General features: G+C 38.6%; 1 pseudogene; it reads right to left on the bottom strand.

The window, feature by feature from the left end:
• Positions 1-53,315: 53,315 nt before the first annotated feature.
• LOC110295131 (small ribosomal subunit protein eS24 pseudogene) lies at positions 53,316-53,784 on the bottom strand (annotated as a pseudogene).
• Positions 53,785-72,089: the final 18,305 nt, after the last annotated feature.

Genomic DNA, 72,089 nt, shown 5'->3' with positions numbered 1-72,089 from the left:
CTCAAATGATATGTACTCACTGATAAGTGGATATTAGCCCAGAAAATTAGGATACCCAAAATATAAGATACAATTTGCAAAACACATGAAACTCAAGAAGAACAAAGACCAAAGTGTGGACGCTTTGCCCCTTCATAGAATTGGAAACAAAACACCCATGGAAGGAGTTACAGAGACAAAGTTTGGAGCTGAGACAAAAGGATGGACCATCTAGAGACTGCCATATCCAGGGATCCATCCCATAATTAGCCTCCAAACACTGACACCTTTGCATACACTAGCAAAATTGTGCTGATAGGACCCTGATATAGCAGTCTCTAGTGCAACTACGCCGGGGCCTAGCAAACACAGAAGTGGAAGTTCACAGTTAGCTATTGGATGGATCACAGGTCCCCCCAATGGAGGAGCTAGAGAAAATACCCAAGGAGCTAAAGGGATCTGCAACCCTATATGTAGAACAACATTATGAACTAACCAGTACCCCGGAACTCTTGACTATAGCTGCATATGTATCAAAAGATGGCCTAGTCGGCCATCACTAGAAAGAGAGGCCCATTGGACTTGCAAACTTTATATGCCCCAGTACAGGGGAATGCCAGGGCCAAAAAGTGGGAATGGGTGGGTAGGGGAGTGGGGGAGAGGGTATGGGGGACTTTTGGGATAGTATTGGAAATGTAATTGAGGAAAATACGTAATTAACAAAAAAATGAAGGGAAACACACATTAGCTGCCATAATCAATTTTGAGGAAAATATGGAGTAGTAAACCTGGATGGTTGTTGCTAAGCTCAATGTATTCCTTCAAGAGAAATTAATATAGAACCTATAGTTATTAAGAGATTATTAAGAACTACCTTTGAAATTCAAAAGAATTGTTACTATTATTATCTCTTGTAGTGGGTTGTCGGAGAAAGACAAGGCCTGCCAAAAACATGACAGTAAGCACAGGCAAGCACTAAAGAAAACTAAATCTCCTGTATATAGCAGAGCACATTGATATAGGAGCTGTTTCCTATGACACAAGATTTAATGCACAAATAAATAATCTAGAGATAGTGCTTCCTGAAATATTGCTCTTAAAAGTGTGAACAAAGCATTGTACCACAAGAAATAAAATAAAAATCTCCAACTACTATGAAAGTTGATGGAATAGAAAGATAAATGACTCAGAAAAAACTCAATGCCCATGTTAAAGTGGATGTCATAGTTTGGATGTTGAATGTCACAAAAGAAGACTATTGAAAAGTGGTAGAAAGTATGAGGGAGAGTGGAACACCTATCCCTTCTTGTCTTTTTTTGCTTCCTGACCTTTAAGGGAGAGGTTTTGTTTTGCTATATGCTCCCAACACCAAATGTAAGTGAACTGATCATGAAATGAACTTCCAACAGTGGGAACCTAAGGAAATGCCCATTTGTAACGTATGGGTTTTTATCATATACATCTTGTTACTTCAGCAGAAAGTTACTGACATAACCAGAAGACCAGAAAACATACCAGAAGACAGTGTTTAGTGAGAAGGCCAAGAGGATACATTATGGACATAAGCAATAACATTGGAGTGTGATGGGGGGGCAGTCTCACATGGAAGATTCAGAGTCAGAGTCAAGAAGGAATCTGTCTCTAAATAAATATTATAATCATGTTTTCTATCTTCCTTTCCACTCCTCAAATGGCATCTAAGTCAGATTTGGGATCTAATGCCCAAAATAAAACGTGCTAAGCCCCGAGGAAAAAGGACACTTCAATAGACATTGTAGTAGTTTTTGCAGTCCTTTCTTTAAAGAGGTCATATGACATTTTCCAGCATTAACTTCATTGTAAAATATGTTTAATAAAGAATACCTTAGTATTTCAAGACTATTGGGCCCAGAATATGGAGTGATATTATTATGCATATTGGCTTCCTGTTGCAACACATGATCATTGAGCTTGGCTTTTTTATTGACCCATCCAGCAGGTCCAGTTATTCATGGGTCTCAAGGGGACTGCTCCTAAAACCAAATTGGGGGTGAGAGAGAAACAGAAGCCAAACACAGGAAAGACATGGAGTCAATCTGAATCTTGTCAAGGCCTCGTTGTATTCAGCAAAACTTGTAGTTTTTACTGAAACTACAAAAAGATCAAAGGGGAAATAACCCTTAAACAGAAGGGCAGGGGGGAGCAGTGGTAATTTTCCTTGGGGAAAATTACTACAAGGGGAGGTATGATATCTAAAAGTACATCTTGTGGTCATGACATCTGCTGTTTGAGTCAGTCAGGTCTGGAGTCATCTTGTGGTAATTGTTGGTGACCTTCATCTGGACTTAGCTTGGGGAGGGCGTCCAACTGGAACAGTCTGTTGGTGACCTTTGTCTGGACTTGGTCAGCTTGGGGAGGAGGTCCAGCTTTTTGTCTTAAGATTTGGTGGTCATCTTTTTCACTTGGATTATTATAAAGAATTTAGTTTTGGCTCCCAAAATTTTATTGCAACAGTACTGAGTTCAAATCTCCCTCCTATCTCTCTCAGTTCCATAACTACTGCTGTTGAGTGCCTTCATGTGTATCTATAACTCAGAGACTAATGCTCAGAGAACCTAACATTAATAAAGTATACTGAGTTATACCAAAATCAAAATCCTTTATCTTTAAAATCCATGAGGTATTTATTCTTCCAAGACCCCATCTCCTCAAGTATCAACTACGGATAATTTCAACTATACAGGTTTACATTGTACATAGGGAAATGTGTCGATAAAATTATACATTGCTACTACAAAGGAGCAAACACAGACTCTGTCCCAGGAGCCAGACACATCCCGTGATGTGTTTGCTAGGGTCAATTATTCCTTCTTCCTCTTTTGCTTTTCCTCTTTTCTTTCTCATTCTATCTTTTTTGATTCACTTCCCTTCTCATTTTTCATTATTATAAATCACCAAGTCTTTCAACCCCAACACATTTTTCTATTTTGAAATGAATTTTTGAAAAAACTCAGTGTAGTATGTATACTTAGATAATAACTTTTTTTATAACCTCGACATTAAAAAATATTGAATTAAGATCAGTTAACAAAGTTAGCATTATTTAATAAAATTAATATTTAAATTGCAAGATAAACAGAAGATAAATAAATGATGGCCTTCTATAATAATGGACTGGATTAATAGACCTAGAAAAGTGTTAAGAAGAAACATAATCTTTTACCTGACAAATGAGGAAAAAAGACAATTGTCTCTGTCTATGCATTTGACATAACTTTTTTACCTGAGAAAATGCCCCCTTGGAAATCCAAAGGGAAATCACATTCTGGCATTCTGCTCTGTGGATGTTCAGAGCAGGAAAACATGCTTTCTGAGAAACGAGTGCATTGAGGCAAAAGTAAATTGTATTTAAAAGTTTTCAGCTCTACAAAGCTAAAAAGCAGGAAGGAAAAATTGCTGAATAGGCACAGCTTAAAACTTGGCAGTCCATGATTGAAGGATAAAAAGAGAGAGGGGAAATGGAAAGATTGAAATTATAATGCCATAAGATATCAATAATTCACTGAAGGCATAACTCTTTTTCTAGGGAAAAATGAACTCTTGGTTCATGTTAGTCCTTCTTGGCAATATGTTAAAACGTGGGATTATAAAGAGATTACTCAGACTTAAAAATCAGCAGCATGTAAAGAAATAGCACAAATAACCTTTCAAACACGTCATTGTCATGCTTGCCTGTCCCCTGATCCCCTTGAAACCGTGTGATGAATTAGGAATATCTAGAATGGGAGAAGTCAGAGGACCATGTGCTCAGATGAGACTATTATCTCCACCTATATACAGGCAGAAAAACAGAGGGATTCCCAGTGTTCTTGGTGTCCAAATGCTGAAATGCAAAGGAAAAACCAAAACAAGTTCACTCCTGGCGTCTATATTTCATATAAAAAATGGGAAGCTGTATAATAACTCAAAATTAACTTTTGACAACTTGTGTCTAATTGTTCTATTTTCACCACAGCTGCCAGCAAATCTCTGAGTTCAATTTGTAAGGAGCAAAGCAAGATGCAGAATCATACCTGCCTTAACACTAAACTATGTCTGTTTTCCAAAAATTCAGCAAATGTCATATTTGGTACTTGAGACTGAAGAAAACACAATTTGTTCAAGAGTCTGTTTACAAAATAAGATAAACAGTAGAATAATTTATAGTCGTGTGCTCAGGAGTCTCCTGAGAAAAAAGTTGGCATAAAAAGTAGATTTCCAAGTAGACAAATTTGAGTGGTTTCCTTCTGTTATTGTTTCTTAGAGATGTTTATTTGTATTAATTAATTAATTTATTTATTTTTTTGTTCTGATGACAGCTACCCCTCCATCCTCTCCTACCAGTCCCTAACTCTCTCCTTACATCTCCACTAACTACCACTCCTCCCTCCCCTTCTCAGAAAAAAGGAGTCCTCCCATGGATATCAATCAGCCTTGGCATATTATTTTGCAATAAGACTGGGTGCATCTACTCCTGTGGAGGCGCGAGGAGGCATTCCAGTTAGGGGAAAAAAGATGCAATGGCAAGCAATATAGTCAGAGACAGGTCCTTCTCCTGAATTAGGAGTCCCACATGAAGACCCACCTGCACAAATTTTACATACGTGCACAGATCCTAAGTTCACCCTATGAATGTTCTGTAGTTTGCAGTTTGGTATCCATGAGCCCATATGGGCCTAGTTTAGTTGACTCTGTATGTAGGTTGTCTGCATCTTTAACTCCTCTAGCTCCTTCACTCCTTTCTTCCCCTCTTCCACAGGATTCCCCAAGCTCCACTTAATGTTTCTCTGTGTGCTGCAGCATCAGTTTCCATCATTAGTGGATGAAGCCTGTCTGATGACATTTATGCTAGTTTCTGGTCTTCAAAGATAGCAGAATATTAGAAATAGCATCAAGGATGGGCTCTCTCTCAGATCTCAAACTGGGCCAATCATTGGTTGTCCCTTCCCTCAAATTCTGCTCCAAATTTGTTTCTGGCAATTTGTGGCCTGGAATGACTTCCAGTGCCTCCATTGGAAGTCTTTCCAGGTTTCAGGAGATGGTCTGTTCAGACTCCATATCCCCCACTGCTAGGAGTCTTAGCTAGGGTCACTGTATGCTTACATTTAAAAAAAATAGTAATAAATAAAAAAACCTATTGTTAATAAGGGTTTTCAAATGCTTCTAGTCCACCATCCAAAGGTAGAGAAAAAATGGTAAATAGGACAAGGGTATATGTACATTTTAGAAGTTCCTTGGGGTGATTCCAATCTCTGTTTGTCAGGATACCAGCATTCTAGTTCAGTAGTGTCAGATAAGAAACAGGAATCAGCAGTGATGGTATGATCCAGAAGAAATAGCCAGGCTGCCAGCAGAAGTACTTTTCTCTGTATCACTCAATGAAGTGAATATCAGTGAAGACAAAGACTCAAAACTAAAGAAGCACTGCAAAGCTAGCTATGCAAGAGCACCATCAGTGTCCCTTGAGTCCTATTTATACCCTCTCTAAGACATCACCTGTCCTGCCACTTGCCTTGCCTTAGCAAAACACATGAGTCTTTATCACTTCCATATCAGGTCACCCTCAAAGATTCCTGGCAGCTTTCATTCATTGCCCTAAGTTTCTAGCTCATCACAGAGATAACCTCCTAAGTCAGTTGTCTCTCCCACTCCTCTCCTACCTTCTTTCCCCTCACCTCATCCTTCCTGTTCTAATCCCTCCCCTACACAATTTCTTCTCCCCATCCACCCTGATCTCTAATCTACTTTCCTTTCTCAGTGATATTCAGGCATCATCCTAATATGGGGAATTATATTAAAGAGTCCCATCATCAGGAAGATTGAGAACCACTGGCTTAGATAAGGACATCAATGAATGTTAGGAATAAAAAGGGTCTTACAGTATCTTGAAACACATCACTTTAAGCAAAGAAGCAACTTAAAGATATAAATGAAAAGGCAGAACACATCTAGCTTCATTCATCACCTGCTACTATACAAATCTGAGTAAGTCATCTAACCCTTCTGGGTCTCAAGGATTGTCTTTCTTTCTTGATGGACTGCTTTGAGTGCTGAGTAATAAGTTCATAGCAAGACCAAGGACAAAATACCCAATAAAATAAACTGCTTTTGTAAATTCATTTTTTATTCCATACATAGATATTATATTTATATCATTTATAACTTAATAAACATAATCTCTTAAAAATTTGACTATTGCAGGCTGTATGGCTCAAAGAGTAAAGGTGCTTGCCATCAAGCCTGATGAACTGACTCCCTGGGACCCAAATAGGGAAAAGGGAGAATTGACTCCTACAACTTGTTCTCTGATCCACACATGCTATGTTGGCATGCACTGTCCCTGCCAAAACAACAACAACAACAAAACACACACACACACACACACACAGTAAATAAATGTAATTTTTAAAAATTGATCATTGTAACTTTGGAAAACAAAATCCCATTCTTAAGATTTCTGTTTAAAATCATCAGCTATGAAGGGGTTTGCAGCCCCATAGGAGGAACAACAATATGAACTCCCTGGGACTAAACCACCAACCAAAGAGAACATGGGATTCATTGCTCTAGCTACATAAGTAGCAGAGGATGGCCTAGTCAATTGTAACCTCCACCCACCCTGAGGCTGGCTGAGCCAGACCTCGACTACTTTGCTGCTACTAAGGAGATTATCTAGGGTGGAGCCTCCCAAGATCACTCTATTGTTCAACCACGGTCTCTGCTACCTGCTGGGAGGCCACCGAGCAATTCAGGAGACTACACCCTATCCTGCACTTGATCACCTGCAGCTGGGCTCTAAGGATGAATTAGTGGGAATGGGGCTCACTCCTCCTTTATAAGCGCCAGTAAACATTTGAGCCTTGAACGGACTAGTTGTCTTGGTTTCCATTATTTCTGGACCCATCTAGTTTCCCTCTTCTCTTTCAGCTCAGGTTGCCTCCCAGGCTCGAACCCAGACATGAGAGCCACAGGCCAGCCCCAACAATCAATGGGAGGAGAGGCTCTTGGTTCTGTGAAGGTTCTATGTCCCAGTGTAGAGAAAAGCCAGAGCCAGGAAGAGGGAGTGGGTGGGCTGGTGAGCAGATGGAGGAAGGGGTTAAGGGGTTTTCGAAGGGGAACCCAGGAAAAGGAATAACATTTGAAATGTAAATAAAAAAAGAAATCTAATAAAAAAAGAAAGAAATCATCCGCTATATTAAACATTATCATTTTCATTATATTATATTATAATTAAATCATCTTTAGACATAATAAACATTAGTAAACTTAGCATGTGCTCTTCTTTGCATTATGAAGGTTCCATACCTTAATCTCCCAAGCTTTTTGCTGAGGATGATGTCATCGTTAACCTCATTTTATATATAATGGAATTTATGATCCCAGATGTTTCAACTGACTCTAAGTCTCTTCTCAGTTTTCCCACATACTGTACATGTGATAATCTGCTGATATGCTGATATGGTTATGATATAATATAAACCAAATCCTCAGATAAGTATGTAAGACAGACTTGGGAAGGAATCAGCAGTAGCATGCACTAAAAAGAAGAGAACAGAAGGGAGCTCACAGATAAGAGAATGGAAGTCTCTGGTTATTAAATGGCTCAGCAGGTACAGGCACCTGAATATAAACCTAATAATCTGAGCTCAATTTCTGTATTCCATAAACTGGCAAAAGGAAACCTACTCTTGACACTTGTAACTCAATTTGCAAGTTATGACAAGCAGGCACTTACAGTCATAATACGCATACACACAACTAATTAAATAATTTTTAATTGTGAGAGAGAAGCAAAAATATCTGCTTCTAGACTATTTCACTCAGAAAGAAAAACCTGTACCTGAAGAAACAAATTGATAAATAAATAATAAAAGAAGAAAGGCATGGATATCTTTTACCTTAAAACAACAACATTAACAAATAAGCAACCTAATATTTCCTTAAAACTCTATAAATGTGCTACTAGATTGTCATCTGTAGGAAGAGGATCATTTTAGGGAAGTGTAACTTTGATATAGATATTCTGCAGCCCATTGTTGTTAAAGCAGACAGGTAGACACCCTCTCATCATCCTAAATGCAGCAGGTCAACAAAGAGATCCACTTTAGGCTCTGAGCAGGCAGCTTCACTTAGAAAACATATCTTCAACATGACTGTCCCTGGGTCTCCCATGCTGGGAAGAAGTAGTAATATTGCCTGTGGCTCTTAAGAAAAAAGGGGGAAAAAAAACTGAATGTATGACACGTGAGACTAGATCCAAAAGTCTGTCTCCAGAAAACAACAACAACACAAAAGCAAAGATGCCGGAATAACATATGAACTGTGGTCTTTGGAAAATTTATAAGACACATTATATTCATCAATGAGTGTCTGAAAGCATTTGCTGTTTACATAGGAGCTTCAAATTTACTTTCCTCTGGAGATTCCAAAACATCAACTTGTATTTATGAAAATATACTAGGAAGAAATCCTTGATAATAAGACCTACCTCATATAGTTTGTGGGTTTTTTTAAAAAGTTGATTTGGTGTAGATAAGAGGTGCTCCCTATTCTACTGCCTTCTTAAAGACAAGGGACCTCACCCAGTTTCAGCCCATGAGTGTGGATGCTTCAATTCTACTTAGAAGAGGGAAAAAACAATCATGGGAGGTAGAGATCTAGGAGGGACAGATGAAGGGGATGGAAAATGAGGCAGGACCAGGTATGGGAAGAGACAGGAAAGAGGTACCATAGCAGCAAGGGATGGAGAACTGGGGAACCATTAAACAGTCCCAGATACCAGAAAGCAAGAGGTTCTCGGGACCCAATGGGGATGACATTAGCCGAAATACCCAACAAAGAGTAGATAGAACCTGTAGCGAGCACCTCCAGTCAATAGGCCGAGCACCAGGTTGAGGGATGGGGACACCCAACCATCTCAAAATTTTTAACCCAGAATTGCTTCTGTCTAAAGGAAATGCAGGGACAAAAAAATGGAGCAGAGACTGTAGGAAAGGCTATCCAGAGACCACCCCACATAGGGATCCATTCCATCTGCAGACACCAAACCCCCACACTATTGCTGATGCCAAGAAGCACTTGCTGACAGGAGCCTGATATGGCTGTCCCCTGAGAGGTTCTGTCAGCACCTGACCAATACAGATTGAGATGCTTTCAGCCAACCATCAGACTGAGCACAGGGACCCCAATGGAAGAGTTAGGGGAAAAACTGAAGGGGCTGAAGGGGATTACAATCCCATAGGAAGAACAATATCAACTAACTGGAACACCCAGAACTCCCAGGGACTAAACCACCAACCAAAAAGCATACATAGATAGGCCCATGGCCCCAGATACATAGAGAGGATGGTTATCTGATATCTATTGGAAGAGAGGCCCTTGGTCCTGTGGAGGCTTGATGCCCCAGCATAGGGGGATGATAGAGCAGTAAGACAAGAGTGGATGGATGGGGGAACACCCTCATAGAGGCAAATGGGAGGGGGATGGTCAGGGGGAGCTGCAGAGAGGAAACCTGCAGAGGGGAACAATATTTGAAATGTAAATAAATAAAATACCCAATAAAAAATTTAAAAAAAATAAAATAAATTCTTACAATACTATCGACAATACCAAATCTTTCCAACAGATCCTTAGCCATATGAAGAAATCTTAGATCCTTAAATCTTACTTTTAATAAGCTTTCATGTGTATTGTTAAACAAAAAGAAGAGTCATGGACAGTTCCAAACTGTAGTGATGTCCTTGAGGAAGAGCAGATGTACAGAGAACCCAAAGGAGAGTTAAAAGTACTGTTGGCTTTTAGCTCAAATGAAGCAGACCTACAGGGACAAGACAAAACTGTGTACTGGTGTCTTAGCCAGCCAGCCTCCCAAGGAATTCTGTGAGTAAGTGGACAAATTTGACCGAAGCAGCTGCAGAACTTTATAGCTGACAATTAAGAAGTGCTGAGACTCACAAGTGTGAAATTGCAGTATTAAGGACCTGAAGCTGCAACAGCAGCTGTGCTGATCACCCAGCTCAGCACTTTCCTATCCAGTTCCCTCCAAGCCAGGAGAAGAGCCCAGGGGAGGGGCTGGCAAAGCTGGAGTAGCAGACTCTGTACAGCATGCATTCGAAAGCCAAAAGCCTACACAAGAGTCTCCATTGCATTACATGTTCCCTTGAAGTACAGGAAAGAAGAATAGATTTTTAATCTATAGATTAGATATCATCATGTATGTAACTAATAAAAGACTCTCTTCAACTTTGTGAATTCCTGGTCAGAAGAATCAGCCAAGTGGACTTTAGTCTGCTGGGCCATGGAATTTGTGAGAAGTTTGACATTATTTTAATGTTCTAAACATGTAGATTTAACAGCAGTGTGTGGGGATATGCTGAAAACCACTAATTATCAGATAAATTAAAATAAAAATACCAATGTGACAAAATGATTCTAGTTAAAATGACCATGACCAAAAGAAGATATTACTTCTAACAGGGTATTAATATCTTTATCATATTTCTATTATTAATGGTGCTTTTTATTAATGGACTATGGCTTCTTTCTCTCAAGGACTTTTATAATAAGAAGGCATTTGTAGATCTGTAAGAGAATCATACCTTAGTATCCAGAGGAGATTGATTTCAGTATCTTTCTCCCCTTGGTGAAGATACCAAAATTAGCTGATACACAAGTCTACTGTATGACATGACATGTGACACTGTATTTGTATTAAGCATGTAATCCTTTCAATAAGAAACGCAGTACAGCATGAATGGCTGTTTACTGTATTAGGGAGGGGAGATGATAACACAGGACAAAGTCTGCTGATCTTCAGTACAGATGTGACAGTTTTCTTGTGAATGTTTTTGATGAGTCAATACTGTGCATGAGGAATACACATGTGCATCAATTTACATGCATCAGTACAGTGTACATGCACAGATAGCATTATACATATAATTGCACATGTGTGTATATAGTGCTAAACTCTACTTACTCCCTACCTACTTACTCTGTGCCTAAAGAAATGTTTTCAAAATGCCATTTCACTATTTGATAGGAATTTGTTAGCTCATTCCAGCTGGTCTTTCCTTGAGTTTTTATCCCAGTCTGACTTGAGGTAAAGCAAAGCAACACAAACTCCTCAAGGCAAGGGACATCACCTGCTTTGTATGATTGAAATCAAATGGCACAGTAAATACATATGGCATGGCTATGATATGATAAATACACATCCTATATTTATATAGTTTTTCCCTTTACGCAATATGAGTCTAAGAAAAATATGTTAATATAACTAATCACTGATATGGCATAGGTTGAGATTAAGTGTTCCCCAAAGATAATACATTAGAGTTTAATCTCAGGAAAGTTCATTTGGCTATGGCATTTGGAAATAAGATCCTTTAGAAGTGCTAAAGATGTGATAATTTTACCTATGTGCAATTTTAATAGTACTGACTTTCTTTTAAAAAGAAGTACCTCTCCTGGGCATATATCCAGAAGATGTCCCAACCGGTAAAAAGGACACATGCTCCACTATGTTCATAGCAGCCCTATTTATAATAGCCAGAAGCTGGAAAGAACCCAGATGTCCCTCAACAGAGGAATGGATACAGAAATTATGGTACATTTACACAATGGAGTACTACTCAGCTATTAAAAAGAATGAATTTATGAAATTCCTAGCCAAATGGATGGACCTGGAGGGCATCATCTTGAGTGAAGTAACACAATCACAAAAGATCTCACACAATATGTATTCATTGATAAGTGGATATTAGCCCAAAACTTAGGATACCCAAGATATAAGATACAATTTGATAAACGCATGAAACTCAAGAAGAATGAAGACCAAAGTGTGGACATTGTGCACCTTCTTAGAATTGGGAACAAAACACCCAGGGAAGGAGTTACAGAGACAAAGTTCGTAGCTGTGATGAAAGGATGGACCATTTAGAGACTGCTGTATCCAGGGATCCGTCCCATAATCAGCTTCTAAACGCTGGCACCATTGCATACACTAGTAAGATCTTGCTGAAAGGACCCAAATATAGCTGTCTCTTGTGAGATGATGCCGGGGCCTAGCAAACACAGGAGTGGATGTTCACAGTCAGCTATTGGATGTATCACAGGGCTCCCAATGGAGAAGCTAGAGAAAGTACCCAAGGAGCTAAAGGGATCTGCAACCCTATTGTTGGAACAACATGATGTACTAACCAGAACCCTGGAGCTCTTGTCTCTAGCTGCATATGTATCGAAAGATGGCCTAGTCGGCCATCACTGGAAAGAGAGGCCCATTGGACTTGCAAACTTTATATGCCCCAATATAGGGGAATGCCAGGGCCAAAAGAATGGGAATGGGTGGGTAGGGAAGCGGGGGGCGCTATGGGGGACTTTTGGGATAGTATTGGAAATGTAATTGAGGAAAATATGTAATAAAAATATTAAAAAAATAAAAAAATAAAAAAATAAAAAAAAAAAAAGAAGTAGAGTGACCTGGACACACAAATATCTGCCCTCTCTCCTATTGTGTAACAACTTGCGCCACTTTGGAAGGATATAATATAGCTTTTTAGGTATAAACATTCTAGATGATATACTAAATAAGCCTCCTTGCCTTATAACATGGGAAAGCCTCAGATATTTCCCTATTTCACTATATGCAGTAAGGCAAACAGACCAACATAGAATAAGAAAAAGCATGTGTGCATGTGGGTGTCCATGTGCATATGGTGTGTGTGTGTGTGTGTGTGTGTGTGTGTAGCTTATAATGCTGATTAAATAAATAAATGATTGTAAAGTGTTTGAAAAGTGACTGGCATAGAATAAGTTAGTTAATATATTTGGACACCTTTTCTTCTCTAACCTAAAAGCACCATGCCTTCCCATATCCTCTTCTCATATTTCTGTTTTCCTATATATATTAGTTCTTTCAGGATTCATACTATGTATTTTGACAATAACCATCCCTCAACTCTTTTTAGTAAAGACTTATGATACTTTTTTTTCTGTTAAAGACATGATGAAAATACAGAGTAAATGTTTCCTAAAGCAAGAAATGTAAGATCTCAGTACCACAGAGAACAGGAAAAGCAGCAACAGTTAGAAGACACTTCCACTATGCACTTCAGACAGGGCCCAGATGCACCTGAGCTGGGACTTCCTGAATGCCTCCTCTAGGGGGATAAGCTTTCTTGCTACCAGAAGGTGCCATGAAAGCTTCCAAAGAAGAGAAGCAACCAATAGTCCTACCCTGGTATGATGCCTATGAACCACAATAATAACCATTATGGCCTAATAACCTTAAGAGTGCAATAGTAGCCATGATGGTAAACAAAAGCTTGATAATTGGACTTAAGACATACACAACAAGAAGCCAAACAATGCTAGTATTGGAAACAACTACCTATGCCTAATAAGTCATGGATCATGGAAGATAACCTATATCCACCACTTTGCTAAACAGCATAACACCTAGCTCTATTTTAAATATTTGTTCTTATACCTACAGATAAATGTAATCCTCACCCCCTCATCAGTGAATCTTCTCTTTGAAACAGAGGCAATTACTGAGAAATACATATGATCAAAATGCAGAGTTGTGGAGCCACTTCAACAAATACATCTATAATATAGCTCCCATGCCCAAAGCTCAGGGATAATTGCAGAAAGGCAGGCAGGAAGATTCCAAGAGCTAGAGGAATGGGGAATTTGATGTGAGACATTCTCCTAGGAATGTCAGAAGCTACACGCACAAAGTTTCATCAATATGACTGTTTAACATGAGCTGGATAACATGCACAGACATGCTAACATGGATGAGAAAAAGGTCAAGAAGCCTTAGTATTACACAAAGAACTACAAGCAACTAAGGAATCCATGAACAGGAGGCAGAGAAAATGCTGGGAATGGCATCTTTGGAACTTGAAAGCCTATCCTGAGTAGCATACCTCTCCTAACAAGACCACATTTCCTAACCCTAAGCAGTTCCACTGACTGTGGACCAAGTACTCAAACATATGAGCTTCTGGGGACTGTTTTCATTCATGTCATCACACCCTGTGTGTATAGAGAAAAAAAAGGCAATAATATTTTATTACATCTCTAAGCAAAATAAAAATTAACCCAAAGCTTAGAATAATGCTTTTAGTGTGTTTGTACTATGCGTTGTCTGGTAGAACTCTCAGCATGTGTATACTTGTGTTGAATGCAGTAAGGCACAGTGTCCCATGAGACTCTCCTCTCAAAAACTGGCAATTTTCTCTAGCACTAATTGTAATATTAACTCTGTGTACCCTGTTTTAATGAACAATATCCTGCCACACTGGCTAATATCTTTATAGGGAGAAGTATGAGTCTGATGAAGTAGAGGAAAGAGACAAAATCTCGGGACACAGGTAGTAGTATAATCCTGCAAACAATGATGTCATCTACATAATCATTTGAATAATGTATGAAGTTATAACCCAGCATGAGACTCCAGATTTGTTCTCTCTCACAGGATGCTTCCTATCTGTTTAGTTATTGCTATGGGCAATAAATTGTTTCTCAGTTTTGCATGTGTTCTTTTTGCCTATTCATTTGCCACTTTGTTGTACATAATGTTTTTATGACATCTTGAGTTCTAGGATATTAGTAAAGGGTCATTCAAATATTATAGGCTTAGGCTACCTAAGCCTATGGCTAGACTTTTTCTGAATTACAGAATTAAGTGGTATATCTTGCAGGAAAAAAAGAAGAAAGCAGAGAACTTAGTTTTTAGCCTGAATATCAACACTATTCATGATATTTTCCCAAGGCTGTGTCTTCAGTGGAAGAATCTGGCTGGCCCAATTCCCAACAAATTCTTTGGAGCATGTGTATCTCTTTATAAATACCCTATTGTCTAAGCTTCAGATCATGTAGTTACAGACCTATATAAAGATGTGTTATCATCTGGCAATCAACATGCTTGGGATTGTTTGTTGGTTGGTTGTTTTGTATTGTTGTAAAAAGAAATTTAGTTGTTTGAGCTCCAGGGAAGTTCCTCATCTTAAAGGTAGATCATAAATCCCTCTCTCAGATATCTGTAAAGTTCTATTGGCAGAGTACACTGGACCATTAGTATCTATTTTCACTCTCTGTTACTGGACCATGTATGCTCAGGATGTGATGTTGTCTCAATAAATTCAAAATAAAAAGTGAGCAATATCTTCCAATCGTAAAACCTGAAATAATGACTCATATAATCAGCTCAGTTACAGAGAAGAATAGACTTTGCACACATATTCAGATAATATTTTAGACAAGAGAATATTCAGAATTCACCCATCTGAAACCTAGCTGTGTAAGTAGGTTTTACACACTGGAAATTATCACATGTAGCTAGTTTCTGGTCTAACGTTTCCTTCAGGGTTAGTAATCATGCTGTGAATAGTAAAATAAGATCAGCTTCTCTGGGTAGCTTCTTTGGAATCACATCAGTGAACGCTCCTGAAAGCAAAAGCTGACTGCAGAAGGATCCACATGAGACTACAAGGCAAGGACCACATGTTCTGCAGACCACGCATGGCCCTATGTGCCAGAAGGAAAGGAACTCTACTTTTTTCTTTACTTTTTTCCCTTTTGTGAGAAAACCAGAACTTAGAAACAAAATGATAAAGAGCAACTAAACAGTTTAAACAAAAGAACCAAAGGAAAGTTGAAGATGAAACCACAATGCCTTGACTTTCCATGTCTGATGCTTTTCCCATATTTTTTTAATATGTTCATTTTTGAGCTCTAAATATCAATGACAAATGACTGTTTCTTCATGTGTATGCTTTCTTGCTGTTTTTCTATATATTGTAACTTTGAAGTTAGTGATTATTTTAAGGCTTTGTATAGGACAACCAACTTAAACTTATCCCCAACTAGCTTACAAATAAATGAGACTGAGACTATGGTTATTTTTATTATTATTATTATTAATTATTATTATTATTATTATTATTTGGCTTTGACAATTACTGGACGTCACTGCCAATCCAATCTTCTACCTGTAGGCCTGGTTACCTCCCCAGTGGTTTACCTCAGATACTTGCTGTTTCTTCTGGCCATGTGCTCATGGCTGCTCTCCCCCTTATAGCGGCTTTCCCCTCCTTTTCTGTTCCTTCCCTTATTCTTTGGTGTCTCCTCCTCAACCAGGTTTCTCCAAACCCACCTACCTCTAATCTCTCCAGTAATTGGCTGTAGCCAACTTTATTTAACTAATAGTTTTAAGTCAAGGGACAAGGTTTGCACAACAAAAGCTTATAAACGTGAGAAGTCACTCATAGGTCTAAACCTTCTGGTATAGAATTTAGCACTACAGTAAATAGTAACAGATCGAACTTCAACAACTTTAAAACATCTCCTCAGAATAAAATTCAAAGGACATTTTAAATACATCTTCTAAATACATTATTTTATAGGCATATCATTTCTTATAGATGAGTAAATATATGCACATCGTACAACCAAGCATCTAGTGTGTGTGTGTGTGTGTGTGTGTGTGTGTGCTCGAGTGTGTGTGTCTGTGAGTGTGTGCAAGACTGTGCTTGTGTTTGCATCAACAGGCATATACCATGATGAATATCTACCTATATACTAAAACAACAGTACATTGATTGTAGAAAGAATTCTTACTTACCTGTGTAGATGCCACTGGAAAGATGTGGAAGCCATAACCTATTACACTCAAGTTCTTAAAAGTGGAAGAGATGGGTACAGAATCACTGATGGAATATTTAGCTTAAAGCAATCTTCAGGCAGGGAAACCTGACTGCTCATGATATAATTTATCCTGAAAGTTGCTGGATCTCTCCTGTTGGCATAGCATATTACTATGCTAAATGGCTTCCCTGAAGTTGGCAGTGTATCCTGCATATGAAACTGTAATTAAAAGGTTAATCAGAGCTCATCAGGGTTTATGACTGTTGGAGGCTATTAATGATTTAAGTGGAGTCCAGGTACTTCAAACCCTCTAGCATATTGACAGAAACCAGTCATTAACTGGGGTCATGCCCTACATCCTCAGGAGTACATAGTAATTTCTACTCTGAACCAATCCTGATATAAAGAGGAATCAGGAAAAGTCAGGGGAGTCTTTCCTCGCATCTGTTTACTGCTGGCTGCTTAAGTCCAATTTAACACTGTAGAAAGTGTTCTGTAATTTGCCCGACAATTTCTATTACAGTCCTAAGAGCACTGACTCTAGAGTCAAAAAATGGTGTGAAAAAAATTTAGCTTCTGATGATACCAGCTTGAACTTGAGTCCATTATTAATCCCAAGAGTCATAGTTTAGTTTCTTTACTCATAAAATGAGGATCAATTAACGTAATTAATCTTCATAATTATAAGCCTCAAATAAGAGGACCTCTTGAAAGGACTGCACACATTGCATAACACATCAGCATGGTGAAAGTCAGCACTATTGCTGTTGTGCATTGGCAAGGTACTCTCCCTCTAAAATGAAAATCAGTGATATTTTTAAAGACTATAAAACCAAAGGAAAAATTAAAATTTCAAAATAACGTCATGAAAACAAAATGAACTTACAAAACAAGAAATGTATTCCTTGACAAAATATGTCACTAATCTTTAGAATTGTGAAGTAATCTTGCTCTCTCTCTTGTAATAAACTTAATGCTGTTGATCCTACTGCCCTCCAATTTAAATACAGTAACTTTTCAATCAGGGTTATGCTTATTCTTGAGTTGTTTGCACCTTTATGTCAGTAATTGATGACACGCATTTCTTAAAATAGTGGCCCTTGTGAGAATTACATCATAGCAATTATCTGGCAAACATAATGCTTAAAATATATCACTAAACAACAGCAGCCTCAACTATGGCCTACTTGGTTATTATTTGAAAATGAAGTGTTTTCCACAGGTTCATGGATGGAAGCCTTGATTCATACATAGTTAAAAGATTCTGGGAGGTGATGGAAATTTTGCAACATGTGGACTGCTTGGAACAAGTTGGTTACTGCAGACTGTTTTTGAAGAATGCCTTGTCCTTCTCTCATCCTGTCTCTCTCTGCTCCCTGGTGTTAGGACACACACACACACACACACACACACACACACACGCCTAAAGAAATGTTATTTTGTTACTTCTTAGGCTCATAAGAATTGATGCTGACAACTGTGGACTGAAACATTTGAAATTGAATCAAAAGAGATCCTTCTTCTAGGTTAACTCTTTCAGCATTGAGTCACAGCAATTAACATTTAACAAACTAATTCTGTGTGTTTCCTGTGTGAATAAAGTCAGTGTACACGGTAGGATGTCATCTATCAAGGCTAGTTGATCCATTGTGAGTCTTGGCAGATTTTAGAACTAGATCTTGATCACAAAGAAATTCTCCTTTCCTCACATAAGTTCACATTCAAAATTTGCCTCCTTTCCTTTTCAAACAGGACAACACAATTGGTAAAAAAAAAAAAAAAAAAAAAAAAAAAAAAAAAAAAAAAAAAAAAAAAAAAGAAAAAGAAAAAGAAAAGAAAAGAAAAGAAAAAGGAAAGAAAGAAAGAAAGAAAGAAAGAAAGAAAGAAAGAAAGAAAGAAAGAAAGAAAGAAAGAAAGAAAGAAAGAAAGAAAGAAAACAACAGGCTAATTCATTCTGCCTGAGGCAGGAAGAAAGGCAAAGCAAGGGAGGGCAGAAGAAGGCATGTGCGTGTGCTTGGGTGGGGTAGTAAATGAAAAGGAAGATGCATAGATAGGAGGAGGGAAAGTTATAATGTGCAAAAACAAGCAGAGAGTGCCACATGAAGATGGCTGGGATGAGGCAATGAGCTCAAAGCTGAGGAATAGCTGGACAGAGAAAGGACGAGCCAGAGAATTAACTGAGCTTTATGCTTGGATTGTGTTGGACTTCAAAATAGAATCTGCCCTAAGTAATGATCAATCTGCACATTTTCACAGCATGTCATGCTCCTCAGATAGTGGAGGCTTAACTACAAAGGACCTTAGAGTGTAGTTGTTCTTGAGGGTTTGAAAGTGGTAATCATTTTAAAATGGGGACTAGTCTATTCTAACATGTATTCTTATAAGAAGAGAAATTTAGACATAGACATAAACAGCACAGATGACAAAACTTGAAGCCGATAGGGAAAAGCCAAGGGTAAGACACGTGTCCTTTGGGGCTCTGATATTTCAGCTTTAACAGTCAATTCACCTGATTCGAGATAGATTTTTATCTAAATAACTAAAGTGCTTAATGAGGGTCTGGAGAGATGGATGAGCAACTATGGCCCTAACTGAGAATCCTGGTTTAGTTCCCATCACCCACATGGTGACTGATATCCTTCTATATCTCCATTTTAGGTGACACAGCACTCCTGGCTTTCATGGGTACCAGGCACACACATGCTGCATATGCATACAGAGACACAAACATTCAAACACACACACACAAAAAGTGTTATTTTAAAAAAATTGATAATGGACACTGCTACTACTTTCTTTAGTTCATGATACTTGAAACCCAGCAGAAATGATCTCATCCTGCACATCAGAGTTTGCCATTGGAGAAGACACACAAGTAGTCATATAACATACTTCACTGGGTGACAAAGACGTAGCATGACAGAAAAGCTGTCTTATTAAGGTATTGTTGAAACACTAACATGGTTTTCTTTTTTTCTAAATGCAATGAATTAAAACCTGAAAGCATAGCGATAGTAAATCCCTGATGAAGTTCCCTTTAACGTTGGAACATTTGGAACTATGTTGCTTCAAAATCTTCTATGGCAGTTATTCACTCTTAGGTATTACAAAGGACTCATATCAAGATGTGAAGGTGCTCAACTCAAACTTGTTTAGATATACTTAACATGTGTCTCTATGTGTGTTCACTCTGGATATGCATCTGCTTATGCCCACTTCCTTCAGCCCACCACCCTTCTCACACCTTCCTTCTCCCCACCCTGGAACATTGTTTTCTTCAGTTCTACTTCACTACTGTGTAAACCACTTCTCTACTGGAGACCTAGAACCCATGTGTTTGCATCATAATTAAAAGTAGGGAATTGCAACAGTGAGCTTCTCCAGTAAAAAACAACAACAACAACAACAACAACAACAACAAAAAACTCAGAAAAGCTCACACTAGAGTCTTTCAATATGCACTCAGTTTGTTAACTGTAATCCCTAGGCTGTGCTCTGACTGTTCCTCAGACCTGGTGCATTGTTAGGGGCTAGTAGGGTCACAGGAAGAACAAAAGGCCAAATGCCATTCAAACCTTATGGATTAAGTTTTATGGCAGACTTGTGTCTGTGTGAAAGTGAGCAAAGTAGATGGCATCCATATATGGACACACCATAATGAAATCCAGCATTCTGAGTGATGCATGTATACTACTAATAATAATCTTTTTTTAAAGCTGCAGTGATATCCAGAAGAGGGTAATGAATAATACATATAAAATAGCTGGTAAATACTCTATGTAATGTTTTGTTTCTATGCCATTATATTAAGTCTAGGGATAATTAACCCTGTACTACAGTGAAGTGATTATAAAGAACTTGTGAAGTTGTTGCTTTGAATGTTGTTCTTTTGCCATTTCAACTCACAGAAGCTGGTTGTGCTAGCTGACTCCTGTAGTCTCAGCACAAGGCAAGAGGACTACAAGTCAGGGATACAAAGTAAAACCTTGACCACTCCAACCCCCAACCCCCAACCCCCAAAAAAGAGGGAAAGAATCCGTAACAGTTTGCATTGCTTGCACCAAATATTCTCTCATATATTCTCTTCATTATTGCTATTATATTCCCATTGCACTTATCTTTTCTTTCTAACCACAAGTTAAGCAGCTATTTATAGAATTTCCTTGGGTTTGAATATCCTCCTGAGCTGACATCAGTGTGCAGAAATGAACATGGAGACACCCGTTATCAGGCTGTCTTTTACTTTGTCAGGTACATTCATCTTCTTCTGAGCAAGTCCATATGAAATAGCACAGACTTATCAAAGATAAATGAGCAGGTAGGGCCTCTCATTGTTTTGTATTTTATTACAGTAATTATAAGTTCATTTGGTGCAAAGACCTGATATTCTGAGTTCGGAGGGAAAGTATGTGCAATTATTACCAAAGAGTGTGTCAATTATTCATGACACTATCATTTGAGAAATGATAATAGCTATCTGTAAGTCTAAAGGAATTGTTGAGAGGTTCCAATTTTCAAGGAAGAAAAATTAACAATTACTGCCTGTATTGGGCCCTTAATTGCTTGTATTTGAAAAAAATAAATAGAATAAATATATATCTTCCTATAATTGGACAAAAGACTCTGATAACCAAAGATACTAAACAATCAACATTAGGTAGCCAGTGAAAGTATGGTATTGAAAATCTTTAACAAAACACCATAAATGAAAGATATATATATATATATATATATATATATATATATATATATATACACACACACACACACACACACACATATATATATATATATATTCCGACAATGGGCAGTGGTGGTGGTGGTGGTGCTGTTCTTATATCAGTCAGAAGCAGAAAGATGGTAGTCCTTTGTTCATCCTAGTTTGATACCTGGCTTGGTGGCCAAAGGTGTTTTGTTCCTAGGACTTATAAAAATTAAATCAAATCTAATCCAGGCAGCAGAATGTGAAAGAATGAAAACAGAGAGATACTTGTGGACCACCATGTGACCCACAGAGCTGTCATCCAGTGCAGGGCACACCTGCTTGCCCACAGCCCATGAGTATGATGGTGTTACCTAGTGGCCTGCAAGCTATGGTGCCAGCCACCACAGCGTATGAGAATGTGGTGGTCAAATGGGAGAGAAAGAGAAGTACAGCAGCTGGACTATTATGAAGAAAGATGAAACTGGAGACTTGGAGGTACACAAAAGTAGTCTGTTGTGTGTAGTGTGGAGCCATGGTGAGGTCCCAACTTAAGCTGCCTCTGTAGGCCATGGCTGAGTCTGTGGCTACACAGTGGCAGAGGTCAGTATTGATATTTGTTGCTCACATTACCACTAGAGAACATGGGGATGTCTCTGGTCGGGGTAGCCCCCCGGGACCATCTGGATGTCCAGGGGCTATGCAGAACAGGCTCTGCCCCACCCCTATTGGAAGTAGCACTCTGGGGTGCTGACCCCATCTCTCACTACTGGCAGCACTTGGGAAGGAAGGCCCTGTGCCTCACCCACACTATATTGGAGGTGGCCCTGAGAACATGGAGAACAGGGCATAAGCTGCTTTGAGGATATGAGGGTAGGAGAGCTGACCCCACCACACATCTTTCATGGGGTGGCATGAGCACAGAGGTGATGCCCCACTATTGGCCCCTTGCCACATCTGGCAGTCAGGAAAGCTGACCATGGGGTCATAAGCTTGGGATACATGACCTGGGTACAGAGCTGATGCCCCTCTTGGCCTTGCCACCAGCAGTAGTCATGAGAGCAGGCCCCCCAGGTCATAAGAAGGGGAGAGCTATCCCTGCCTCCTCACTGGCTATATCACTCAGGAGAGTGAGCCCATTGCCTCACCTAGGCAACACAGTGAAGCTGGCACTGATGGCAAAGGCACAGGTGAGCCAGCTCCAAGGGTGTAAGAGCAGGAGAGCTGACCTAGCTCCTCAAAGGCTGCAGTGCTTTGGAGTGTAGGTCCTGAACCTTGACTTGGCAGCATAGTAGAGCTGCCTCTGAAGGAGTGTGTACAGGTGAGCAGGCTCCTAGGGAATGAGAACAGGAGAGCTGACCCTGCCTCCTGCTGCTGATGGAGACATTGGATGGCCTAATCAGAGGAGTGTTGGAGAACTCACCCTGGTGGAGCTCTCCAACTCTGCTATCACTCAGGCCCAGATCCAGGGCTTTAAGATGGCCAAACCCAAAATCTACATAATCTGAGAATGGATGGGATGTGTAAAAGAGCCAGTCCTACTGATCCAAAGCTAAAGGCTCTCCATGACACAAGGCAACAAAGGGATAACTGGGAGAAGTCCCAGTAAGAATCCAATATTGATGGTATCACAGAAACCAGAAACCATGAACCAGACAAATGACTCATGCCAGTGAATATTTGCAAGGGAGGATATCTGGACAGAGTGATATACTGTGGGACATACTGTGACACACTACAGCTTCCACAATGAGATGTTTAATTATTGTTGTTGTTGTTGTTATTTAGTTGGTAAGTTAGGTTGTTTACATGTGTTTTTTTTTTAACTGGGGGGGGGTGTTGCAAGGGGAAAGGACAGATATGAGAGGGAAGGGAAATGAGCAGGACTGGGGTGCATGATGTGAAAACTCACAAGGAATCAATGCAAAAGTTTGTTTAAAACACAAGTATAAATGACTGTGGCTAATATAACTGAAAGGCTTATCAAGAAAATCATGTAAGATAGTGTTCACTACAAGCCAAAGTTACACAGGCTCTGGGAAAAACAAATATGATCTTTGAAGAACAAATCAGGAAAGAAGGGAGAATTGCTTCAGGATAAAGCTAGCACTCCTGGTTAGAAAGCACAGACTGCTGACTAACTCACAGTTGGACCTGAAAATCTGATTTGTTTTCCCCTGGAGCCTGGACAAGGTGAGACCATGGATCCAGTTGGACCGACCACTCAGGACCTAGTAAAAATCAAGAGTCCAGTAAAAGTTCCCACGAATATAAAAAGCAAAAATGCGGCACCAGGCAACGACTCTGGCCTAACGCCTAGTTAGAAGGCTGTCAAAAATAGATAGCGAAAGGATCCACAGAGAGATAAATGAATGGTAAAATAATGCTTGCAATGAAATTACTTCTGAGATGATTTTACAAATTCATAATTTTTCTAAGTGGTCCTATTTATTATTTCCTTTTGTTTTAGCAATGGTTGATATGAAATAGCAGCTGTCACTTACTGTACATGGTGAGACTCCAGGAAGGTAGAAGCAGCCACCAATGTATTATTAATCAATTCTGTCATTGTCTTTCCCTGGAAAATAAATGTATTAAAAAGGAATGTGTGGGTTTAGGGTGAGAAAAAGTGGGATATCTAATATGTTTATGTGTGTGTTCTACAAAGTTCTGAGTAGCTATATGTCTTAGAATTGTCTTAAAATGACTTCAGCACTAAAATTTGCAGGAAAGATGTCAAAACTTTTACTCTTAATTTTTATATAATTTATTGATTCTTCATAAAGTTTTAAAATTTTTTATATAAAATATATTTTGATCATATTTTCCTCTGTCCCCATTCCTTCATGATCCTACCTAGAAGAAATCATGGTGTATCTCTCTCTTTCAAAACAGGCTAAACCTAATAATAAATAAATAAATAAATAAACAAACAAACAATGAGACAATAAAAACTACCTATAAAAACAACAAAAGAAAGGCCCCAAAACAAAAACAGAGAGCTAGTTTTATTAACCAACTCTTGGACATTGTTGGCAGTGCCCTAGAGTGTTTTTGATATATCCTGTGACACTCCACTTGGGGAAACTGATTTTCCATCAAAATAGTTTCTTTTTTTTATTTTTTAATATTTTTTATTACATATTTTCCTCAATTACATTTCCAATGCTATCCCAAAAGTCCAGCATACCCCCCCCCAATTCCCTACCCACCCATTCCCATTGTTTTCACCCTGGCATTCCCCTGTATTGGGGCATATAAAGTTTGCAAGTCCAATGGGCCTCTCTTTCCAGTGATGGCCAACTAGGCCATCTTTCTATACATATGAAGGTAGAGACAAGAGCTCCGGGGTACTGGTTAGTTCATCATGTTGTTCCAACTATAGGGTTGCAGATCCCTTTAGCTCCTTGGGTACTTTCTCTAGCTTCTCCATTGGGAGCCCTGTGATCCATCCAATAGCTGACTGTGAGCATCCACTTCTGTGTTTGCTAGGTCCCAGCATAGTCTCACAAGAGACAGCTATATCTGGGTTTTCAGGAAAATGTTGCTAGTGTAGGCAATGGTGTCAGCGTTTGGAAGCTGATTATGGGATGGATCCCTGGATATGGCAGTCTCTAGATGGTCCATCCTTTCATCACAGCTCCAAACGTTGTCTCTGTAACTCCTTCCATGGGTGTTTTGTTCCCAATTCTAAGAAGGGGCACAGTGTCCACACTTTGGTCTTCATTTGTCTTGAGTTTCATGCGTTTAGCAAATTGTATCTTATATATTGGGTATCCTAAGTTTTGGGCTAATATCCACTTATCAGTGAATACATATTGTGTGAGTTCCTTTGTGATTGTGTTACCTTACTCAAGATGATGCCCTCCAGGTCCATCCATTTGGCTAGGAATTTCATAAATTCATTCTTTTTAATAGCTGAGTAGTACTCCATTGTATAAATGTACCATAATTTCTGTATCCATTCCTCTGTTGAGGGGCATCTGGGTTCTTTCCAGCTTCTGGCTATTATAAATAAGGCTGCTATGAACATAGTGGAGCATGTGTCCTTCTTACCGGTTGGGACATCTTCTGGATATATGCCCAGGAGAGGTATTGCTGGATCCTCCAGTAGTACTATGTCCAATTTTCTGAGGAACTGCCAGACTGATTTCCAGAGTGGTTGTACAAGCTTGCAATCCCACCAACAATGGAGGAGTGTTCCTCTTTCTCCACATCCTCGCCAGCATCTGCTGTCACCTGAATTTTTGATCTTAGCCATTCTGACTGGTGTGAGGTGGAATCTCGGGGTTGTTTTGATTTGCATTTCCCTGATGATTAAGGATGTTGAACATTTTTTCAGGTGCTTCTCTGCCGTTCGGTATTCCTCAGGTGAGAATTCTTTGTTCAGTTCTGAGCACCATTTTTTAATGGGGTTATTTGATTTTCTGGAGTCCACCTTCTTGAGTTCTTTACATATATTGGATATTAGTCCCTTATCTGATTTAGGATAGGTAAAGATTCTTTCCCAATCTGTTGGTGTTTTTTTTTGTCTTATTGATGGTGTCTTTTGCTTTGCAGAAGCTTTGCAGTTTCATGAGGTCCCACTTGTCAATTCTCAATCTTACAGCACAAGCCATTACTGTTCTATTCAAGAATTTTTCCCCTGTGCCCATATCTTCAAGGCTTTTCCCCACTTTCTCCTCTATAATTTCAGTGTCTCTGGTTTTATGTGAAGTTCCTTGATCCACTTAGACTTGACCTTAGTACAAGGAGATAGGAATGGAACGATTTGCATTCTTCTACATGATAACAACCAGTTGTGCCAGCACCATTTGTTGAAAATGCTGTCTTTTTTCCACTGCATGGTGTTAGCTCCCTTGTCGAAGATCAAGTGACCATAGGTGTGTGGGTTCATTTCTGGGTCTTCAATTCTATTCCATTGGTCTATTTGTCTGTCACTATAGTACCACACAGTTTTTATCACAATTGCTCTGTAGTAAAGCTTTAGGTCCAGCATGGTGATTCCACCAGAGGTTCTTTTATGCTTGAGAAGAGTTTTTGCTATCCTAGGTTTTTTGTTATTCCAGATGAATTTGCAGATTGCACTTTCTAATTCATTGAAGAATTGAGTTGGAATTTTGATGGGGATTGCATTGAATCTGTAGATTGCTTTTGGCAAGATAGCCATTTGTACAATGTTGATCCTGCCAATCCATGAGCATGGGAGATCTTTCCATCTTCTGAGAACTTCTATAATTTCTTTCTCCAGAGACTTGAAGTTTTTATTATACAGATCTTTTACTTCCTTAGTTAGAGTCACGCCGAGATATTTTATATTATTTGTGACTATTGAGAAGGGTGTTGTTTCCCTAATTTCTTTCTCAGCCTGTTTATTCTTTGTGTAGAGAAAGGCCATTGATTTGTTTGAGTTAATTTTATATCCAGCTACTTCACCGAAGCTGTTTATCAGGTTTAGGAGTTCTCTGGTGAAATTTTTAGGGTCACTTATATATACTATCATATCATCTGCAAAAAGTGATATTTTGACTTCTTCCTTTCCAATTTGAATCCCTTTGATCTCCTTTTGTTGTCGAATTGCTCTGGCTAGGACTTCAAGTACAATGGTGAATAGGTATGGAGAAAGTGGACAGCCTTGTCTAGTCCTGATTTTAGAGGGATTGCTTCAAGCTTCTCACCATTTACTTTGATGTTGGCTACTGGTTTGCTGTAGATTGCTTTTATCATGTTTAGGTATGGGCCTTGAATTCCTGATCTTTCCAAGACTTTTATCATGAATGGGTGTTGGATCTTGTCAAATGCTTTTTCCGCATCTAACGAGATGATCATGTGGTTTTTGTCTTTGAGTTTGTTTATATACTGGATTACGTTGATGGATTTCCGTATATTGAACCATCCCTGCTTCCCTGGGATGAAACCTACTTGGTCAGGATGGATGATTGTTTTGATGTGTTCTTGGATTCGGTTAGCAAGAACTTTATTGAGGATTTTTGCATCAATATTTATAAGGGATATTGGTCTGAAGTTTTCTATCTTTGTTGGGTCTTTTTGTGGTTTAGGTATCAGAGTAATTGTGGCTTCATAGAATGAGTTGGGTAGAGTTCCTTCTGATTCTATTTTGTGGAATAGTTTGTGAAGAACTGGGATTAGATCTTCTTTGAAGGTCTGATAGAACTCTGCACTAAACCCATCTGGTCCTGGGCTTTTTTTGGTTGGGAAACTATTAACGACTGCTTCTATTTCTTTGGTGGATATAGGGCTGTTTATATCATTAACCTGATCTTGATTCAACTTTGGTACCTGGTATCTGTCTAGGAACTTCTCCATTTCATCCAGGTTCTCCAGTTTTGTTGAGTATAGCCTTTTGTAGAAGGATCTGATGGTGTTTTGGATGTCTTCAGGATCTGTTGTTATGTCTCCTTTCTCATTTCTGATTTTGTTAATTAGAATGCTTTCCCTGTGCCCTCTAGTGAGTCTGGCTAAGGGTTTATCTATCTTGTTGATTTTCTCATAGAACCAGCTCCTTGATTGGTTGATTCTTTGAATAGTTCTTCTTGTTTCCACTTGGTTGATTTCGCCCCTGAGTTTGATTATTTCCTGCCGCCTACTCCTCTTGGGTGAATTTGCTTCCTTTTGTTCTAGTGCTTTTAGGTGTATTGTCAAGCTGCTAATGTGTGCTCTCTCTAGTTACTTTTTGGAGGCATTCAGAGCTATGAGTTTTCCTCTTAGAAATGCTTTCATTGCGTCCCATAAGTTTGGGTATGTTGTGGCTTCATTTTCATTAAAATCTAAAAAGTCCTTAATTTCTTTCTTTATTCCTTCCTTGACCAAGGTATCATTGAGAAGAGTGTTGTTCAGTTTCCACGTGAAGGTTGGCTTTCTATTATTTATTTTGTTATTGAAGATCAGCCTTAGTCCATGGTGATCTGATAGGATGCATGGGACAATTTCAATATTTTTGTATCTGTTGAGGCCTGTTTTGTGACCAATTATGTGGTCAATTTTGGAGAAGGTACCATGAGGTGCTGAGAAGAAGGTATATCCTTTTGTTTTAGGATAGAATGTTCTGTAGATATCTGCCAGATCCATTTGATTCATAACTTCTGTTAGTTTCACTGTGTCCCGGTTTAGTTTCTGTTTCCATGATCTGTCCATTGGTGAAAGTGGTGTGTTGAAGTCTCCCACTATTATTGTATGAGGTGCAATGTGTGCTTTGAGATTACCTAAAGTTTCTTTAATGAATGTGGCTGCCTTTGTATTTGGAGCATAGATATTCAGGATTGATAGTTCCTCTTGGAGGATTTTACGTTTGATGAGTATGAAGTGCCCCTCCCTGTCTTTTTTGATGACTTTGGGTTGGAAGTCAATCTTATCAGATATTAGAATGGCTACTCCAGCTTTTTTCTTCATACCATTTGCTTGGAAAATTGTTTTCCAGCCTTTCATTCTAAGGTAGTGTCTATCTTTTTCTCTGAGATGGGTTTCCTGTAAGCAGCAAAATGTTGGGTCTTGTTTGTGTAGCCAGTTTGTTAGTCTATGTCTTTTTATCGGGGAGTTGAGTCCATTGATAGTAAGAGATATTAAGGAAAAGTATTGTTGTTTCCTGTTATTTTTGTTGTTAAAGTTGGCATTCTGTTCTTGTGGCTGTCTTCTTTTAGGTTTGTTGGGGGATTACCTTCTTGTTTTTTCTAGGGCTTGGTTCCCGTCCTAGTATTGTTTTTTTTCTGTTATTATCCTTTGAAGGGCTAGATTCGTGGAGAGATAATGTGTGAATGTGGTTTTGTCGTGGAATACTTTGGTTTCTCCATCTATGTTAATTGAGATTTTGGCTGAGTATAGTAGCCTGGGCTGGAATTTGTGTTCTTTTAGTGTCTGTATAACATCTGTCCAGGATCTTCTGGCTTTCCATAGTCTCTGGTGAAAAATCTGGTGTAATTCTGATAGGCTTGCCTTTATATGTTACTTGGCCTTTTTCTCTTACTGCTTTTAGTATTCTATCTTTATTTAGTGCATTTTTTGTTCTGATTATTATGTGTCGGGAGGTATTTCTTTTCTGGTCCAGTCTATTTGGAGTTCTGTAGGCTTCTTGTATGTTCATGGGCATCTCTTTCTTTAGATTTGGGAAGTTTTCTTCTATAATTTTGTTGAAGATGTTTGCTGGTCCTTTGAGTTGAAAATCTTCCCAAATAGTTTCTTAGTTAGGGCTGGGATTTTGTGTCCAGTTCTCCTTCCCCTTGTTGGAATTTTGTCTGGTTTGAACTTGTACAGCTATTGAGCATGCCCACATTTTGTCTTATGTTCATCAGTCCTGTTGTGATTGCCTGACACTATATCCTTGGACTCATCCTTCATCTCTTGCTGTTGAGATCTGCCAACTTCTTTCACACAACCTTGAGTGGAATGATTTGATAAAGACATCTCATTTGGAACAGAGTGCTTCAAAGACTTTCAGTGACTGCACATTCTCTAGTTGTATTTCTCTGTGTTAGTTACTAACTGAAGCAAGAAGAAACTTCTGATGGTGGGTGAATGATGCTCTGATCTATAGGTCAAGCACTGGGTCATTAGTCATTTTAATGGCACCTTTCTTCAACAGAATAATTGCATTACCTCATGACTTATTTGACTTTGGGCTCTTGGTTACTTTAGCTGTGTTAGGTATGGGTTCGGTTCCATTTCATAGAGAGGGCTATAAATGCAATTAAAATTTTAAAAGTGGTTGGTTATTCCACCAACATTTGCCCCAGTATATCTCTTTTCTCCAATTTTTTATTAGGTATTTTCTTCATTTACATTTCAAATGCTATCCTGAAAGTCCCCTATACCCCCCCCACACACACACTCCCCTACCCACCCACTCCTACTTCTTGGTCCTGGTGTTCCCCTGTACTGGGGCATATAAAGTTTGCCAGACCAAGGGGCCTCTCTTCCCAATGTGGCCAACTAGGCCATCTTCTGCTACATATGCAGCTAGAGACATGAGCTCTGGGGGTACTGGTTAGTTCATATTGTTGCTCTACCTATAGGGTTGCAGTCCCCTTCAGCTCTTGGGTACTTTCTCTAGCTCCTCCATTGGGGGCCTTGTGTTCCATTCAATAGCTGACTGTGAGCATCCACTTCTGTTTGCCAAGCACTGGCATAACATCACAAGATGAATTTATGAAATTCCTAGGCAAATGAATGGGTCTGGAGAGTATCATCCTCAGTGAGGTAACCCAATCACAAAAAAAACTCACCTGATATGCACTCACTGATAAGTGGATATTAGCCCAGAAACTTGGAATACCCAATATGCAATTTGCAAAACACATGAAACTCAAGAAGAACGGAGACCAAAATGTGAACACTTGGCCCCTTCTTAGAATTGGGAACAAAACACCCATGGAAGGAGTTACAGAGACAAAGTTTGGAGCTGAGATGAAAGGATGGACCATCCAGAGACTGCCCCACCTGGGAATCCATCCCATAATCAGCCACCAAATGTAGACATTATTGCATATGCCAGCAAGATTTTGCCCCAGTATATCTTAAAGGTCACTGTGTGGCATCCCAGGGTTTCTGTCTGGGTTATACTGATGATTATCTCTCGTTGTTAGTAGTATGCAAAGTACCTCCCAGCTCCACAAATGTTAGTCAGTACAGGTGAAGCCTTTAGCTGGATCAGAGCTTGATTTCTCCATGGTCAGTGACATAAGGAAGTTTTTCCCTATCATCACATTATGGAGAGTAATGAAGAGCCTTGGCAATAGCCTGTGATGTCTGGCTTGCCTTTAGGTCCCCTTTTGGTAGATGAGTCAACAGGCTGCAACCCATTCCCCTCAGTGGAGGTTTTAATGGTGGCATAGGATGCCTAGTTGGGGCACAGTCTTCCTTCCATATTACAAGCTGTTTCCCTTTAGGTTCCTTTCATATATGTATATATTTGAACAAGCTCTTAGAACAGTAGAATTCCATATGGTTTTTAAAGGTCATTAGTGTTAGAAGTCCCTCCCTATATCCCCTCCCTTACCCTGCCCTCCCATCCCCTTCCGTTTCATCCTCTTACTCCGATTTCCCCTTTATTTCTTTACAACACTATATCCCCTTTTCCTTTCACTGGAAGATGCCTTCTGGTCACTGTTTTGCTTTTGGTACACTCTCCCTTAATTTAAGTATCCTTCCTTCCTTCCTTCCTTCCTTCCTTCCTTCCTTCCTTCCTTCCTTCCTTCCTTCCCTCCTTCATCACAAAGTTCCAGAGAGCAGTCAACTGCACTGTGGAAAGAAATACAATCCAAAATAATCAAATAAACAGTCGTGCGTGCGTCTAAAGATGTGGATATATATTCAGATAGATGTGTATGTGAGAGTGAAACATGTTTGCTGGAGGCAAGGTTTAAATTAAAGACTAAGCATGCTGTGTACTCCGATAGAGGAGAACTGCAGGTTGGGCTCTCACTGTTCTATTCACAAACACATAAGAACAGCCTGGTGCTATGTGCATAGTTTAAAACAAAATGGATAATGCATACACACACACACACACACACCTTCCTTCTCTCTTGATACTTTAATCAAAGGAGAATCAAGGAGCGAAATATCTGCTCCCTTTGAAAACAACTCCATTGACGGTGTGTAAAGGTAATGTAATATAAATCTTCAGTGAAACAGGATGTGTTTGTACATGAAGCAACGCATAAAAAGTCCAGAAAGGGAAATATCCGTGGGAAAGTAAGACACTAAAGGAAGAGGAGGTTCAAACGAAAGCAAAAGTAAAAGAAGGATCAGTGCGGTTTTCTTCGCTAAACTCCGGAATTGTTTAGGAAGCAGAGCCAAAAGATCTGTTTAAATCAGAGAGGAGGTGCGCGGGCTGAAAGGATGAGCATCTTTGAAAGTGGCTTTCACAGTGCATGGCCCTCATTTCCTATGCCCTTAAAGTCAGGTGACCATTCCTCCCTGTCCTGAGAGAGAAAACACGTTCTGTGGAGAATGCCACGCCCAGGGATAACACACATGTGGCTGCATACTATGAGAAGTAAAGAAAAACTCTGTATACAGCGGTTCTTTTAAACTCTCAATTTTGTTGAGCTTGTCTGAAGTCCAATTAAAAACAGTTACCGTAACACCAAGGAATGCATGCCACTACTGCATCCACCCAGATAAATGCAGTCCTCACCTCCCACCAAGGAAAGTTCTCCTTGCAACAGATGGGGTTCATTACAGAAAACTGTGGGGTGGTAGGCTGTGAAAGGTATCCTGGTTCCTGATTGAGCTAAGGCTAACCCCGGTGACCCTGAAGGGACGGTAGGCATTTTGCCTGTTCCTGGGCACCAGGATCCTGTCAAGTAGCTATAGCAGCCCACAGACCCCCCTAGAGAGTTTTGTGGCCATCAATCACATAGGAGAAACACCCCAAGCCTTCCCACATGTAGATAAGATATCCCCAAGCTTTCAGACCAAACCAATAGGAAGTACCTGCTGTTAGACCCTAACCCACCCAAAACTGTATGTAAGGATCGTATCCAGAAGGAATAAAGGTGTTTGAGAATTACTCTGTCTTCTGAGAGCTTCTGTCATAAGAGCTGTAACACTGCCTCTTGGGGAAGAGATCTGCTCTCCTGAAAATGCCACCAGAAGCTGTCCAAGCCAGCTCAGCTCTGTTGGACTCAGCACAGAGAGACAGGTGAAGCATGGGGGAAGCGGCAGCAGCAGAGGCAGCAGAGGCAATTCCCCCTCCCTGTTCCTGTTCTCTCCCCTTCACCTGAACCCTCAGACCTTGCAGGGCCTGAGACCTCCATGGAAAGCCTCCAATGCACAGGCCCACATCTGGTGACCATGTGGGGCCCAAACAGGGACCAAATGCCAAAACAGATACCGTGGGAAGGTGAGGCGCCCCCAACAGCCAATGAAAATTAAGAGTTGTATTTTCAATAGACTCTTAGTAATTTCTTATATTAAATAAGGATTCATGATATGGAAAATTCTCCTTGTAGTTCACTGGCTCTCAGGATATTTCTGAATTTTTAATTTCAATGTATGAACCAGTAATGACACACATAATTTTACTTTGGGTATTAAATTCTGAAGGTTTAATTGATATATGAGTAATATTCAGGTGCATTGGAAAACAAAGCTTTTCATCTTTCATCTAACTATCTCAGTATAGAACTTGTTGGAAAGAAAACCTCTCTTCCTGTGCATTATTGCTTTTTTATTACAACTATTTATTTATTCTTAATTTTTAAGACAGGATCTCTCTACATAGACATGGTTGTACTGGAACTCACTATGTAGAGCAGACTGGCCTCAAACCAGGAGGCAATGCAGGTAGACCTCTGTGAGTTTGTGTGTGAGAGATCTACCTGCATTGCCTCCCGAGTGCCCGAGTGCTAAGAATCAAGGTGTGTGTAACCACACACATATCTCATTCTTCTTTGTGTTTTTTGATATTATAATAAAATTACATAGTTTTCTCCCTTCCCTTTCCTCCCTCCAAACTCTTATACACGGTGTTTCTTGTTCCTTTCATACGCTGTCTCCCTCTCCTTTTTTAGCTCATGGCCTCTTTTTCATTAACTGTTTTTAAATGTAAATCTAAACAGTGTGTGTGTGTGTGTGTGTGTGTGTGTGTGTGTGTGTGTGTGTGCGCGCGCGCGCGCGCATGCGCACTCGCACCTAAGTACATGAGTACAGCCTGCACCATCTGTATAATGTTACTTCCATGTATGTTTTCAGAGCTGCTCATTTGGTATTGGATAACTAGTTTATGTGTTCTTCACTGGATAAGACCCTTCCTCTCACTCCAAGCATTCTGGGTTTGAGGCCTTGCTGGCTTTCTCCTATCCACAATACCATGTCTGTTGGTATCATTTTGGTTTAGCTTGTGTTTAACTAGTCATTGTGATTGGGACTAAATGTGTGGAGCTTCTGAAATTTCTAGAAGATATAGTCTCACAGCAAACTCCCGGTTCTTTTGCCTCTTAGAATCATTTTTCCCCCTTGTCTACACTATGTCTGTGACTTGGTTGCAGAAGTAGTTCTGTCGATGCACCCGTGTGTCTAAGCTCTACAGCTCTTACATTTGATTGACTTAGGTTTTCTATAACTGCAGGGAACAAAATAAAAAGGGGGGCCTGGGGCCCTGGGGAAGAACGGAAGGAAAAAGATGCCCACACCCCGCCAGAGTTTCCCTATTCTCTGGTCAGTCAGGCGTGAGAGGGCTGCTATCTACCCTATCCACTCATCCCTGGGTGAGCATCCCTCTATCCCACTCTTCAGGGTGTGGTCAAGGGGCAGCCCTACCTGAGGACCCCTATCCCACCCCAGGAGCTACTTTGCTAAAGCCACCAGGGTTGTGGGAGAGAGGGAAGAGGGAAGAAGTTCCTAACACTGACCAGACTGCGCAGCGGAACTTGAAGGAGCAGAGCAGAGGCTCTATGGTTTTAGAGCTTTATTATAAAAATGCAGGGAGGGAGGGAGGGAGGGAGGGAGGGAGGGAGGGAGGGAGGGAGGGAGGGAGAGAAAGAAGAAGAAGAAGAAGAAGAAGAAGAAAGAAGAAGAAGAAGAAGAAGAAGAAGAAGAAGAAGAAGAAGAAGAAGAAGAGGAGGAGGAGGAGGAGGAGGAGGAGGAGGAGGAGGAGGAGGAGGAGGAGGAGGAGGAAGAGGAAGAGGAAGAGGAAGAGGAAGAGGAAGAGGAAGAGGAAGAGGAAGGGAAAGGGAAAGGGAAAGGGAAAGGGAAAGGGAAAGGGAAAGGGAAAGGGAAAGGGAAAGAGAAAGAGAAAGAGAAAGGGAAGAGGAGAGAGAAGTGAGAGAACAAAGGAATAAGAGAGCAAGGTGCAGGCTGAGCACCCCTTTTTATGGTCTTCACTGTTGCAAGGTAATTGGGGAGGAGGAGTTTAGCCTGAAGGTCAGAAGCTTAGGCCATTGCTTAAGTGACTACTGGGGCTATGGGAGGTGCTACCTTAGGCAGGGACCTGAGTTCCAGGAACATGAGGGAACGCCTACCTTGCCATGTAGGTGAATTATGACCATCGGGGTTCAAACCTCAGCTCGACTGGAGACCAGCCTGCAATTCCACACATATAACAATCCCCATCTGTTGCAAGGAGAAATGTCCTGGCTGAGAGATGACAACTGCACTTATCTGTGTGCATACAGTAATGGCGTGCATTCTTTGCTGCCACCAACAACTGTCTACATGGACTTCAAACAAGCTCCACAAGAGGTAAATAGCCCCTGGTATTGGAATTGCAGCTAATAACCCAGAGTCCATGGAGTTCAGGATCTTAGATGAAAACTAGTAACTGTCACCTTATTAAGCCACTATAATTGCTAACAATGTCCTAAATATTTGTCTTGTGTATTATTAAAGAAATTTATTGCACAGAGGTAAACTGTATACAGAAATTAATGGAACTATTAAGAGTATTAATTATTTGTAATTAGGGAATGTATCCCTAACTAGGCAGTATATTTTTAATTACTCCTGCATTGAAGACTCTTACTTGATACTTTGCATAAATGGTTAGGGCTCTCTGGCAGGCAATTTGTGACTTTTCTCCCACATGACAATGTGATAGATTTGTTTTGCCTTCGCAGAAGCCTGTCGCTATGTGGGTCACCGTGGCTCCTCCCTACATGTGCCCTTCTTGACCATCTGCTCAGAGAGTGGCCCGCACAAGCCTTGCACAGTTGGAAACCCTGATGTTGGCTGGAGTTGCTCTGGTCACACAGACCAAGAGAAGCCACACAAGTGCCCAAGCAATTTATTTTTATCCAGTTACTCCTCTTTCTCCATTTCTTTGTATCATGTTCCCATGAATATGCTAGAATTCCATCTTCACTATAATCCAAAGAAATCCAAGGAGAATTATTATTATTATTATTATTATTATTATTATTACTAATTATCAAATATATATACTTATTTATTTAGAAATTGCTTTCCAATGTCTACTTCTGTGTGTTCTAACTTTTCTCTCCATGATCCCTTAACTAATGTAAATACTACCTGTTTTTTCATTATATTAATTTTAAATATGTAGAAAACCAAAATGTTATGCACTGATGAGACTGCACAAAGTACATTCTGTAGCCAACTTTGGGGATTTTAGGATGCCTAGTAATGATACAGCCTAATTTGTTGAAATGTATAACTAAAGTCAAAGGTAACTTTAGGCAATGCCAGGAAAATGTCTATGTTTATCTTTCACATGAAATTAGACATATAGTATTTCCCCTGCAGGCAGATAAGTCTTAACTCAAATGTCTTTCAGGTGTACTTTTAAAACCTTAACTCTGAGCTTTTAAAAACCTCAGGTCCCTGATACAGAATTTTCTCTTCTCTTAGAATAAGCTCTTTTTTCTTCTTTAATTTTTGTAATCTTGGCAAAAAAAATGATATTTTAAAAAGTCCCCTGAAGAAAAATCAGACTCCTGTGTTATTCTAATGATGCTCCCCTCACATCAGAACACACTCTTGAAAGAAAAATTTTAAAAAGGGGCAGCTTCCCCACCGTGCAGGAAGATGGGATGAGCTATTGAACCTCCCTGGAGGTCTAGGGGTTAAGATCTCTCTCTCTCTCTCTCTCTCTCTCTCTCTCTCTCTCTCTCTCTCTCTCTCTCTCTGTGTGTGTGTGTGTGTGTGTGTGTGTGAATTTGTTCTCCATATTCATTCTGGGAAACAGAAGCATGGACCCTACAAACCCTTTCACAAGTGTATTTGAAGATCAGTGTTTCTGGACACTCAGAATTCAATTGTCTTTTCCTACCTTTATTTTTCTTATCCACTAAGACTTAAAATGACTTTTAAACTGGTGCTAAAGCTGAAAAGGTGATGGATATAAGACACCAGTTAAAAAATCCTGTGGAAAAAAAATAAACAAAATGGCTTTTGAACTCTAGTATTATCTTTAAAATATCTTTGTCTGTGACAAAGGCTTACTGTAGACAGCCAGAGCATTCCTCACGTGGGGTTCACTTTGACATATGGTTCTCTGCATGATTCAACTGCCTGGGCAGACACCATCCGCAAACCTCACTGCCAGCTTGAATCAATATCATTTTGTAACACAGACACAGCCATCATTCCTCCGCAAAAACACACATTAGTCTCTTGTCTCTTCTCTTGCTATCCATGGTCTGTCTCACATATTTAGATATTTAATCGAACATTTCTGTTTTCTGTTTGTATACTTTGTCTCCCAAAGGAATTCAGCCAGGTCAGGAACTGTGTAGTTTAGAATTTATCATAGGTTTCTATAGTGCTAAATGCAGTGATGTGTGCCAAATAAATGTTAAACTGAACACTCTGAGGACAGTAACCCATTAAATGAATTTTATATTGTCCTCTAATTTAACAAAAATTCCCATGATATAAAGAATATAAGCTTCATATCCTGATTCACAAAGACATTCAAGCTTTTTAAAAGTTAAATTGATGGGTTTAACAAACCAGCTATGCCCAGCTGAAGGTAGGAATCCCCAAGGAGGTCAAAACTGCATCATATAGGATCTAGGGATGTATATCGTCATCTTGGACTCATAGGGAAACTGGACTTACAAAATAGAGCAGAATGCAATAGCTTTAAGTAGAAAATCCCATGAGAAATCTCATACCTTAGGGTATGTCACCCTCAGCAGACAGAAAATACAGGCATAAAACAGCCCCAAAGATAAAAGTTATTCTCACTTAAGATTAAATTATGCTTATATATTCAAAATTAGTTTTTATTTAATAGGAGAGAATTTATGATATTTGAGAATCTTTATAGAAATCAAATTAAAAAGTACCCTCTAGGTATTATTCTTCTAATAGAGATTTCACACCACTGTTGTCATCAAGATTTCACAGCTAGAATGGAGAACAGACGTGTGGGGGCTTCCAAGTGACTGCAGGGGTTTCCATGTGCTGCTTTCTGCAAAGTCTTTCCATGCCTGGTCCTTCTGTCATCTCCGTTCTTTAGTTTTGCTGGAGTGTGCAGTACTACACCTTCCTGGGAATGGGGGAATTTGTATGTATTTTCATTTGTGGAAACTCTTAATGCTTTCTGTGGACTAGAACCAGAAATTTCATAATGAGCAGGTTTGTGCTTGCTCCATTTTTGCCTCAGCCACCTGAGGGTCTCTTCTGTCTCGTGTTCCTTCCTGAGAACTGCCCCTTCCCTTTCCCTCTTTCTCTTCCTCTCTGCGCCTTCTCGCCAGTACCTTTCTCTCTTCCTTTTCTTTCTTTTTGTTCTGGGTGTTGTCTCACCAACTTATCTTTTATACCCTGTATTAAATCCTTCTTTCTGCAGCCATAATTAGTTTTAAGCTTCCAGGGTCTTATTTTTAATTGCTTATTGCTCTAAGTTAGTTTCCATTTGGACCTCATTTTGGAGGTTGAGTTTGGTTAATTGGGGTTGATTGCTTGGTTTTGTTCTGCGGGGGTAGATTTTTGTTTTCATTTGTTCAGTTGGTTTTGTGTGGTTGTTTTTGCATTTATCTTCCCTCGGGTATGAGTACCTTAATTTTTTCACCCAGCTCTGTTCATTCCTGTATCTTTTTTATAATTTCTGTCTACCTCACTATGGTCACTGTCTAACAAGACATTCTCTTTCTTCATCTTCAGATTCTCTTCATATTTAAGAATATCATGAAAGAATGCTTACAGATATTTTGTATTTAATATTCATATAGTATATATACAAAGCCCTCTTGTATGCTTTGATTGTCAATATATCTCTTCTACTAACTCACACAATATAAATGCTATGGAGACAGATACTATATTCCTTAGAATATAACATGAAGTATAAAGTCCTTATATGCTACATCTGTGTGCATCTCTTCTGTCTGGTGTTCCTTCACACCATTTCCTTCACATTTCAATCTACACTTGTTTAGACTATACCTCTGAGACTCATGGATGGGAGGACTTACAGTGTATTCAACTATAAGAAATTTCTAAGCCCTACATTCTGCTTAGCCATAAATTTTGCTTCCTTTGCCTCACCAAAATTTTCAACAAACAAAACATTCTAGAATGGGAATTAGTATGTGAGCATTCTAGTTGTTAATCTATCTTCATTTTTGCCTTGTTCCAACATTCCTTGCTGAATATTTCTATCGCCCATCCTATCAGAGATTGGAAAAAACAGGTCATTTTGTAAGGTGAGTGATTAGTTTCTGAACCAGGGGTTCTTTAAACCACAAATGTTTAAAATTTAACCCCTTCTTGGAAATTTTTTCATGATATTGAACACATTTTGGGGGTAAATTCTTGGAATGAAAAATGCATGATTTCATTGTAATCGGCAACAAGCATCTGCCCCAAAATGTTTACTAAACTACAGAGACATTATTCTGGAATCCACAAAGAAAGTTTGGGCTTAAGATTAAATATCTTCCTTCTCCCCAAACCCTACTTTCCACAGAAAAAAAAAGCCTTCACAGAGATAGAAAGATCACTTCTCTAATATAAAATATAAACACAAATATAAAAACTTACAAAGAAATGAACAATCAAGAAGCATGAAGCAAAATCTTGGCTAGTTTAGTAACAGTGTCCTTGATGAACTGATCCTTTCTTCTGAAATGGCATGCGTCTGCTACAGAACTTTTCATAGTAGTGCCATGGCTATCAATTGATAAGCAAATGTTGCACCCTATCATTGGGTATTTTTGATCTGTTTCTGAGCAAAGTTATGATCTTTATCATGTTTCTATAGTGGTATAAAATGACTTAAACAATGAAAGATCGATGGGTATTTAAATGGTGTCTGAGGAGTTTTTGTGATGGACTCACTTCTAGAAATTCACTGGGCCAATTATGATACTTAGCACCCATATCAGGTTTCATAGATCCACTCGGTCTGCCATGTCAGAGGCATAATGCAACCCAAGTGGTTACTTCTTCTTACATCTACAGAGTTCACCCTTTATTACCTATGTGAATCACAAAAGGCAACACCCAGTACTGTACTTACTGACAAAATGGTGTAAGGACACTCAGAGAACAAAACAATATGTAATGCCAAAATGTTCAGGCACTGTGCATTTGAGATAGAAGAAATGTATTTGTCTGTAAATTTTATGGCATTATACGGTCCTTTCTTTCTCTTTATTGCCCCACACACCCAAAATAAATTATGAGATTCTATATTTGTAAACTCAAATTTCTGAATTTTTCTAGTATTAGCCTCTTCTACAGTGTTTATAATAGATTTACAGAAATCTTACTTCAATAATTATTTATTAAATATATATCATATATGAGATACTAACTTAACACTTGAATATAAATATTGAAGACACAAAATATTATAGGAAATGTCTTCTAGACTGAAAGAAAAACATTGGAGCACTTGAATAAAATAAATTAGAGTAAACAAATACAGAGATTGATTATATCAGATAAAGGGAAATTGTTATGTGTAATATTGAAGAAGAAATTGAAGAAAATAAAAGAAGGACATTCAAGGCAAGAAAGTGGCATGGGTCAAGACATGGATATTAAAATAAAGCCCTCAAGCATTCAAAGAATTTATAGGTATTGAAGATGGGAATTTTGATACAGCTTTTTGAAAGTTATGGAGCTGGTTTATATAAGTCTCTTTCCTCATATAAAGGCATAGGCATTTGCCTGTGAGTGGTTCAGAGGGAAAAAAAAAGAAGTTCCCAGGGTGAAAACAATAAGACCAAAAACGTTGCCCTAAAAGGCAATTCTGTGACATAGAAATGATATGCTGACAATACAGAGTAATCAATGCCCTGAGCTTTCTGCCTAATCAGCCACCCATTCATAAAGTATTTACTCTAGAGTGCATCTCTATATGTTTGTGATGGAGTCATATTCAAACAGGCCTACCTGCAAGTTGAAAATACCTACAAGACACATAACCTATTGAACATCATGGAGTTCCACCACAACCCATACCATGTTGGCTTTCATGATTTTGTTATTATTGTGAATATTCCAATGATTTGAAAGTACACGGTGTACTGTATCTCTATTGTTTTCACAGTTTATAGTTTCCAAAGCTCATGAGAGAGTTAGATTAGGCCAGAGGTAGAAAATGAATTAAGCACACGCCTATGATTAACACCCAGTTTAACAGAAAACCTGGTGAGTATGTTGTGGTAGATAATCAGAACAGTGGAATAAAAAGAAAATAAGTTAAGAGTAGATAAGGGGAAATACCATGCTGGTTTAGAAAACATGAACTATTTTTCTCAGAGTTAGCCTGGAACTTGTGAAAATGTAAATTTCCATTCTCCAGCCTCAACTCAATGGTCTATATAACAGGATTTTCCAAAAGTGGGATTTCTCTCTCTCTCTCTCTCTCTCTCTCTCTCTCTCTCTCTCTCTCTCTCTCTCTCTCTCTCTCTCTCTGTGTGTGTGTGTGTGTGTGTGTGTGTGTATGCCTGTGTGTCTGTGTGTCTCTCTGTGTCTCTGTCCCTCTCTCTCTCTCTCTCTGTCTCTCTCTCAGTCACTCTGTCTCTCTCACCCTCTTTCCCTCCCTTTTCCCTCTCCTTCCCCCTCCTCTTCTTTCCCTCTCTCTTTCTCTCTCATTCTGTCTTTCTCTCTCCTATTTGTGTGTGTGTGCTTTGTACATGTATGTGTGTGCATTTGTGAGTGTCTCTGTGGGTGAATCTATGTGTGTCTGTCTGTGTATCTGTGTGGGAAGGTCTGTGTGTCATCCCCCTCGTGTGTGTGTGTGTGTGTGTGTGTGTGTGTGTGTGTGTGAGAGAGAGAGAGAGAGAGAGAGAGAGAGAGAGAGAGAGAGAGAGAGAGAGAGAAAGAGAAAGAGAGAGAGAGAGAGATCGTGTTTCTTTGAAGGCCCTTGTAGTATTAGGGTCTAGTCACTAGTGTTGTATGGTACTGGAGAAGGAATTGTAGACTGATAATGAAATCACCATCGAACCAGAATAGAGAGAATGGTCTGTTAGAAGCAGCATTCTGGGATGTAATCACCCATATATGAGTCACTATACTATAATAGCACCCCAAGACAACCTTAGCTAAACAGAAGTTTGAAAACTCTGGAGTGAAGACTAGGTACTAAACTGGATGGATATTGAACAGGTAAAAGAACATCTGGGCAATCAAGAGAGCAAAAGGGGGTTTAATAGACTTTTAGAACAAGGTATCAACAAGAGAGCAATATGATTCATTTTAATGATGACTATGGAGTCAGTTGCCAAATAATAACTTAATATATAAGATAAACAAATTCATGGAAGAATTTAACAATTTATAACTCCTGAATTTATTACTCTTTCTCACATAAAAAAACACATTTTACATTCCACCTGAAGATTTGTTAAGAATAAATCAACAAGTGTAGAAATTGAAGCTCTATGACAGATGTAGAAAAATATATTTTAAGTTGGTGTAAACAAATAAAATGACAGTGAGGGATAGTGCAGCTGTGCCCAGATGTAATGCCAGTTAGATAATTAAATTCGCTAGTTGAGGTTATAACTGCCATGCTTCACACCGAATGCTATTCCAATAGCATGGATATTTTTTATACTTGAGTTCTTGGAATTTATGTAATAGCAAAAAAAAATTTGAAAGAACATTAACAAACAAATGCATATCCCTATCAGAATATTCATTAATTCCAACATTCAACTACATAATTTTAGACTACAGAAAGTTCACATATATGGCTTATGATGATCACTCAAAAACAATTGTTTGACAAGGTTAAGAAAGACTTCCTTGGAAAGGAAAGACAACATTGAAAGTAATTTCTTTTTTTTTTTCTTTTTTTTTTTGCACCCATGCTACACTCAGTGGTCTTCCCAAACCCAGTGGCTTTACTTTCTAACTCCTAATGGCAAGTCTCATATTTTGACCCTTAGTATGATGTATTTCCTTACATACTTGTTAATCTTTTAACCTCAACTTCATACTAAGTAATTATTTAATATTAAAAACATCATGCATGACCTCATATTAATTAACAATCCTGAGTAATGATGTACAATATCTCTTGTAAAATTCAGTTTATGTTCCATATTTTAACATAGAAACTAATAATCTTAGCAACCTTTTCTTAAACAAAGCTCACAGTCGTACTGTGTTGCCGCTATTCAATACATAATCAATCCCTTTTTTATCAAACCTATACATTTACATTTATATATTTAGCCATAATTGTCTCTTTATGCAGTAATAAATTATTATAGCCTAAGATATTTCTGTCTGAAGACATTCTAATACAGTCTCAGGGAACAATACTTTGATCAAAATGGATAAAGTTTAGTGTTATAATATCAGACACCCATTCTCTGTAGCTCAGACTTTCAAAGTAGGTCAGATGCCGAGAATCAATATCTGAGCAACTGTGCCTTTTCGAAACCATGGATGAGAAATATGGCTTGAGTTTTGCTCTGTGGCTTAGGGATTTGTTTCTCTCTCCCAACTAGACAGCTAAGGAGGGCCTGAGCCTCTCATATGGGAAAATTGCTTTACGCCCTGACTCTATTCAGACATCAACAGCTCACTGCCATGCCTGCTTCTAAACCATTGCCATAGACATATCTGTGGAATCCTCAGTCTATATGTGGCTGGGTGCTCTATGATTCTCCTTTAAGTAGTTACTCATCCTGCATCTGTCTACCACAAGAAGAATGGTCATGGAGATGGAGTCAGTTCAACTTACAAATTGATCAGTGTAATTCTTAGTCTATTGTCAAGCACACAGTATGCATCAAACACTCATTAAATGAAAGGAGCAATATTAAAGGGGGCAAAGAGTAAGCAATTGCCACCCTTCAGCAGTATCTATAAACCAGCCAAGCATCCCTGAGCGTTTAGCTTCCTCCTATCAGTCTGCACTTTTAATTTCACCACCTCTTTTTTTTTTTCCTGAGCTGTGACTCTAAATGAAAGGTATCTGGGGAAATATTCACAAAAGGTTGATTGTGACTTACAATTATTAATAACCGTGAACTTTTGTGACAGAAGATGCAATACCTTTTCTGAAGCTTGAGAAGACATTTAATTCTAAGAAGTGTCTCCCTAATAAATCAGGGCTTCAACAAAGTTAATTAACTGGAAAACATGTGACTTGGAAAACCCCATTAAACCTCTCCTAGATTAAATGCTGATGAGAGGCTGTACCGATACATGCATTTAATCTCTGACTTTGCATTCCCGACTCTGGAACAGAAAAAAGGTTGTCATAGCTGGAATCACCTGGGTGCATAAGGAAGATGTTAGGACAAATTCTCAGACAAATGGATATGAGCTCCTGTCAAGCCTTTATTTCAAATGCACTCTGGAGAAAGACACTTAAGAAAGCCTTCTTAATGATAGTAATTCAGTAGAGATTTCATACTAGGAGAGATAAAAAAGGGGGGAGAGGGAATTGGATTAGGATAATTTTGAAAGGTTGACGATGTTTAAAGTTCAGCTTAGTTTGCCCTTCACATATAGAAAAATAGGTTTGTGACTAAACTAGGTGCCCATAAACTTTTTAATCCCTTTAAACTTAACAGAAAATTATCCAGTAATTTTACCATAAAACTTATTTTGAAAAAGAGTCCGTGACTAATATTATACAGAAAAATAATCAGTATTCTATGTGATGCCAGTATAAAATATATGTGTAAATATGTCACAATGTGCATGGAGATCAATAACTTTAGAAAGAGCATAACCTGAATGCCCACCCTCCTTTACTATCACAAGAAGTGAAATAAAACTGGGCTAGAGTTGCCTCTTTATCTCTCACTACCGATTTCTCCCTCAACTTCCTCCAGGAATGTCAGCCATTATCATAATGATGCAAGGGAGCCCAGGGTTCTGAAAATCTTTGTCCAGTCTCCCAAGCGCACTGTGCCTTCATATCTCCCCAAATAGGTAGATATAGAAATACTCTATCAAAGAAATTATGGAAATTCAATTATTTTAACAGGAGGATGTGTTGACTTACTTTCTGTTTTCAATAATGTGTGTGGGTTTTCTGCTTCCTGAGACATCTTGAAGAGGTACAATAAAAACCCCAAACAAGTTCTAGCCCCAACTGTGTTACTAACCACTTACCTAAGGCTATCTTTTAAAGTCTTTTCTCAGCAGAACAGAATTCTGGTGTGTGTGTGTGTGTGTGTGTGTGTGTGTGTGTGTGTGTGTGTGTGTGTGTGTTTGTTTGTTTGTTTGTTTTTCTGTTAGTCTTCTGAGACAGTATCTGGCCATGTAGCCCAAGTTGTCCTTAAACTGTCAATCTTCCCCCCTTAGTCTGTTAGAACTACAGACAGACACCATCATATGCCACAATTCAGAGGTCTAATAGTTCATCTAGCTCTCTGGTTGGTATCTCAATTTTTAATAGTAAAAATTAAAGATTTACTTCCATTGGCTCTATCTTGGAAAAGAAAACATAAATAATACATGCAAGAATGTATTCTTTTTTCTAAACCTCCCTCAACTTTTCCCCACAACATCAGTCATCACCCTGAGGATGAGGGGGAGCCAAGGGCTCTGGAAATCTTTGTTCTGGCTCCAGAACTCACTGTGCCTTCATTTTTTTCTCAAGTACACAGACATTGAGTTTCCTCAATTCTGTAAGAAATTCAGAGAGGATATTGCAATGGGTAAGTTTAACATCTTATCAATATAAAAATGATAGACCTAGTTTTGGGAGCCAGGTGTCCATTTTTTTCCTTCACGCTATGATTTTATTGTACAATAGAACCAGTGACAGGTGACTCAAGGCACAACAAATAAAAAATGAAGCACATTGCCAAGCAAGATTCTAAGAGGAACAAATACGTGAGACAAATTAACTATCACAGTAATTTTTTTTCAAATAAGAGCAAGGCTACTTGGGGTTCTGACCTTGACCCAAGCACAATACTGAGTGTTTTGCATGGATCTTTATTTCTTTTAATATTCAAGTGATTTCACATTTTATTCAAAAGTAAGCAAAGGTGTAGACTTGGCTTTACATCAGAATCACCGGATGGGGATGGTGGTAAGAAAATGTGAGTATCTTAACATTATCTGTCACTTTTTACATTTAGCTTATGTTGGGTGAAGACTACGCATCAGAATTTCTTTCTTTCTATCTTTTCTTTAGTGTTTGGAGGCAGTGTGTTTCTCTTAGTATCTTTGGCTGTTCTGGAACTCACTCAGTAGGCCAATCTAGCTTTGAACTAAGACACCCAGCTGCCAAGTGCTGGGATTGAAGGCATGTGTCACCATGCCCTATCCATGAGTAATTTTTAATCTCCAAAGTGATTCTATAATATAACATAGTGTAGGAGCCACTGAGTAAAATTACTAACCCAGAGACAACCATGTAAAACCATATGGCAGAAATATCTAAGCCTAAGCAGCCTACCAAAAATACCTACATATTAACAAAATTTATCCTGCCACTATTTTCTGTGGACCTTGTAGTATTTAATACTCAGAGATGCTGGTAATTTTACAGGAAATTCACAAATGACAGAACCAATTATATTGATATATCAAAAAATAATATAGTCCAGTCAGTTGCAAAGACAGGAATTATACCCAGTTACACATGTTTCAGGATAGAGACCCAGGGGAAGTAGTTCTTTGTTAAACATATATGAATACCTGGAGTGTACTATGTGACAGTTGAGTATTTAATATGCACAGGTAAGGAGTCAGAAATAACAGAGGGTTGAGATGTCCATGCTTATAGTTCAGTATTGTCCCCATAAGCTGTTATTTTATATATAAAAAAGTAAATTCATGTTGTTGCAGTAGATTTTCTCAGACAGAGAAAATGATGCATAATAGTGATTTTCGTATTAAAGAAAATTCTGCTTCTAAAGCTTCAGGTATGTTCTGAGAAGACAGCTCCAGGGCAGAGTGGTTAGGTAGCATGTGCAAGGCCTGGGTTCACTCCTCAGTACTGGGAAAATAAATAAATAAATAAGTAGTAAAAACAAATCTCAACTTCATTATACATAAAATTATTTCTAAAATCTGGATGATGGTCTGGATATCATTCACACTATTATTTCTCTGGGAAAATAAATTCACAAATTATCTTTAGGGTGACAACACCAATGTGAAAAATTGTCTACATTGTATAAACACCAGATGTTGGCATTATAAATGCTAATTTCTATGTATATAAGAGAGATGTCTTTTTAAAATGTAAATGCAAACTGAATTTATCTATTTAAAACTTCCAGATGAATATATCCATTTTTTTTTATCCTCAGAGCCCAACAGAATGTTTTTAGGATCTGTACTGTAGCATTAGGAATTGTTTCTTGGGGGAATATTCCTCTACTCTAAGCAGCTATTATCTATCATACAGGCCACATATGTTGGCTGGGTTAGTGAAGTGATCAAGAATTAAATAAGCAGCTACTGCCTGAATCAATGCTTTAGACCTGAGCCGTTAAAACATACCAAGAGTATGCACCCAACCACTGGACCAAAGCAGCTGACCCCTGTTGTTGAATAAGGAAAAGCTGAAAGAATCTGAGGAGAAGGGTGACCCTGTAGGAGGACCAGCAGTCTCAACTAACCTGGACTCCCAAGATCTCTCTAACACTGGACCACCAAACAGACAGCATACACCAGCTGATATGAGGTCCCCAACACATACACAGCAGAGGACTGCAAGAGTAAAGATATTCTCACTCTTTGTTGTTGTAACTGTTGTTGTTTTGATTTTGCTTATTCTTTTTTTATTAATTCATTTATTTTTTACACTCCATATTTTATTCCCTGTCCCTTCCACCCTCCGACTGTTCCAAACCCCATACCTCCTCCCCATCCCTCTGTCTCCATGTGGATGTCCCCATCCACCACCCCATCTGACTTCTAAACTCCCTGTGGCCTTCAGTCTCTTGAGAGTTAGGTGCATCATCTCTGAATGAACATAGAAGTGGCAGTCCTCTAGTGTATGTGTGTTGGGGGCCTCATATCAGCTGGTATATGCTGTCTGTTTGGTGTTCCAGTGTTTGATAGATCTTGGGGGTCCAGGTTAGTTGAGACTGCTGGTCTTCCTACAAATTCTTTTAGCCTTTCCTTATTCAACAACAGAGGCCAGCTGCTTTGGACCATTGGTTGAGTGCAAATATCTGCATCTGACTCTTACAGCTGCATGTTGGGTCTTCCAGAGTGCGAACATGATAGGCTGCTTTTTGTGAGCACTCCTTAGCCTCAGTAATAGTGTCAGACCTTGGGACCTCCCCTTGAGCTGGATCCCACATTGGGCCTGTCTCTGGACCTCCTTTACCTCAGGCTCCTCTCTATTTCTATCCCTGTATTTCTTTCAGACAGGAACAATTATAGGTTGGATTTGCACCAGAGACCTGGGAGGTGAGAGACTCTCATGACTCAAAGGGAGAAACCTTAGATGAAATGCCTGACAGTAGAGGGAATTATAGAGCCTACCTCCAACAGGAAGACAGGACATCAAGTGAGGGAGGTGGTTGCCATCCCACAGTTCTCACTCTTTTAATGACTGTTCTCTTCTAAAATATCTGCTGAATCATTCCATTTTACTCAAAGTTCTAGAGCAGAGGGTCCCAACCTTCCTATGCTTGGCACCCTTTAATACAGATCTTCATGTTGTGGTGAACCCCAACCATAAAATTATACCCTTTAATACAGTTCTTCATGTTGTAGTAACCCCCAAACATAAAATTATTTCATTGCCACTTTATAACTGTAATTTTGCTGCTGATATAAATTGTAGTATACATTTCTGTGCTTTTTGATGGTCTTAGGTCAACCTCCCCCCCTTAGAAAGGAACAATAAACCCATAGGGAGACACTCAACCTAGAAGGCATCATGACCCATAGGTTGAGAAACTCTGTTGTTTAAGAGACTATTACTTTACCGTAGTACCATTGTAGTGAGCCTACATGAAACTTTAGCTTGCTGAGAAGACCCAGTATAAAGCAGATCATCATAGAACACTGGTCAAACATCCATTTAAAACTTCATCTTCAGGAACCTGACAAGCAGACATTGCTTGTGTCCTCCTGTTTAGAGAGGTCCACAAGGTGCAGGTTCATAGAAAATCATGCATCATACAGTTTGATCTAGAATTTTGCCTTTTAACAACTTATATTGAAATAGATATATACATATATTATAAATGCATAGAAAGATAAAATAGTCAAAATGTTGTCTACCATGTCTCTCACTGCTACGCTCTCCAGTCGAGTCAACTGGACAAGCTGAGAGGCTTAAAAGTCACTCATGATGCAAAAGAGTTTCAAGGAAGCTCTCCTCCTGGAGTCTAGTGTTCCATACCCATACAGTAATTTTTCATTCCCGAGTTCCATTCCCGCGTTAGTCTAGTGTATGGATCCATGTGCTCTCTTTCAATATTTTCCTATCATAAGTGCCTTTTAAGATTGAATTCTGACATAGCTAAAGCCGTCCGCCAGTGTTCCAACAGTCCTAGATCGTCTTTAGCAAGACCTTGGGCTTGGAATTCAGTACTGCCCCTGGTATTACACTATCTCTTTGAGTAAAAGTTAGGTCACTGCCCTTCACAGGAATCTACCATAACCTAGGAAGAAAGAAGTTTCTGACCGTAGGGGAAACCAGAATAGATGCTTAGAATTATAGCTGAGTTACACCTATTTATAGGAATTTACAATGGTTTAGGAAGCAGATTGGGCTGTGGATTTAGAGTATTGCATTATTCATGAGATGGTCAGCTAGAACTGAACTCCCTAGTTAGAACCATGACTTGGGTGTGAAAGCCCTTGCCCTAGGAGTGAAAAGTTCTCACACCTGGCTTCTAAGACTATAGCTGACCTTAGAGAGAGCTGACTTTGTCTCAGTTATTTTATTGCCCAGTTCCTGCCAGTCTTTGCGTTTTCATTCCTCTATTCTGTGTAAGAGTCATTAAGCATCCGGTTACCTCATTTTGTACCTTGTGGGTATGTCACCCAACTTCCTTATTGTCTTCTGTATAAAAAGTCTGATGCTCAAGTTGTAAAATTACATTCAGATTCTACACACAACCTCTCCTGTGTGCATCTGTCTGTCATTCATCCACGCTTTGCCCACCCGTGTCGAGAGACCCCGTTCCACGCAGACACAGGGACCCAAAGGGTCTGCAGCATCTCACATATTTATTTCTGTCTAGAAGAAACCAGTGAAAACAGGTCATGTATATCCTTCCAGGCATAATAAATATTAACCAAGTAATCTGAAAAATGGGTATTTTATATTAATATTATTTCTATTGTTTCAATATCCCACACAATTATTACATAAAGAGCTTTGTTTTTAACTAACTTTGGTAGTGCACTATTTCACCATGAAGATACAATATTATTTATATAACCAACACCCAAATGCAAAATATTTTGATTGTTCCAAATCTTTCTCCACTATAAACAATGCTATTTCAATAACGTTACAAGTACTTCATGTGTATTTACATAAATTATGTATACACAATTGTGGTTTAAAACTACTCTAATCTGGGTGGACTGAAAAAGTATACCTATTTCCTTAATCTTTTGCTAACATAGATGAGTTTCCAAATGTGATTTTGGGGGCAATATGATATAGCACAATGTGATATACCAATATCAATGTTTACTGTGCATTTTAACTTCAAAGTGAAATTAGATCTCTTCATTCTAAAATAATATATACCCAACATAGAGTTTTCTTTTTGTGAGTTTTCTGGTCTTACCAGCTACAAGTTTTCTATCAGATTGTTGTTGTATTGATTATACCGCACTGGCCTTCTATGAAATGGTTTAAAATTTCCCTATGTTTAATTATACATTTTTGAATTTTTCTTGAATAAATATGACCATGTTATGAAACCAAATTTATCAATCTCAGAATATGGCAATAGAAAACCCAAAACACATAACTGAAAACAAAAAGAACACTCACATCTGGTTCTATATAGAGGAAATGGGAAAAAGTATGGCTTAATTGTTTGCATATTTCATATTGTAAAAATACAAGAGTAGATGCTAAGACAAATAATATTCCTTTACAAAGTGATTGGCTATGCTTGTCATCAAGACTTTGCGTGTTGCTCAGGGTTTCACTGCTATGATAAAATAGTCGATACCATGACCACATAGGAGGAGTGGTTTACTTTACCTCATGGTTTCTAAAGTTTAATTTCACAGTTACTTTGCTGCAATTTTCTTTTCAAGCCTGTAACGAAATGCAACATCATACTTTTTTTGTGCATGCAGTGGAAAAGGATTCTTACAAATTGGCCAGGATTGAGTAAGAGATTAGAAGACAGAGGGAAAATTACAAATGATTCACTCTTCAAAGACATAACTATAACAACTATTTACTCCACATTTCTACTATTAAACTCCAAGTTCTTCAAGCTTCAATCATTTCCCAAAATCACATTAATTATGAATCCACCAATGGGCTAATCTATTGATGGAACTAAAGTGCTTATGATTAAAAAAAAAAAAAAAAACACCTTCCAAAACAGATAAAAGTGATCCTAGCAGTAACTGGGAACATTGGCTAGGGGTTTTTAATTGAAGAACTTTACATGGTGTCTAGAGGTTTCCTGTCCTTCTTCATAGCATGAGAGTTGTCTTAAGGATTTTTCATGGAACGAAAGAGCCATACAAAACAGCTGATACCATCATAAGACAGATGTTGCCATAAGCCTGATTCACTCTGAGAAAATTTTTAAAATGTCTACCTAGATTCAAAGAGAAACAGAAGAGATTTTGCTTCTTGATTGGGTAGGAGAAAACTGGAAACCAGTATGTTACTGAAGATGTGGTTTTAGACTACTGAAAATTACATTCATACCTGTTCTATTTAAATAAATCTTCAGTCAATATCAGGTGAAGTCTACAGTGAAGCACCACAGGATGAGGAGAGGTTGAATACATTGAGTGACTTATGTGGGTTTTTTTTTTCTTATAACAGTTAAGAATTGACTGATCATCAATATACAGAACATGTCTGTGCATCTTACTTGCCAACCACCTTGGGATTACACTGGAAGAAACAATACTTACCTATAAATATTTCTTGTCACACAACTTATGATGAGGATTTTTCTAGTAAGTATTCCTTTATCAATAACAGGAAACACCCAATTGGAAAATAAATCTCATAAGCCTCTTTGATTATGCAACTCTATGTAGTCAGTGTTGAGTTGAAAAAAAATTACAATGAAAATGAATGGTTATTAGCTGCTATTAGGACATTAAAAGCAGTACATTAAATATGAAACCAGAAACCATAACTTGTCAGCAGCCATCTAAGAAAGGCTAAAGGCATACATGTAACATTTGGGAGGTGGCATAACATATTGCATGTTCTGCAATGGATGATTCTAAATTGTAAGGCTTTCAGGATTTATTCTTGCAGCTAATATGAATTTCCTGTCATTACCAAATTGATATAATAATCCTTGGACATTAGCCTACCCTATTGGGCAGATTTTTTTGCAGATCAATAAAAATACACTCTCCTGTAGCAATGCTATGTAGACAAATTGATGATTTCATAATTCCTAATAATGATCTTATAGAATTCCTAAATTTTACAAATAAAACTTGAGCCCTTTATAACATAAAAGCTGCAATTAGGGCTCTGTAAACCTTCATGTGTCATGGCTAATTGCACTAAGATAGGAAGCAGGCATGAAACAGATTTACAATCAGGGAAGACACTCTTTCTGGACGGGCCGTGAAAACATCTGATAACTAGAAGTCATAAATCTGAGTAGGGACAATTATTTTAGGTGCAAGGACAAAAACGAGATAGTGTCTGCTTTATCTATACAAAACCTCAAAATGAATGAGACACTAGACAAATGATTTGCCTTTTGAGGAAACCATGCTAACTTAGACATAAGAATTATTGTTTTAAACTCTTAATGAACCTGCAAAGCTACCAGCAGATAGTAAATGCTTAGTTAGATAACTAGTCTTAATGGAAACACATGTAAACATCTCTGTTGTAACTCCTTATTCAATTTATGATTTGAACTTATACTTGAACTTGAGAACTTTTTTTTAGAAGCTTTTTAGTTTATTTGTCCTCTCAGAAATCTGCACATCACAGCAAAACATCAAGTCACCGCAGATCTACTCCTTTGGCTTTTTGCCAGCACCAATGTTGGCCTTCTCTGTGTCCATGACCTTCTTCATTCTGTTCTTCGTTCCTTTCGCTGTTTTCGGGAGGTCTTTTTCTTCTCATAAAGGCCATGTCTTTCTAGTCTGTGTTTAGGCTCATTCTTCTTTGCATAATCTAAAGAATCATAGATCATGCCAAAGCCAGTGGTCTTGCCACCACTGAACTGGGTTCTGAATCCAAATACAAAGATGACATCTGGTGTAGTTTTGTACATTTTGGCCAGCTTTTCCCGAATTTCTGTCTTTGGTACTGTTGCCTTCCCAGGATGAAGGACATCAAAGACCATCTGTTTCCTCTGAAGGAGACGGTTGGTCAAGAACTTCCTGGTCCAGATGGTGACTGTGTCATTCATGATGGCTACGGCGCTGGAGCTGGAGAGGAGGAAAAGAGCGAACTTGAGAACTTTTGAAAAACAAGTGGTGTTTGGAGTACTATGTAATCTATTCTCCTGAAAGAGTACAAGAATTAGGAACGATTATTATAACAAAACAGAGGAGAGAGAGCAGGGAGAGCAGAAGAGATGCAAAACAGAAGGAGAATAGAAGCAGAGCAGAAAACAGCAGGCAGGCATTTCTTAGCATAAAACAGGTTCTTTCTTAACAGAAAGGCTACTTCCTACTGACAAGGACAGATTTTTTTTCTGAATGACTAGAGAGGGACAGGGTTTGGGGTTTTTTGTTTGTTTGTTTCTTTGTTTTTTGTGAAGCCCACTTGAATTTTTTAAAAAAAAATTTAATTAGCTATTTTCTTTATTTACATTTCAAATGTTATCCCTTTTCCTAGTTTCCCCTCTGAAACTCCCCTATCCTCTCTCCCCTCTCCCTGCTCCCCAACCCACCCACTCCCATTCCTGGTCCTGACATTCCCCTATACTGGGGCATAGAGCCTTCACAGGAACATGGGCCTCTCCTCCCATTGATGACCAACTAGGGCATCCTCTGCTACAAATATAGCTAGAGCCACAAGTTCCACCATGTGTTTTATCCAGGCACTGGCAGAGCCTCACAGAAAACAGCTATATCAGGCTCATATCAGCAGGCTCTTGTTGGCATCTGCCTAGTGTCTGGGTTTGGTGGTTGTTTATGGGATGGATAAATATCTCTGGATAGTCATTCCTTCAGTTTCTGCTCCGAACTTTGTCTCCTTCCATGAGTATTTTGTTCCCCCATATAAAAAGAATTCTGAGCTTCTGGGCTAAAATCCACTTATCAGTGAGTGCATATCATGTGTGTTCTTTTGTGATTAAGTTACCTCACTAAAGATGATATCCTCCAGATCCATCCATTTGTCTAAGAATTTCATAAATTCATTGTTTCTAATAGCTGTGTAGTACTCCATTGTGTAAATGTACCATACTTTCTGTATCCATTCGTCTATTGAGGGACATCTGGGTTCTTTACAATAGAAAGTTAGTTCTCCCCTTTCTCTTAGAAATAAAGATTAGAGGCTCTTTCCAAAGAAAAATGTTTTCTTTCTGCAGGTGTAACTTTCTCTAGCTGACAAGGAGTTAGTGAAATTCCAGCTTTGAGTCAGAACCCCCATAAGAAGCCATGGTGGGCGCAGGGGACAAAGAAAGTCTTTACTAACCCCTCTTCAGTGTTTAATAATTGAAAGCTAATCACCATAGGCCTTAGGCTTCTTGCCTCACAGTAATGAAGAGTCAAGAAATGTAAACCTTATTTCGTAGTAAGAAACTTCTACTTCCCAAGACCAAGTTTTAAGTTCAGCTCCACAGCTACTATCCAGAGAGTACTAGTGCTCATGCAGGCTCTTGGCAATACCAGTCCTAAATTAAGTAGTGAAAGAGGTCTATTTGTATTTTTTGACATTCTAGGTCAGATTATGAAGGAAAGAAAATTGTATAGGGCAAGGAAATTAACTGTCAGAGGACATGGTTTTAATTTCAAAATGGGACATTTAGATAGCCTAATCGTAATGGGGTGCCAGTAACATATCGGTGGGTGTGTCTTTATAAAGAATCATTGGAAGTCAGGTGAAAGGACAAGCCAAGCCAGGAATTCATAAAAAGATAATTAAGTATGACAATCATTCTAGACAATGTCTGAAATGCAAAAGTCTCCAAAAGACTGGCCATCAGATCTGAAAAGATGACCAGGCATCTTTATCCAAACTACTCTTCGTCTTCCGTCATTTTTGGTGAAAGTGTTCTGGATGTACAACCTCAACAATAAGCAACTACCAAAACTCAAAACAAGACAAACAAACCAAAAAAAGCAGCTCTGACCACTGAACAAGTAGGTCACTGAACTCACACTGCATTTATGAAAGTCTGTGTCATAGATTTTCAAGATCTGGGTCAGATGTAATAAGGAAGACACTCTACTAGGTAGACCTAGTGAACCAAACTCCAGCATTTGTCATCGACTTCTAGACTTGTGTATGGTATAATTTCAAGTTTCCCCCATTATTTAGAAATAGTGATTTTCATATTGATTTCTACACAGCACCTTTCCAGATCATCTTGAAAAGATCCATATCTGTCTAAGAAAAATAAAAATGATTCTATGGAAACTCTAAAAGATAGAACAAGAAAATGAGACCAGGTCACAGGGCATGTTTCAAAGGACATTCTAGCACAATGGGCTTAGCCACAGTGCACTCTTCCTTCCCATCCACTAGAGATCGCTGCCATCAAGGTCTCACAAAACATTCTGCTATCCCTGAATTCTCACAATATCTGAGTGCTGGCTGGAAGAGCAACTGTAGTGTGACTCTCTGACAGGGCTGTCACTTTGGATGTTGCAAGCCACCACCTCACCTTATAATATTTTATGCCAGCCTCTGAGTAATGGAGGAAAGATAATTGGATACTGTCCTCCCAGCGAGAGGGCACCATGTCATCTGATTTTACATTCTATGCCCTTTTCATAACAAAAGGGACCATTACTAAGTCCCTCATGCTGCCCAAAGCATGTTTTAAATCTACTGGAAAACTTAACTAAATTACAGCTTTTACACTGATTTTTGTGCCCTATATAATCTAAGTCAATCCACTTTTTAGTTTTATTTTAAGATCCATACTCATCTCAGCTCTTCTGTATTATTTCACTCCCTTTTCTAGAGTCATTTCTTCCTACAACAAGAAGGTTGCTGTTTCCAGATGCTAATGAACACATAAGAAGAAGATAAATGGGTGTTATTACTCTTGATTATCTACATAAAATGCAGCATCTTTCTAATTTTCACATAATACTTTATGAAGCAGAAGCATATTACAAGTTCCATCAAATTCCATGTTATCTCCAGCAAAATCTAGTTTCAGTCTAGAGGCACAGTGACCTAGCAAATGTACTCAAGAAGCCTCATTCCTAGAATCTGATGTGGAAATGTAGACATAGAATTTTGAGCCTAAGTCACAGTTCACAATGTCATGGGGCTCTTTAGAGATTTGACTAGCAGATGAGAGCACTTTTCATGATGAAGGAACAGAGACTAGCCAAGCAATAGTTATTGATAGTCAGTTTTAGAAAGGGATCTTGTTTTTATACTCTTTCTCAAGTACTCACCATTGAATCTAGGCAGATTCTTTGATCATTCCTCTACAATAAGGAGAACGGTGCACAAATTCCGTCTTCTTGTTTCAGGAAATCAGACAGTATTAGCTTTATATGGATTGCATTTCTTAGCTGCCATAAAAGAAGTCCAGCTAGCCAAAAGGAAGGACTGAGACAATATGTACAAAACAAGAGGAAAAGTCCTGAGATTATGCTATTCCATATTAGAGTGGGAAAAAGGAAGTTTTTCCATTCAATATTCTAACAGGGTCTAATGTCTACTTGATTCACCGGCTACATTCAACCCAGGTAAGATTAATACCTATCTCCAACGCAGGATACAGACTACTGATCAAGTAAATAATTATTGTTCTAAGTCAATACATTTTGCAACTTTTCATTAGACAAACATAAATATGATGCTAAATATTGAATAATTAAATATGTGCTGGTATGACAAAGTGGCATTGTGAAGCTCTGCTACCTTAAGACATTTCAATTCTATGGAGAGAGGCTGATAATGAACTTCAGTGAGCTGATTTCCACTGTACGTTGTACACAGAATAAAACCAGAACAAGAGGGGAAACCTCAGCCCGGGCTACCAAGGTCAAGAATGCTTCTAGCATAGAGGGGAACTGAGAAATATCTGAAGGGAAAAGAGGGACTTCTCAAAAGATGTGAAAACAATAAACAAATATGTATGCACCCATTTGAAAGTAGTCACATAAGAAACAAATTTAATGTGACTAATTATGAAAAGAAAAAATCCATCACAACATACTTGGTTCAAGGCTTAAACTAAAAATGACCCATAATTATTAAGTTCTTCTTCCTTCATCAGAGCCTTCCCTCTGGGAAGGGAGTAGGTGTAATCAGAAGTGGATTGCAGGGCTTCAGTGGTGTATCACAGCAGTGAATATGGCTCTGTGCTGATTTGTAAGGCTGATTCTCATTGGGAAGAACCATGAAGACATTTTTGTCTCCCTTGTAGAACCAAGAATTTACACAAAGATTATAAAAATCAATTCATGACTCACAGTGAAATCTTGAATTTTAATAGATTTTCATGTTTAGCACCAAATCATTAGAGAACATGACATATGATTTTTATCTTATACAATTATTCTTTCATTTTTGTATTTTACCTTTATACCTTTTCCACTTATCAATGAACACACACACACACAACACACACAGTACGAAGTGTTTATGAGCAAGTGAAGAAATCTGTTATTCTCTAATCCTAAATTCATCCATTTCTATGCACAGAATATTGTTGTATACCGACTATTAGAAAACGTCCCTTTAACTATGAGCATAAGAGAAGGCAAGAGCAATATGCCAGCCATGACTAAACCATCTTACTTTGTACAGAGAAGGTAAACAGTGACTTTGTTAAAAGACAGATGCAGAGTCCAGTGTATGAGCACTGGAATGAGCTGTGACAATTGATGTTTCTTTAACAACAATTTCCAAACAATAAGTGCCTGAGACGAGAAATGAAGTCTTGTTTAGGTGCCATTTTAAAACATGCAGATGACAGGATCTAAGAAAATGCTATCTTCATAAATATCTTCTTCCCAGAAAGAAAAGAACTGGTCAGCCTTAATATTGCCTTGAAGAACTGACACCAGGGGTCAGGCGACACTTCCTTGGAGAGAACTGACTGTCAGCTGCCATATAACCAAAATGTTTCTGACAGAATTTTGCCACTGGGAAAAAAAATAGTTTCAGCAACTGAATAGGTGTTTCCCCCACTTGCATTCCCAAGCTTACTCTGCTGCAGGGTTATTTGATTTGTCCTTTCTTGTTATGTCACTGGGTCTTACATGAAGCAAAAACTGGTAACCACTGCAAGGAAAGGAGAATTACATTCCAGAACAGCGTACTCTCCTTGACACCGAGACAGCTTCCTGATAGCAGTGACTAGTCCATAGAGGGCTATTCTGAAACAGAAGCGAGAAAGCCCCAAGGCTCAAAACTGAGCCAGAACACATTGAGAATCAAATGCCAAGGGCATGGTGTTCCCAAGGCTGCAAATTGACTCTCAGTTCTAATTACCTTCTGTACAGGGCTGAGTCCTCCCAAAGCCATGGTTAAACTAAGGTCTTCGGTAGGAACGCACAGTTAAAAATAAGGAAATAAGGGTAAGAAGGAGAAAGGTCGAGCATGCCAAACTGGGAGGAGAAGGGGTGCGGGGGCGGGGGGGAGGTCAGCATTCAGGTGACATCCCAAGCCAACACATTCTCACAGAGTCATTTAGAAATTCTCACCCTTATTATATATGACAATACATGTAAAATTCAATAGCCCCAGCAAAAACTTGGTTGATTGCCTATCACAGCATTTTAAAAAGCCTGACTATAAATAATTTATGTGCTGCAGCTAGTTCCAACACATTTCTGCTCCATGGGCTTCTTAATTAAGCACAACACTGTTTGGATAATGATATTGTGCCATACCAATATGTGATTATGTTATTATAGCAGAAACAAATAATTTCAATACTTTTAAAACAATGTCAAGCTTATGGACTACTGTTAATTACAAATAGAGTAAAAATAAAAAAAAAACCCACAGAATTCTTTGAGAATCATCATTTTTCCTGATGTCCCAGTGATTCCCATACTTGACAATATACTTCTTGATAAGGGATGATCCTTATATAGCCATATTATAATATACAAATCAAGAAATTGGCACTGGTTTGACTGTCTAGTAGTCCTCAAACCTTTCACTCTCCATCAGTCACCTCAGTAAGAATGACCCAATAGGAAAAACAACACACAGTTATTCAGGATCATGCCATATGGATTTTCCATATTTCTCTAGTATCCTTGGGTCCAGGAATGGCTTCAGTTTTTTCTTGATTTTTGGTGGTTTTGATACTTTTGAGAACAAGCCAGTTATTCATAGGATGTTGCTCCTTAGTGCTTCCGTCTTAACTTTCTTCTTTGAATTCATGATCATGCCTTGCTTTCCCTTGCCTAAAAATAAAACTGTATTTAACAGTAAGAGCATTTCATTTCCCACTTACTACAATTCACCTTACCTTCCCATCTTTCTTTTAGTGCCTCTCTCGATCCCATTTCTACCCCCCCCCCCCCCCCCCGCTCCGTGCAGCATGACCCTTCCTGCGTTCCTGTTTCCCTCAGCTCCCCTAGATGTGCCCTGTAGGTAGAAGGCAGATGTTACTGGAATGAGAAGAGTATTTCCTTGGTGGACTTTTCACATCTCAGATTCTCCCTGGGAAGTCCTGGCTTCCTGTATTTATCTGCATCTGCTTGATGTTCTCTGAGGTACCGCGCCATACACTAGACCTTTCTCCTCATGAGAAATTAAAAATTGTTCCACACACTTCTGCTTTATGGAGTTAGAAACATCTCTAGTGTTACCTAGAGCACAGCACTGTCTAGTGTGGGTCCTTAAACACTTATAGAAGTGTAAGTATGGAAGGAAAATCTCTTCCCAAGGCACTCCTAATTTCTGTGATGACTGTATTCTGCTTGTATCACATACAAGCCAGCAGTCCTGCTCAGTTCCTCCTGTTTGTCACATGCCACTCTGACTTCTTTATGCAGCAACTATATTTTCCTCTTCTGTTACAAATTAAAACAGCTTCACCTTCCATGACCTCTACCTTAAGACATTTTAATTTTCAGATTTCTATTTATCCTCCACAAATGCCTACTGTATTGTATATTTTTTAAGTGTAGAAGTCACGGTTAATTTTGTATGTATCTTCAGTGCTTCATACCAGCAGGCAATGCATCATTTTCTAGAGAATGAATTGATGTGCAACACAGTAAAAGAACAAGTGTGGATGGTTTGGTTTTGTTTTGTTGTTTTAGTTCAGATTAAAAAAATACATTTTAGGCAACAGTGAAAAGGGTTATGACAATGCACAAATGCAAAATAAGGTATGCAAGAGAGAAAGAAAGAATAGAAACCACATTGCAGTAGCTGAGTCTCCCTACTGCTTAGTAAAGCACCAGGTATGCACTGACTAATTTCTAAGAATAGAGCTGGCAACTGTACGCAAGCACATGGACAAGTTCCAGGAAGCACCAGTCTGTTTGGGGCCTGAGACCAGCAACTCAAGCAGATAAAACCCAGATTGAACCTCAAGTACAGCAACACAAATGCAAGTCAATAGAAAGTGTCACATGGGGGTGTGATGCTGGCACATGTGTTGTGAAATCATTCCCACAGGAATGGGGGAATCTGAACTTTATGTTACAGAGGATGGCCTAGTTGGCCATCAGTGGGAGGAGAAGCCCTTGTTTTGCGAAGATTCTATGCCCCAGTATAGGGGAATGCCAGGACCAGGAATGGGAGTAGGTGAGTTGAGAAGCAGGGGGATGGAGGAGGGTATAGGGGATTTTCAGAGAGGAAACTGGGAAAGGAGATAACATTTGACATGTAAATGAAGAAAATATCTAATAAAATATATTAAAAATAAGTGACACAATCTTGCAAAAAAGCATAGAAAGGGAAGGGGATGCAAGTCTGTTTCTACAACAGTAATTTAATATTTTAGGGGTAGATTTCTTACACATCAACAATCACCATAAACTATTTATATCTTCACAATACCACCATTTTAGAATAAAAATATCTAAAACTAATGACAATGCAACCTGCGGTTGTACAACATTAATCACATTGATTCTCTCTCTCTCTCTCTCTCTCTCTCTCTCTCTCTCTCTCTCTCTATCTATCTATCTATCTCTATCTCTCTATCTGTGTGTGTGTGTGTGTGTCTGTGTGTCTGTGTGTGTCTGTGTGTCGGTGTGTTTTCTTTAAAGGCTGGATAATCATGATAAAGCACCACAGTAAATCTTTGTGACAGCAATATTTTCACAAGTTTCTGTTGCATATTGATGTCTCAAAAGTAGTGAATCGGTGTGTTCAAGCAATAGAAGTCTAGTTCTAAAGTATCCAGGAAGAGAAGTGCTCTTAATATAGGGAAGTTTTTTTTTTTTCTGTCTTGTCTTTCTGTCTTTCTTTCTCTCTGAATTACAACAGCTACATGTTGTTGTTTTTTAATATTTCAATTAATTAAATATTTTAGGAATGGTTAGCTGTTCTATGGAGCAGCCTACTAGAGTCAGTTTTTGTTTGTCTATTTGTTTCCTATATGAAAATTATTAAAAAGCATCATGAGAATCCAATCTTGTTTTTATTTTGCAAAATTAACACTTCAGTACCATTAAACCCTGTATGATTTATAGTTTTGTAAATAAATTTCATAGTTGTTCCCATGTTATATGGATAAAGTAAATAGAGCAATAGACCTATCAATTTTATGTGTATATAATTAGTGGCATGATCTTTCTTTGTAAGTGATATTTAATATTTACAATGAATTCAGAAGACTGTCAGCTTCTGTCACTTCAGAATACTTTGAGCCACTCAGGGTTTCCATATTTACTTTATGCATTATAAAATAATGCATTCTGAATTACAAGTTATTCAGTTTACTTTTTACAAAGTCCTCAAATGATAATTGAGACTTTTTTTTAAAGATTTATTTATTATTATATCTAAATACACCGTAGCTCTCTTCAGATGCACCAGAACAGGGTGTCAGATCTCATTACGGATGGTTGTGAGCCACCATGTGGTTGCTGGGATTTGAACTCAGGACCTTTGGAAGAGCAGTCGGTGCTCTTTACCACTGAGCTATCTTTCCAGACGGAGACATATTTTGTTACATGCTAGAATTTATCATGTAGCTTTACCAAATAAGACTTCATTGACCTGGACCAACAAGGGAAGACTCTATATACCTTATGGTGGAAAAAGAGAACAGAATCCTACATGTTTCCCTCTGACTCCCCATGTGTGTAGAGGCACGTGCACACAAACACACATGCACATATATACACACACACCAAACCACACACACACTAACCAAATATAAAACAGTCTAAAACTCTTCTGTAAATCGTAAATAAATGAACATTCACTCACCATCCATTATAAACTCTCCATTCTGTCAAAGAGTCACAGAATGGAAAGTTTTTAGTACTGTGTTGTTATAACTTTTAATAATATATTTATATTTCATTTTTATAGATTTATCACAACAATATATTTGCTTGGGCAAATTATTCTAGCAAATCTTTACAAGAGAATTGCATAAGCATACAAGGTTATATGTATGTATATTTTGTAGTTCATTTACTAAATTGAAATGGAAGTCTTAATATTGCCTTTTATAATTTTTTATTGTACTATTTACAAATCAAGAACACACATGTGTTAATAAGAAATTCTGATGTTTTAAGCCAATAATAAGACTCTGATTAAAAAACTTTAACACGTACAATGATTTCTCTGGTATGAAGTTCAGGGATGATTCCAGCAACACTTCATTTATCAGTTTAAAAAGTAATGAATGTCTATAAGTGCAAAGCATTCACTTATTTACTTCTTCAATATTTATTATTAATTTCCGTACGATCCATTAGGCATCCAATATGTAACCTTTACACTTGTGATAACAGAAGTAAAGGAGGAATTAAAATTGTTATCTGGAATTAAGAGAAATAAAATGATAATAAAAGAGAAATCTTAAAATGAATATATTAGGGTTCAATGACTTCCGTGAAGTAGAGAAACTGATTAATTCCAGTCAATAATTAATCTGTAAATTTTCTTCTAAGTTTCATTTAATACTGTGTAGAAATCACCTGTCAAGCACAGAGAAACACTGATCGATGTCCCTGTCAGGGTCCAGCTGGAAAAATGAAGTCAGAAGACATCCTTCAGCACTCTGTAACTTCAGAGTGCCATCAGCTTCAGACCTCTCAAATTATAACCTTGTAGGGCAGACAATTTCTATTAAATACACAGAGGGAGAAAGTTTGAAGCCCACTTTTGCGATGATTACAAAATGCTTCTGAATATTCAATGAGCAAAAGGTTCAGTTAGATCATAGATCAAAATCTTAGAAATGGTCATAGCATTTCAGTTCCTCAATGCTTTGAGTTGACCCTGCCATAATTTTAAGTTAGAGCAATAGCATCACAAAATGAAACAATGATGCTCTGTATGTGTCTTAAAAATGTCTTCCTCACAGTAACTGTTCATCCAATCCTAGCTTCCTGCCTTACCCTTCCTTTGCTGCTTGGCAGGGCATAGCAGAATGAATAGCAATGAAAATTTAAGATTTAAGGATGAGGAAGCAAAATTGAGACCTGAAATGATGTTTCAGTAAAAAGAAAAGTTAGAGTATATAAGGTGCTTCCCTCATCGACTGATTAATACTCTAATTCAATAACTCAGTAAAGCTCATGGATATTTGTGGCTGGGATTTTTTTCAAATTCATTACACTATTCAAATAAACCATAACTACTAAACATACAGTAAAAGGTATTTGAAAATTACATAATTTATAGTTTATTTATATATATCATATACATATATTACATATTATAAAATATAATATATATGCACATATATACATATCTAAATATGTATATTTATAACTGATATATGTATATATAACTAAGATATATATACATATATATATATATGTATATGTAAGTTTCTCAATTCTAAGTTTAAATGTGCATGTGACATCACAACCAAAATAAAGACTATTTCTACTACTCTCCCCAAACTTCCTGATTGTAATATTAAAATTTCAGTCTTTTAGTGGCACTACCAACATCCAAAGGTCCATGTTTCTATTGTAGGAAATCACTGTCAAAAATATCCTTCGCCACAGAACACTCTGCCAAGCAAAACTGCTGAATATCTCCTTTTCGTGGGGATTACATTTCAAAATATATTTTGAACACACAGGTCAAAATGAAACAAGTTAAACTACATTATGGTTCTTTACTTTTATGCATGGGATTGGCACTGCTTTTGTCTCTGGGCACCAGTGCTCTCTGCCATGTATGACACTAAATTGCTTCTACTGAGAGGTGGAGTCACTCCTGTCACTCTCTTCTTTATCCTTAAAACGAAGCTTTGTTCTGAAACCTTCTCTGAGCTTTTTGCAGAATAGTCTAGTGTGATTCTTCTGTCTCTACATTTCAAGAATCACCTCAAATCTGAATTTCTTCAGTGTTGGCAGAGTTGATCAGCCTGTCCTCCATCTCTCTGGGCCCCTCCTTCTTATGCACTGCCAATCTCCTCAGTCAACTTCTACATTCACATCCCAAGTGAACTTTTAAATGTAATATTAACTGTCTCCTCATCTGTTTCCTACTTGGCTTAACCCACTAAAACTATTTCACTTGAATATTTCACTATTAAATTTTGAAAAAATAGTCTTACATCAGATTTTGCATCACAGCTGCTACAGAAACTAGAGAGGTATTTGGCAATACACATCACAACAGATTCATAAAACAGCTGTACGAATTTTGAATGTGAATTTATACCATAAAACACACAAGGATCAAGACCCAGAAATGAACGCACACACCTATGGTCACTTGATCTTTGACAAGGGAGCTAAAACCATCCAGTGTAAAAAAGACTTGCATTTTCAACAAGTGGTGCTGTCACATCTGGCAATTATCATTTAGAAAATGTGAATTGATCCATTCCTATCTCCTTGTACTAAGGTCAAATCTAAGTGGATCAAGGAACTTCACATAAAACCAGAGACACTGAAACTTATAGAGGAGAAAGTGGGGAAAAGCCTCGAAGATATGGGCACAGGGGAAAAATTCCTGAATAGAACAGCAATGGCTTGTGCTGTAAGATCGAGGATTGACAAATGGGACCTCATGAAACTGCAAAGCTTCTGCAAGGCAAAAGACACCATCAATAAGACAAAAAGGCCACCAACAGATTGGGAAAGGATCTTTACCTATCCTAAATCAGATAGGGGCTAATATCCAATATATATAAAAAACTCAAGAAAGTGGACTCCAGAAAATCAAATAATCCCATTAAAAATGGGGCAGAGCTAAACAAAGAATTCTCACCTGAGGAATACCTGAATGGCTGAGAAGCATCTGAAAAAATGTTCAGCATTTTTAATCATCAGGGAAATGCAAATCAAAACAACCCTGAGATTCCATCTCACACCAGTCAGAATGGCTAAGATCAAAAATTCAGGTGATAGCCAATACTAGAGAGGATGTGGAGAAAGAGGAACACTCCTCCATTGTTGGTGGGATGGCAAGCTGTACAACCATTCTGGAAATCAGTCTGGCTATTCAGACAGTGCTATGTCAGAAAATTGGACATAGTACTACCAGAGGATCCCACAATACCTCTCCTGGGCATATATCCAGAAGATGTTCCAACTAGTAAGAAAGACACATGCTCCACTATGTTCATAGCAGCCTTATTTATAATAGCCAGAAGCTGGAAAGAACCCAGATGCCTCTCAACAGAGGAATGGATACAGAAAATGTGGTACATTTACACAATGGAGTACTACTCAGCTATTAAAAAGAATGAATTTATGAAATTCCTAGGCAAATGTTTGGACCTGGAGGGCATCATACTCAACAAAGTAACCCAAGCACAAAAACTCAAATGATATGTACTCACTGTTAAGTGGATATTAGCCCATAAACTTAGAATACCCAATATATAAGATACAATTTGTGAAACACATGAAACTCGAAGAACGAAGACCAAAGTGTGGACACTTTGCCCCTTCTTAGAATTGGGAACAAAACACCCATAGAAGGAGGTAGAGAGACAAAGTTTGGAGCTGAGACAAAAGGATGGACCATCTAGAGACTGCCATATCCAGGGATCCATTCCATAATCAGCCTCCAAACGCTGACACCATTGCATACACTAGCAAGATTTTGCTGAAAGGACCCTGATATAGCTGTCTCTTGTGAGACTATGTTGGGGCCTAGCAACCACAGAAGTGGATGCTCACAGTCAGCTATTGGATGGATCACAGGGCCCCCGATGGAGGAGCTAGAGAAAGTACCCAAGGAGCTAAAGGGATCTGCAACCCTATAGGTGGAACAATATTATGAACTAACCAGTACCCTGGAGCTCTTGACTCTACCTGCATATGTATCAAAAGATGGCCTAGACGGCCATCACTGGAAAGAGAGGCTCCTTGGACATGCTAAGTTTATATGCCCCAGTACAGGGGAATGCCAGGACCAAAAGGTGGGAGTGGGTGGGTAGGGGTGTTGGGGGGAGGGTATGGGGGACTTTTGGGAAAGCATTGGAAATGTAAATGAGGAATATACCTAATAAAAATATTTTTAAAAAATGGGGCTCAGAGCTAAATGAAAAATTCTCACCTGAGGAATAACAAAGGCTGAGAAGCACCTGAAAAAAATGTTCAACATCCTTAATCATCAGAGAAATGCAAATCAAGACAACCCTGAGATTCCACCTCACACCAGTCAGAATGGCTAAAATCAAAAATTCAGGTGAGAGCAGATGTTGGCTAGGATGTGGAGAAAGAGGAACACTCCTCCATTATTGGTGGGATTGCAAGCTTGTACAACTATTCTGGAAATCAGTCTGGCGGTTCCTCAGAAAATTGGACATAGTACTACCGGAGGATCCTGCAATACCTCTCATGGGCAAATATCCAGAAGATGTTCCAACTGGTAAGAAGGACACATGCTTCACTATGTTCATAGCAGCCTGTTTCATAATAGCCAGAAGTTGGAAAGAACTCAGATGCCCCTCAACAGAGGAATGGATACAGAAAATGTGGTACATTTACACAATGGAGTACTACTCAGCCATTAAAGAATGAAGTTATGAAATTCCTAGGCAAATGGATGGACCTGGAGGGCATTATCCTGAGGTAACACAATCACAAAAGAACTCACATGATATGTACTCATTGATAAGTGGATATTATCCCAGAAACTTAGGATACCCAAGATACAAGATACAATTTGCAAAACACATGAAACTCAAGAAGAATGAAGACCAAAGTGTGGGTACTTTGCTCCTTCTTAGAATTGGGAACAAAACACCCATGGAAGGAGTTACAGAGACAAAGTTTGGAGCTGAGACAAAAGGATGGACCATCTAGAGACTGCCATATCCGGGGATCCATCCCATAATCAGCTTCCAAACGCTGACACCATTGCATACACTAGCAAGGTTTTGCTGAAAGGACTCAGATATAGCTGTCTCTTGTGAGGCTACACCGGGGCCTAGTAACCACAGAAGTGGATGCTCACAATCAGCTATTGGATGGATCACAGGGCCTCCAATGGAGGAGCTAGAGAAAGTACCCAAGGTCTGCAACCCTATAGGTGGTACAACAATATGAACTAACCAGTACCCCCCAGTGCTCGTGTCTCTCACTGCATATGTGAAGATGCCTAGTCGGCCCTCATTGTAAAGAGAGGCCCATTGGTCTTGTAAACTTTATATGCCTCAGTACAGGGGAACGCCAGGGCCAAGAATTGGGATTGGGTAAGTAGGGGAGTGTGTGGGGGGCCTATGGGGGACTTTTGGGATAGCATTGGAAATGTAAATGAAGAAAATACCTAAGTAAAACACACACACACACAAGTATCTAGACTTCCTACTTGCTGGAGGCCTCTGTATATTTTCCTTTGAGTATTCTCTCCAGCAAAGCTTATTTTATCTATATCAGATAGGGACTGTACTGGCTAGTTTTGTGTCAACTTGACACAGCTGGACTTATCACAGAGAAAGGAGCTTCAGTTTAGGAAATGCCTCCATGAGATATAACTGTAAAGCATTTTCTCAATTATTGATAGAGGGGGAAAGGCCTCTTGTGGGTGGGACCATCTCTGGGCTGACCGTCTTAGGTTCTATAAGAGAGCAGACTGAGCAAGCCAGTGGAAGCAAGCCAGTAAAGAACATCCCTCCATGGCCTCTGCATCAGCTTCTGCTCCCTGACCTGTGTGAGTTCCAGTCCTGACTTCCTTGGTGATGAACAGCAATGTGGAAGTGTAAGCCAAATAAACCCTTTCCTCCCCAACTTTCTTCTTGTTCATGATGTTTGTGCAGGAATGGAAACCCTGACTAAGACAGTGACCAAAACAATTTAAGCATCATAACATACAGGAGTAATTGTGGAAGTCTATTTCGCATTATGAGTTCACTACCATCTCTGATGTTATCCATTCAATATTATGTTTTCTTTTTATGACAGTGAATCTACAATAACAAGACCAAGAATTTTGCCACTCACACACTTCTGCGCCATAGTAGAAAATAATTCTTCCAAACTCACTACTTGTTGCTACTATTCAGGTTGGAAATCAAAGATTATTATGCTGTTTTGGAAGTTTCAAAGCAGTAATACCAAAGCCTGCCCAATCCACATATTGAGTGTAGTTTTAGTTCCCAGCTGCAATGATATGGAATGCAGAGCCATACAAATTATACTCATAAATCTGCACATTGAAAAGACAAAAGAAGGTGGAATATGACATATTCTTTCTGGCAAGTTGGATTAACTCTTCAATTTCTTAAAAAACAAATCAGGCAATGCATTTAAAATGCATTTACTTGTAGAAGCAAATGTAAGCAGCCTGAATAATCACAGATTTTAAGACCAACCATGTAAGCAATAAATCTATGTCGTATATATTAACACTTAAGACACCATATTGTATGGGAAAAAAAAAAGAAAAGTAAATCAAATTTAAGAAGAAACCAGTTTCAGTCTAATAACCTGCTGACAAAAACCAGGAACAGTAAAAACTTCAAATCAATGAGATCTCTGATATCTTGCTTAGCAATCACAAATGCTGGTAGTTTAAGTCAAATCTGCCTGCAACCCTAAATAGTCCTAAAACAACACAAAAGTTCAAACTCCACTGTGAAACCAAACAAATTTTAGTGTGGCAAAATTGAGCCAATTGAAGACATTGTTAATAGCACATACCATACTCAACTCCAGACTTTTAGAAGTAAGAGTGGATTTAAACAACCATGTGGCTACTATGGAAATATAAATTCAAATACAAATACAAATTTTGATGTAATTCTAGTCTTCCAGGAGCTAATGAGGAGTGAGAACAGACAGACACACATATGCTTTCTCTCTCTCTCTCTCTCTCTCTCTCTCTCTCTCTCTCTCTCTCTCTCTCTCTCTCCTCTCTCTCTCTCTCTCTCTCTCTCACACACACACACACACACACACACACACACACACACACTACACATATGCATACACACATATAGCCATAAAACTGAATGTAAAAGTAACTCTTGTTTTGGAAATAAGTCAAAAACACATTTCCTTATGAATTGTACATGATGGTGATTGGAAAATCTATTGACAATAGAGGAGGCTAGAGATACTGCATTTCAAAGATTTATAACTTCTTACTAGTAAATGCTTCTCTTGGGGTTGGCACAACTTCAGGGTCTTTATGAAAAGAACACAACAAAAAGAGATTCTTCTCATTACACCTCTCCCTGAACACAGTTTGTCAATTAAGACAAAAGACATCAATTTCCTCTCAAAATATTACAAGAATGTCTTATAATGATCTCTTAGATCAGAATCTATGTGGTAGGCCAAGCAATTTCTATTAGTAATTCTGTGTAGACAGTTTTGTTTATTAAATATACATTAGAGGAAATGATTTTTCTCCCTTTCAAGTCTAGACTTAAGGCACTGCAGATGGATTCTTTTAAATATATGGAAACTAGCCATGTTTATTTTATGAGTCAGGAAGTCTCATAACTCTCAAGACCCATATTCAATTTGTATCTCTAAAATGACTTTTTATAAACTAGAATAAACATGTCACCTCTTTTTTCCACACTATGGGCTATTTATCCAGAACCAAAAAAAAATGTATTTGAAGATGTTAATTCAGTGTAGTTTATAAATATATAGCTGGGTTAGGCACATCGAGCATATATCAGTCACTTAAAAAATAGGAAATAGTATGCACTTCATTTTAACCTGTCCCATTTTTTTGCCTTTAACTCATACCTGTTTTTTAAAAGCAATTTCTTATTAATCATGAGGCAAAAATGTCTTTTTCAGACAAAAAGTGAAGAAGTGGTAGGCAATATGGAGTTTGCAAAGTTGCTGTTGTAAAAGAAGCAGTAATCAGGGCTGACGATTGGATATTGGCAAACCAAAAGGTGTCCTCATTCTGAGGAAGGCTGTTTCTCCTACTCTCAGCATACTCAGTTGCCTAGAGTTCTTTGTACAGGGTTGGTTTTTCCCTTTCTATGCTAGTATATTTATTTTTGTTGTCCTTGTTCAGCTTATTTTAAGACAGTCATATACATTACCCAGTCTGAGAAAGATACATTTGTGTATTTAGGTATATATGTACATCGATAAATATATGTAAACACATAGGCGCCAACTATTGGGCAAGTGATATTAGACAGGTAGCTTGAGAAAGCCATGAGAGTAAAATGGTGTACCTCTACAATCATCTGTCTCGGTTCCTGCTTCAACAATCTGTCTCCTTTCCTGCTTCCAGGTTCCGGCCCTGTTTTCCCTTAAAGATGAACTCTAATCTGTAAAAACACTTTCCTTTCCAAGCTGGTCTTTGTAAAGATATATTTTTAATTGTGTATTTATTTCATTTACATTTCCAATGCTATCACAAAAGTCCCCCACACGCTCCCCCACCGACCCACTTCCACTTCTTGGCCCTGTTGTTTCCCTGTACTGGGGCATATAAAGTTTGCACGACCTATGGGCCTCTCTTTCCACTGATGGACAACTAGTCCATCTTCTAATTCATGTACAGCTAAAGACACGAGCTCGGGGGGAGGGGGGCTACTGGTTAGTTCATATTGTTGTTACACCTATAGGACTGCAGATCCCTTTAGCTCCTTTAGTACTTTCTCTAGCTCCTCCATTGGGGGCCCTGTGGTCCATCCAATAGCTGACTGTGAGCATCCACTTCTGTGGTTGCTAGGCCCCAACATAGTCTCACAAGAGACAGCTATATCAGGGTCCTTTCAGCAAAATCTTGCTAGTGTATGCAATGGTGTCAGTGTTTGGAAGCTGATTATGTGATGGATTCCCGGATATGGCAGTCTCTGGATAGTCCATCCTTTCCTCACAGCTCCAAACTTTGTAACTCCTTCCATGGGTGTTTTGTTCCCAATTCTAAGGGGCAAAGTGTACACAATTTGGTCTTCGTTTTCTTGAGTTTCATGCGTTTAGCAAATAGTATCTTATATCTTGGGTATCCTAAGATTCTGGG

This window comes from Mus caroli, unplaced genomic scaffold (genome assembly GCF_978045245.1).
Source record: "Mus caroli unplaced genomic scaffold, Mus_caroli_1 scaffold_4, whole genome shotgun sequence".
Taxonomy (NCBI): Eukaryota; Metazoa; Chordata; class Mammalia; order Rodentia; family Muridae; genus Mus; species Mus caroli.
This window is presented reverse-complemented; position numbering and strand designations above follow the sequence as displayed.